Source organism: Myodes glareolus, chromosome 6 (genome assembly GCF_982192425.1).
Source record: "Myodes glareolus chromosome 6, mMyoGla1.1, whole genome shotgun sequence".
In the NCBI taxonomy this organism is placed as follows: Eukaryota; Metazoa; Chordata; class Mammalia; order Rodentia; family Cricetidae; genus Myodes; species Myodes glareolus.
This window is the reverse complement of record NC_142031.1, coordinates 71,025,695-71,097,783: the sequence shown is the minus strand read 5'-3', so window position 1 is coordinate 71,097,783 and position 72,089 is coordinate 71,025,695.

Genomic DNA, 72,089 nt, shown 5'->3' with positions numbered 1-72,089 from the left:
GATTCAACAGAAAGTACAAGAGAAAAAGAGGGCATGGTTTCAGGAAAGTGTCAGAAGCAAGCAAGAGCTGTGCCTGCTGCATGGCAGAGGCTGGTGAAGACAGTGCCTGTCTTGGTTGTTTATTTACAGAGACTGGAGAATACTGACTGTCCGTAGAAGGTAAAGGATCTTGGGTGAAATCTATCAATTCTTTATCCAGGTAGTAAATGTCTGTCTATTTCTACCCTCAAGAACGGAGTGGAAGGGAGAAAAACTGGAGAGGACAGAACTGTTGTGCACTTGGTCTACCAGTCAGCAGAGCAGTTAGCAGACCAGCCCTGCATTCTCTGCAGGGTCCCTGAGCAAATCATTTCCTTTCCTGGTTGGTTTTAAGAACTCTTCTGCTGACTCAGCTCCTGGAATGTAAATATCACAAAAAAAAAAAAAAAAAGAAAGAAAAACAGCTAATTTGAAACTGTGGCTAGAGATCTAAACGAAAAGCTTCCTATATACACCTTCATGCTCATGTTCATTTGATTAAAAATCACCTTATCAGAGTTGAAGTCTTCTGACTAGATTCAAAACCAATGGAAAAATAATAATAATTCTTTCTCCCTTGTATCACGATGCTTATTACAACTCCCTATCTCACATGGCAGCTGTCCTACCTCATACTAGCAGAAAGCATTAATAATGATTTTAATTATATAAACGCATAAATATATCTTGAGTGAAATAGCAATAAATAGCCAAGCACTGCATGGGCTCCCCTGGACTTTCAGTTTAAGCCTTCTATTGTTTATTCAAGGGATGGTTTTGGTAGCTGGGCTTGGTGACAGACAGGATGGCTTTTTCTCTCTGCCAGAGTTTGGATTTAATCCTATACTCTGCATTTTCAGTGCACCTCCCAGCCCATCCCGCCTCCCCGCCACCATCCCCGCCACATAGGCTTTTAATAATACTGCTTCCCGTTGAATGTAAAGACTGGCCTGCAGGGCAGGAAGTCCTTTGTGCAATCAGTACAGTGACAATTTCAAGTAAAAGAGGGGACCAGCAATGTGGGCATTTGAAATTCTCAGGATAGGATATTAGTACTGCAGTGTGAATGTTACTAAATCCTTTCTGATGCACAAAACAGAAGCATGGTCATTACAAGTGATGTTTAAACCTGGATAATAATATTTCAAAGCTCATCCAAGAAGGCTTAAGAGAAGCGGGCATCTACCTTTCAAGAGACCTTGAAATTAATACAGTAGTGGTTTGAAATTCCATCACAATTAAAGGTAGAATGTTGAAATGCATTTTAAAACATGAAAGACTAACGATGAGGAGCTCCTGATGAAAACATAAATGGAATCCATGGCTATTACAATAAATGTGCAGCGCTGAACCATGTGAGAATAAATTATATCCCAGAGTACAAGTGGAATTTTAAGTGATTTTACAGATCTTTCTTTGCAACACACATCGTTTCCTGGTCTGATGTAAGTAAGAGCACACTTTTTAAAAGCAGGCATTTCCAGAGCTCTTTTGAATTAAAGCTGGGTCAAGCTGAGCCTAAGAAGGACCTGTATGGAGACTTGATTATATATGGGATCCCAGGTCCAAGGTGAGATCCCCAGATTGTTCTCTGGACAGAGGAGAGGGTGCCTGAACCGGCCTTGGCCCATAACCATACTGATGAATATTTTGTTTATCACCATAGATCCTTCATCTGGTGATGGATGACGATACAGACGGAGACCCACATTGGAGCACCGGACTGAGCCCCCCAAGGTCCAAATGAGGAGCAGAAGGACGAAGAAAATGAAAAAGGAAATAAGGACTGCAAGGGATGCTATCACCCACTGATACAAGGGGACAGATCTAATGAGAGTTTACCAAGGCCAGTTGGACTGCGACTGAATGAGGAAGTGATCCAACCAGATTCTCTGTTTGTGGCCGGATTCTCTGAATGTGGCTGGCCCAGAGTCTTTCTGAAAAGCCATTGACAATGACACTGGGACTTGTTTCCTCTGCATATACTGGATTTTGGGGATCCAGTCTGTTTGGATACTCACCTTCCTGGACCTGGAGGGAGGGGGGAGGAACTTGAACTTCCCACAGGGCAGGAAACCCTGACTGCCCTTAGGGACGAAGAGGGAGGAGGAGAGGGAGTGGGGGGAGTGGGAGGGTGTTGGGAAGAGGGGCGTAAATGGAAACTTTTATAATTTAATATAATTACTTTAAAAAAAAAAAGAAGGACCTGTATAACAACCAACAGTGTTTTGCTTGATACCCAAAATGTACCTGTTAAAGAAAACACAAGCTCACCCTGTGGACAAATCAGCCAGTCAGGGGTGGGGGAGTATAGGGAGAGTGACTAGGACCCAGCTATTTATATGTTACTGAGTCTTTGCTTTCTGCAGAAGATAATTTCAGCTATGGATAGTAGTGATGTTGATAATTTTATAACTCTCCATTCCTACCTTTGTTTCTGTCTAAATAGCATGGTTTTAATTTTGAAATCGATGCAATTTGCTTTATAGAATTTACTAGCAGGCATAAATATTCTAATGCTTTTTTCTAAAAGTTTTTTTGTCTCTCTTTTCTCTAGACAGAGTCTCACACAAATACTAGAGCTAAAAACTGAGAAGCAATAGCTAGAAGACGCGCGTTAATTAAGAAGGTATTTGATGCAGAAAATGAGTTAGTGTAGTTATTCCATCTGACATTCAGGAGCAGGCTAGAAAAGGTATTGCAACCCCTATTTCAATTAATAGTATTCTTTTATTTGAATCTTACTTCCTGAAAGTCATGAGGTGACTTACAGAAAACTATAAGCAACCAAGTCTTCCTTCTGAAGAAAGACCTAGCCTCAGGCTCATAATACTGCCTATGTTTGTGCTTTTCTAGTTTAAATTAAGGAAAAGTAAATAGTGACATATGTTTAATTTATTAGTATTTCACTCTATGAAAGATGCCCAAGTGAGGCACCAATCAAAACACAAGTTCTGTAAAGACAAAGGAAGCCCACTCACCATTCCGTGGCACAACCCTCCATTGTGTTAAAATAGGATAGATTTAAAGATAATGTCTTTTTTCACTGATCTGAATACCCACAAACTAGGGTTTTCACAGAAAAAAGCAATTGTGACGGCCTTCGTCCCACTGTGATCTGCTTTCCCCTTAATTCAGCTGATAGAATGGAGCCAGGAATTGTGAGCTTGAGTTGTCTATCTGACCGTCCTTATTTGGAGTATTTGTCCAAATTCTGTGGTGTGCGCAGCAGCATGCACTGACTGGAAGAAGTGGCACGTGTACACAGACTCTCAGTCAGCAGAGCCTTGTCCTTCTCCTTGCCTCCTGGCTGATGTCAGCATCGCTCTTTGTTTTCATCTCCTTTATGCTCTGACTCCCCTCTAAACTCACTGTGATTCATGACTATGTTCATGTCATTCCGTCTCCTATGCATCCGTATCTCAATTTCCCCCACTGTGATACTTTCCACTTCCCTTTTATTCCCTCCTCCTTTTTATCAAATGGCTAATAAGCAGAAGTCAAAAAGCAAAGGGAAATCTGCATCAGTGTAAAACACACTCGTGAGCAAAAATGCCACCGACAGCAACTACCCACAGCTTAACTATGGATTTAGGGTTACCTATGTGATCTGCGTGCATTACAAAACAGGGATCCTACTTAAAGGATCAGGTGAGTTTTCAGCTAGTCCTTCGTTCTCCCATGGTCTCATCAGGTAAAAGCCCGTGGAATGGGGAGCACATTCCTCACCATTGGGCAGGGCCGTGTTCCTGGCAGGAAAGCCACATCACCGCAGTTCTGTTCTCCCTGCTCACCCAGGTAACTCTTCTAATTAGAACTCTGAGTAATTGTCTCTAAATAAAAACGCAACTTGAGATGTATGCAGAGTTGGGTATCGGGGGAGGTTCTCTAGAGGTCTCTGTTTCAGTGAAATCTTCAGCTCTCCTTTACTAAATTCTGTCTAGACACAAACTCTTTTCAGCAAAACTCCAGAAGTTTTGAGCCAATACAATTCCCTCCTAGGAAATTTAAACCTAAAAAAAAATTTCAGAGAACACTGCCAGCCACGCTAGTCTCCAGAAAATAGTAGTGATTGCAGTGGGGCTGGGGTCTTCAGTGAGTCAGGAGGGTGCGTTCCATAGAGTGTCAACATTGAACAGCAGGCATGGTAAAGACATACAACTATTACTCAGCAGCTGCTTGAGGTATTGATCGGCAAGGGAATGAAATGAATACATAGTTTCAGAAGTTGAGGAATATTTTAAAGGGAGTTGGAGTTTCCTTTAGTGGAAAATGTTTTCATGACTCTCCCAAAGCAGCTTCTTGCTGAAGAGGACAGAAGTGCCAGTGTGGTAGGAGCTCCACAGAGGGCCATCTCCCTGCTCCGTGTGCTCTGGAGGATCCCTCTCTACTTTCTGAATCCCTCACACTATATGCCAGCTCTGGGTTACTTCAGTGCCTAAGCCTCTTGCAAAGCTTCAGCACCATGTACATATTCCACCATAAGCAGTCGGTTTTATCAGAATGATACTACCCGAAAGAGGAATGTCACCTCATCCACTTCAGATTTCGTGGAAACATGAGCTCTGGACACTTGTCCCTCTCCTAAGAACTCTGACTTGGGCCTGCGCATTTAGCTTTTCTAACCAAAGCATCCCCAAGGTGCTTCCCTTTGAAATACATCAGATCCAGTAGCACTAACAAGCAGTATTGGAGATTTTCAAGCAAAACGTCCACAGCAGAATTTGAAAGACAAGGTCTATCTCTGCACTTGCAAGGTTTCTTGTCAATAAATATTACTTATATTCATTTTTCTTTCTTTAGATATTAATCAATAAATGTAGCTGTTGAATTATGATTTTTAGATACATTGAAATAAATATTATGTCATTTAATAAAGTGAATTTCATATTATGAATATGCTTTGTCAGTTTAATTGACTTTTTGTTTGGGAGGAAAAATAACATTGTTATAATAATCCTTCCCATTTTCATTTATAATATATTGTTCTGAGTTATGTATGGTTCATTGACTTTCATAATGAGGAGTCAATTACATTAAGTATAATTTCTTACTCATATGTTTCGAAGTGAAATTAAACTTATCTCCCATTATAGAGTGTGCTAAATCAATAGATTTTTATTTATATACTGTGTTAGCTTAGCATTCTAAAATATCTGTAGAGAATATTAAACTATGAACCACTTTCTTATACGACAAAACAATTCACAATCTTTTGGTTATTTATTCGTCTAAGTAAAGATTAGACTTGGTAAAACTGAAGAAAAATATGTGGATCATGAAAAATTTGATAATAATAGAAGGTTTCTTAACATGTAGTCACAAAAATTAACTGACAATCAAACCATAGCTAATCTGAGGTGTCTCTGGCGGCTCTCACCTGTGTCACACTGCAGGACTTCACCGCAGCCTGAGCTCAGCACACACGGCACACACTCTGCCCTGCACACATTTCCATGTTGGGCAACGCCAGTCAACACAGCCTGAAACATGTCAGCTCAGGCTCCAGATACAGAGTGTTAAGAACTGCAGTGGGTTGACTGTACATGCAAAGTATTTTCTCTTAAATAAGCATAATGGTTTAATTACTAAAAAAAAAAAGTTCTTACATTACTGTAATTTTTCTGTTTTCCTATTGTTCTTTGTTAGTATGAAGTACTAAATCAGTATTTCTCTGTATTGTATGTTGCTAGAATGTTTGATTTTAAAAAATTGCTTTTGAGTTGCTAACTTCAGTTTTACATGTGCATAATAAAACCATTAAGTGATTTTTGGCTTGAGATTAGCATGGAATTTCTAACCATTTCTCTAATGATCCTAAAAACATTTAGCATCGGTGATTTAAAAAAATCAAATTATTGATTATCACTGAAGGCAGTGAAAATATTCTATTTTCTGCAGCGTCAAAATCTCAGGCTAGATATCTTTATGTAAACATAAGCAAAGACGTTCATTGCATTAGAATGCAAATTTGCTTTCATCTTTAACAAATGGTGAAATTATATGTATACTAAATAATTATTTTAAATTTCTCTATAATTTATTACATTGAGGAAGACCAGATGATATGAAAGGATAGACCTGGTTAGCACACTCTACCAAAAATCTGGAATTTCCAATACAATAGCTGGAAAAAATCGGGCTTCTAGAGCTCATTTGACTCTGGAAAAGTACTTCTCAAGTAAAACAAGGTTGTTCCTGAGGGGAAGTGTATAACTTATAAGAACATTTTTACTAGTCACACTTAAGACACACCTCTCTATATTTGGTAGACGGCGAGGATCATACTGAACATTGCAGAACACAAATAGCAGCTCTCCACAGCAAATTATTTGGCTTCAAATGGGAATTGTAGAGTGTATCGAATACGGGCAAATTGTCAAAAGCTGTGTACCCTTCCCAAAAGTGGACTCTGGAAGCGAGGAGAAACCTGTTACGTCAGACTTGAACACACTTATTCTAAGTGTTCTAGGTCAGACTTGATCCCAGCAACATGGACTAAGGACAGTAAAGTTTTATTCAAAGCATTATGTCTCAAGAACAGCTAGAAGGCAAACCAATTTCAAGGGAGATTGCCATTGTTTAACCTCAGAATCTGAAACGTGTCTATGATGGGAACAGGGTCCAGCTGCTCAGTCAGCACAGAGCTCTCTCAACCTGGGGCGCTAAGCTTGTGTTTCAGTGGGGTTTCAGCCGCTGTAAGCCCCTGGTTTCACGATGCTATCTATATGCTATTAATAACTTGTTCTTGTGCTTTTCCTTGCTACATGCTTAATAAACTCACTTATTTGAAAATAAAAGGGCAGCTATCGGAGTCATTCATTATCCATACAAATTATGTAGTTGCTGAAAATTGCCTTTGTAGAATAGCAAACACAAAATTGCAAAGGAAGTTAATAAAATAAGTTCCATTCCCTCCCTGGGAGTGCCCTGAGTAAGCAAGAAGAAGAATCCAGGGGATTGGCAGAAAATTTGAGCTATGAATTTTAGCACAGGAAGCAAGTTCCTCAGTCTTTTTGGTCTCTTTATTCAAACCAGAGTCCCATTTTATTTAAATTAGGGTCCCTAATTGTATTAAAATTGCCAAGTCTTAGGCACGAATAATGATGTTAACCTTTGGGATAAGATAGACTGTGTTCTACAAAACAAGCAAACAAGCTGCAGTCATCTGTTTGAGAAATTATCAGCAGTCTTTTACCTGAATGCAATTGTTGATGAGCAATGAAGGAACTCCACCTCTTCACTTCGAGATGTGTCCAGAGAGAGCAGAACATCTCTGACAAATCCACAGCACTGCAGAGTCTCAAACAGAGAGAGATCTAGCTGACCACTGGGCTCCTCTCACCTCAGAAGCTACTTCCTCAGTGAGAAGACAGCATGTTCTTTGGAGCAGTGGTTTTCAACTTTCCTAATACTGCACCCCTTTAATACAGTTCCTCATGTTGTGGTGACCCCAACCATAAAACTGTCCTGTTGCTACTTCATAACTGTAGTTTTGCTACTGTTATGAATCATAAAGTAAATATCTGATATGCAAGCTATCTGATATGTGACCCCAAAGGGGTCCTGACCCACAGGTTGAGAGCTACTGCTTTTGCGGGTCAGGTCCAACAGTGTTTCCCGTGTTTTTAATTTCTACCTCCATGGCCTTGTTCTTATCCCAGCCATCTTGTTGCTGCTCTCTTCTACCTGACAAACTGCTCCCCTTCTGTGTGCTCCGAATTTTAGCACAGAAAGCAAGTTGACCTTTTTTACAGCATTGGTTCCACCTTCTTTAAATGGAACTTGCTTGTCATTTTTGAGGGTAGTGTCGACACTAATGGTCTTCAATTATTATTGATTCTTGATTTAATTAATGCATGTTTGGCAGCATGTATGTCTGTGTACCACATGCATGCCTGATTCTGTTAGAGATATAATAGAGTATCAGATTCCCTGGAAGTGGATAGCTTGTAAGCCACCGTGTGGGTGTTCAGAATCAAACCTGGTTCCTCTGGAAGCATAGTCAGTGTCTTAACCACTGGGCAATCTCTCCACACCTCCACGCATCATCTTTTTGTTATATCTACACATCTCAGCATTGGGAGTGAAAATCATCTTTGTCAGTCCCACCATGGCTTCTCACAATCTCTGCCTCCTTCATGGAACATCCTCCATGTCTGTGATGCTGCTATGCTCCCTCCTTTGATATGTGTCTCTCAGCACCATTGTTTACCAGACCCTAGTCAGGCAGTCATATTCATAACCCTCTCCAACTTAACCCTGCCTTCTTTTAAAAGTGTTCTGCAGTCATTCTCTATGATATAAAAGCATACCTTATCATCTCAAGAAATTGTATGGTTTTGACCAATTGTAAACTACAGAACATTAGACTCACAAGGCAGGCCCACTTGATAGCTGTGCGAATGAGGTACTTCTCTATGTAGAGGACACTGATGAAAGAAAGTCAGCAGGACAGTGACTAGCAAAGAATAAAATGAAACAGAGTAGTGTGAGTAGCCCAGGACAGTCAGTCAGCTTTCCCTCAGTGTAGCAAGAACTGAGACAGTCAACTTGGAAAGGGAAAAGGTTTACTCCAGCTCACAGCTTAGGAGGTTTCTAGTCACGATTCTTGGTCTTTTTGCAGTTTGATCAACATAAGGAAGCATAATGGGTTAGGAACATATAGTGAAGAAAAAGTGTGCACCACATGACCCTGAAGGCAAAAGAAAAAAAGAAAGGCCCAACCATTCCACATCCTTTCTAATGGCATGGTCCCAAGGACCTTAATGTCTTACAATGGGCTTTTCCTCTTAAAATCCCTATCCCCTTCTAATTGTTGTTGCATGGGACTATCCTCTGACTCAAACTATTCCAACTTCAGGAGTTCTGCTGGTCCTGCAGAAGTTTTACCTTTACAGCAGGACCTGCTGATTCTACACCTTCCCACACAGAAGCGAGGGTCGAGAGGAATGCAGGTCCTTCACCTGAATATCTAGCCACAACTCCCAACAAACTGTATATAATTCTGCCCTAATCACACATAGCTGAGGGAGGGGAAGCTCTTGTAGAATGGGCTAAAGGATAGATGGGGAAGGATTGGGGGAGTAGTCTCCATTGGTGGGACTGTAGTAAAGCCTTCATATCTACTAGGTAAAGATTTTCCATGTTGTATTTTGTGGGGGAGTACCCTTTCCTCTGTATATAACCACTCATCTATGTTCTATAAAGGAGACCAAGTAATTCACACATCCTCCAAAGTGAACTTTGGCAGAATCCTGGTGCAGGAGAATTGTTTGTATTCTGTCAATCATGTTTTAAATAAATTCTAATTGGCCAGGCAGGAGGTGAAGGTGGGAAAACCAGATAGGAAGTGGAAATGATGCAAGAAGAGCAGGAGAGTTGTGGGGAGGAGGAAGTTGATTCCTCCCACTCCTGCCCAGATCACCGAAGCAGCAGGATGTGAGCTGCCCTACTGAAAAAGGTACTGAGCCACATGGCTAACATAGATCAGAAAAATGGGTTAATCCAGATGTGAGCGTTAGCCAGTAAGAGGCTAGACCTAATGGGCCAATCAGCTTTATAATTTATAGAGATCTCTTGTGTGATTTTTTTCCTCTGAGACTGAACAGCTGGGGGGGGGGGCTGGCAGGACAGAAACCCCCAAACAAACAGGACTCTTCATGTTACAGAATCGTATCTCAGTTTGTCCTTGGAACATTACGAAGAAGGTTGATGTTTACACCATCTGCCCAGGAAGAAATTTTAGCAACACAGAACTTCCCTGAGATTGTATACTTTTACACACCATCCTAGGGAAACATCAATAGAGCCAATCTTTGTTGTAGACATCCTAAGATCTGATCTTGTCAGGTACACTCCTCAGTGTTTCTTGGTGAGACTAGGAAGCTCGACATCATTGCTCATGGTTTGTTGTGGTTGAAATGTCGGCTTTCAGTATCATGTTGATACTTAATCCCTTTTGTAAAAGTGTCACAAGGTGAGGTCTTTGGAGAAATAATTAGTCTATGAGGGTCCTGTCCTTAAGAATAGATTATAAAAGGCTTGAGGCCAATAGTTTTGGTCTTTCCTGACTTCTACTCTTTCTACCATGTAATGACACGGTATAGCATTTAGGAGATTCTGAACACAAGCCCCAAAACCTTGAGAGTTCCAGTGTCCAGAACTGAGACAGATAAAGGCAAATAAATACATGAGGTATTTGATATCTGAAGCACAAACAAGCCAAGACAGTCTATTTATTCTGAGAGATTGGTGATGTTGGATAAAATTTTTATTACATTCAATTAATTTCAGCAGAAGTTGACACCATTTATTGAGACCATTGTGTGCTCATAGTAATTCATTCACAGGAAGTGATATTATACATTTGTGTTTTAATCCCTCATCTCTGTTCTGTCACACTGGTTATGCCTACTCTCTGATCAGAAGGAACATTAACATCAACCACCTCAATGTTAGCTTCTAATCTCTCTTTTTTCTTGGTCTGTCTGGATGATTTCATTCATTTCCATAGTCATCTATCATTTTAGCCTTACTATATTAACACCACGGGACAGTATGCATATGTTAGTACAAGAGGCTCCTGCTTGAACATCCTTCCAACTGTTTCTTGTGTTTTATTACTAAAAAATTTCTGTGTGTGGAATACTTTAAAGAAGACAAATAAAGCCATGCTTAGAAGTTTGGAACATATAATCAAGACTACCCCTTAAACTGCTGTTGCATAATTAATATGAATATAATCGCCTAATTAGGTTATTATATCTGTCACACCCAAGGCTGAGCCAAGCTCAGAATGTCCATGCCGCTTACCTTACGGAGAGAGAACACAGCATGTTTCTACTTCTTACTGAATGTATTGCATCTTCAACCAGTGATTGCTCTGACTAATATTTGTTTTCTTCAAATGCACTATTTGTAGTCTCACGTCTAGGTCCATGAGTGATGAAAGAATTGACCGTTAGCTTCATGTTATTAGCAGGCTTCAAACTGATCTTGTAAAGACACATTAGGATGATTACAGAGCTGCACAGCAGGCAAGAAGGATGTCCACAAACCTTGGAACAAACTTTCAGTTTTTCCAAGTCACAGCAATATCGAAAGAACAAGAGACAAAGCTCAATTGAGGACATGATGATCGAAGATGTTAAAAAATGCTCGTGTTGGTTAAAGCACTTTGGAAACTGATCTTAGGTGTCTAGAGCAGTGTCATGCCTTGTGTCTGTCTATTCCATGGGTGTATAACTCCTCGTGTCTAAGGGGATGAAGACCAGGTAGGAGCTGAACTGATTGGGAGCCACACTGAGAAAGTTTCTGATCCCACACACTATGCTTCATAGTCTTCAGGATCTTCTCATTCTGTGCTTCTGTGATATGTTGTGGCTACAGCATTGCACCTCTAGCTGGAGGTATGTATGTGTGTTGTATTTTTGCTTTACTCAAGAAATGGTGAGAAATTTGGGGGAAAAAGAGTCAATAGAAAGTTTCTAAACTCTATGTCTCCATTGCCTATGATTGTGACTAGTGTATATTTGATTCTCATAATTGTAATTGAAAGAATAATGAATACAGAATAGTCTCCTTTTATAATTATATAGTATTTAGAAATTGCAGGTTCAGTGAAAGAAAAAGCATATGAAATAATGAAAGTTCTGAACAGTTTGTTGGAGGTGATTAAATGCAGGATCACACACATATTACTCCCTTATTTGCATTATTTTATTTGAGTTTTATGTGTAGAAAACTTCTTACAAAATGTCATTATTACAACAATCTAATTAACTAGTTTCTTGATGGTGTGGTGGGAAATTTACTCACAAAAAACAAAAGCATTCCTCTTAAAACAAAAGCCATTTAATTTGCACTGCTTTTCTTCCGAAACGCCTTTCATTGTTCCCCAGACACCCTGAGAACACTCTCGAGTGTGTGTGTGTGTGTGTGTGTGTGTGTGTGTGTGTGTGTTTGTGTGTGTGTTACTGAACTGACTAGTATTTGAACTGGTGGACTGAATAAAGTCAGATCACCCTCTCCAGTGTGGGTGGACATCCTCCAATTTGTTGAGGGCCAGAAGAGAACAAAAAGTTGAACAAAGTTGAATTGCTGTCTGCTTGATCACTGAGCTGGGCACCAGAGCTCTCAATGCTGTTGGACATCAGGCCATGAAATTTGAACGGAAACTTTTACTTTCAGTTCTGTTCATAGGCATTTGCCACAGACTGCCAGTTCTCCGTGGCTTTCAACTTGCGGAGGGCAGACTAGGATTTCTCAGTCTCCATAATCACTAAGCTAATGTTATAAAATCTCTCCTTTTAGTGTGTATATAAATGTGTGCATATGTATGCATATTTGATTGGTTCTTATTCTATGAAGAACCAATATACAAATGATTAATAAAACCTGTGGAATTTGAGCTAGAGGCATAGCTCAGTGGGTAAGAGCACTTGCTCTGTAGACTTGAGTTTGAATTCTCATCATCCACGTAAAAAGATAGGATTGGCTGTACTTTACTGTAAACCTTGAATGGGGTGGCATAGTTTGGTGGGAGACAGAGCTTACTGTTCAGATAACCTAGCTCAAAATGGTCCTGGTTGACCCAGATCAGTGAGAAAGCCTTCCTCAATGCCCTAAGGTGCGGAACAGTTAAGGAAGCTTCTGAAACCTCATTCTTGCCTCTTTACAAGCCCTTATTGCTATCCACAATTCTATATACATATTTGTGCACCAAACCACAAATATCACACACACAGACCAACACACAAATGTGCTAAATAAAAAATAAGCTATTGGAAGCAGATATATTTCATTTTGCAGTATTTGATTTTTTATTACACTATTGGTTTTATATTAAAATATACACTAAAATAAAAAATAACAATATTTCACAGAGAAAGGAAACTCTTGGTGTATCTGAAAGTTAAACCATCTATCTAAAATTTACTGAACAGGTTTTCTTTCATACACCAATAGGAACAAAATACTTAAGTTGAGGAGGACTATAACATGTTGACTCCTAAAGTCAACTTGACTCCTAAGTGGACTTTAAAATAACTACTTTTCAATGGAGTGTTAATATAACATGTCTGTCACATAAGAACCCTCATTTCATGGAGTTCGATTTTAGTACAAGTCACTAGAAGTTTAGAACTACAGTAGTAAAATCTCTACTTTTAATCTACTACATGGATTGCTCGAAAGACTGATCCTAAAGGAGCATTTTATTTTCAAATACTCTTTTTGTTAGCTGACAGTATGTTGTACAAAAAATACCAAAATGTAAATCAGTGTCGAGGCAATGACAAATGCCTTTGTAAATGTCAACAGTTTTCTAAGATGCTAGCTTTCTTTCTTGTTCATATAGATTTCACAGATGGTGTAAGAATCAGCTGTGACCACCGCATCATTAGATAAAGGGACATAAAGTGGCAGCCGACAAACAAATTTGGATGATTTCCAAACAACCAGGAAAGAAAGGAACTCACAAAGGTTTACAAGCAAGCATGTCTTTGGCCAGAGAGTGAAGAATAAAAGCTGAGTAAAGCAGATTGCAGCTCTTCTAGTAGCCCTCAGATAGAATGCTTTGTCTTAAATATGAGAAAGGATGAGGGTTTTTAACAGTCCCACAGCAGGGTCAGGGTCAGGCTCTTTCACACAGTTTGCAGATCTTCTGCCTATTTAGTGCTTTTGAAAACTTTAATAATGAAATCGAAAGTGCTTTCCTTCCACATACCTAATCTTAACCTGTGACCCCGACTTGGTCAACAAACACTCTGTTCTTAAGCAAGTAAACTCATACCCTTAAGAACAAATACGCCTTTGAGCCCTAAGGACCTTTGACAACACTGTGCGGTGACCTGGTGCCTGCGCGACTGACTAAATATTACTCATCAGCGGAGTAGACAAGCCAGGTGAGTCCTGCTCTCTCAAATGATGGCTGTGTTGACATAATCTGCTCTCCATTTTTATATAAACCTTGGCTCAGCTCACCCTTGACCCCTGATGTCCTGACAGTCGGAATATTGTTTGGAGCGTGTGCTGTAGATATTGGTTCATTCTTTATGTCTACAGATGAGACCCGTCAGAAAATAAAACAATCTGTGTAGTGGTGAGTTTAACTGCACGTAACTCTTTTTAGTGGGCTACATAGTCATTTTTATAGTTTCTCATCAGCAATAAAGACATCTCATGGGAGACTTTTCATTGCTGTGCGTAAATCAAAAGAAGATGGTTTTTCTTTAAAAATTTATCCTTTAAGCAATTATTGTATTTCATTTTTAATGCATTTCTTTTTCCTTAAAAACAAACCCTCAGTATAATGTTCTAAGCCTGCATGTGGGCTTCAGAAGCAACACGGGAGCTGAAATTTTGATGAGCCACCAGAAAAGTCATAATTGTATTGCAAAAACATTTCCACAATATGAAAATCACTTCCAGCTAAGACAGTGTCATGTTTTAAGTGCTGGAAACACATCTCTATATTCTATTTCTCTGAATATCAGTTAAAAATAGTTGGCATTCCCATACATCCCCCATTCCCTGCTTGACTGCCATGTTGAGTCTGGGGTAAGGAGCAAGGGTCAGTAAAACATAACAAGCATAACACTACTAAGGTGCCTGAAATATTCTTTTAATTAAAATTTGTGCTAGAAATATGGTTGCTAGATGTGTACTCAGAAACCACTAGCACTATTTCAATGAATTCCTGATGTTCATAAAGAGTCTGGGATAAATCAGCTTCTAGGTTTTTATTGACTGATGGGATATAAAGGAAACATTTGGGGACAAAGGGCATGTTGAAGGAAACAGTGTTTTATTTATTTAAGGTTATTTAAGATTTAATAAAAATCCCCAAATATTTGATTTTAATCTGATTTTCAGTACTAGGCTGACACACACGCTAATGGTTATGCTATTGAACTGTATATGTAAATAGAAATGGATTCTTTTTTAGAAAAATAGCATACTTGATACGCCTCTCCTCTTGACAACAACCTTACACCTTCAGGTTCTTCCTTGCTCTCATTATTATGATAGGCAATAATAGCCAAAATTCTCTCAAATTGAAACAATCATCTCTGTTTCATGCTCTGATCTTTTGGATCCCCACATTCATTCTTATCCAGGAGGTCTTTGTTTGTCAGTACCATCTAGCCCTCTTAATACAAACCCTGGCAAACAGACAGTAGAAAGCCGTCCAGATGGCTCTCTGAGCAGGTAGTTTGGGGTACATAAACACAGAGGTCGTTCATCTACAACACTCTTTTGCATTCAGCAATGCAGTGTTCTGGGAGCACAGGGATTTCATTACCCCTGGAAGATAAGTTTAGGGGCAATCCTATTTTTCCAAGAATATTGGATAACCTCCAAGATTTATTTCTACAGTTGGTTTACGAACAAGATACACTGGTTTTCCATCAACACTTTGTGTCTAGAATGGTGATTTTTCAGGCATTGTTCCTGAAGAATTCTTTTTTTTTTACAAACTACCAGGCAGTGGTGTCTGTGTCCTGACAATTCATGAGCTGGAAATCAGTTCTGACATTTCTTTGTTTGTAGATTAATGTATTTTTTTCGTCATATGAATTTAGATTATTAGCAATGTAGAGAAAACAATTAAATACTTTGTGGGTATGTGGTGTGCAATTACCTTGTAAATTATACTTAGCTCTGAGAAGAAAGATGTTTGTCAGTTTCTCTCATCAGTAGCAAAATCAGTCCTTTCCACAAATCACTATAGAAAAAAAGAACAAAAAATAAACAGAGACGCTAAGAGTTTCATGAATAGAAAAGGTCTTTTATGTTAGGCCTGCAATGGGTAAAGACATTATTTTACCTGGGAAATAAATATATTGACAGTATTTGGTATCTTTTTATTAGTGTTTTAAATATTGTAGCAAGAAATGTATTTAGCTGAGTATCTCTCCTTTTCATTACTGTGCTTTTTTTTTGTTTTCACTGAAGCGGGAAATGAAAACAGTATCAGTAATATTGCGAAAGCTAATTGGGTATTTTTTTAATGTTTATTAACTGTTTTCTTGTTTTAAAAATGGCTAGCTGGCAGTGACCCTTGTATATGTCATGGGTCAACAAAAGGAAACTAAACTGGAGTTCATTAAACTGAAACATTTGTAGGTCAAAGAGCATGGCCATGACAGTGAAAACTAATCTAGAAAGTGACGTAATCCATTACAAATACTATGTCTGATGAAGATCTGCTTCCTCAGAACCAGAGGGAACCTTCATCTGACAATGGATGGAGATAGAGACGGAGACCCACATTGGAGCACTGGACTGAGCCCCCAAGGTCCAAATGAAGAGCAGAAGGAAGGAGAACATGAACAAGGAAGTCAGGACCGCGAAGGGTGCGTTCACCCACTGATACAAGGGGACTGATCGAATGATAGCTCACCAAGGCCAGCTGGACTGGAACTGAACGAGCATGTGATCAAACCGGATTCTCTGAATGTGGCTGACATGGGGGCTGACTGAGAAGCCATTGACAATGGCACTGGGACTTGTTTCATCTGCATGGACTGGCTTTTTGGGATCCTGGCCTGTTTGGATGCTCACCTTCCTGGACCTGGAGGGAAGGGGGAGGAACTTGGATTTCCCACAGGGCAGGAAACCCTGACTGCTCTTGGGAATGGTGAGGGAGGAGGAGAGGGAGTGGGGGGGAGCAGGAGGGTATTAGGAGGAGGGGAGGAAGTGGAAATTCTTTAAATAAATAAATAAGAAAAAAAACGATCTGCTTCCTGCACTATGTGAGCAAACTACGATTTGGATTCAGCAATGAATCCAAAAATCTTATCCAAATGTAATCCAAAAATAGGCAAGAGACATACCCATAACTAGTAAGCCCAGGGAGCTGTATTTAACATTATTATTAGCAAAATCTAATCATGCGCTTCACCATAATTTACATCAGAAGTGTCCCTCAAAGACCTCTGCATTAAAAAACAATCCCTCTAACTGAGAACCTATTCTCCTATTAGAGGCTTAAAATCTTAAAGAGGTGATGTCTACATTGGTATCAGAAAGCTGACTCATTAGATGGACCATTATTAAAGCCAGAATAATATAAATATTGATGAAGATGTGGAGAAATTGGTAGACCCATGCTTTCCTTTCAGGTATGTAACATGGTGTAGATGCTGTAGTCAATAGCATGCCATTCCTCAGAGTGAAAGCTTTGTGATTAGCAGTCACTTTTCTGAGTGTTTAATGAAAGGGAATAAGAACAGAGGCTCAACGCTATTTGTTCTTTTATGTGTATGGCAGTTTTATTCATAGCTGCAAAAAAGATGGAATCAAGCAAATGCTGACCACACATGAACATGGTTGGAAAATGCAGTGTGTGTGTGTGTGTGTGTGTGTGTGTGTGTGTGTGTGTGTGTGTGCACTTGCACGTGTGCACACACATACATATGCACATATGTATGCATACTGAAATATTATTCAAGCTTGAAGAGGAATCATTTTATGACACATGCTGCACCATAAGTAAACAATGAAAACGTTGTTCTGAGTGAAATAATACAGAGCCATGATAGAGATACAGCTCAGTTAGTTAGAGTGCCTGCCTAGCAGCTATGAGCCCTTGGTTCGATCACCAGAGTTTCCCAGAACAGGGCACAGCGGTTAAAGACTATAATCTCAACACTCCAGAAGCAGAAACTGAAAAACCAGACATTCAAAGAAAGCCGTGCTCAGCTATAGCGGGATGAGACTAGCCTGAGCTATATGAGCCCCTGTCTTCAAAACAAAAATGAAAAAAAAAAACACCAAATAACCAAAAGATTACTTCAACACTATTCCTCATATTTTTTTTGTGCACTGAAAAGCATGAGTTCATTCTGTCCCAAGGGGAAAAGTATGTTAAAAACAATTGGTTGATCTGAAAGAAAGAAAGTGAGTATGTGCTGTTTAAATAAACTAATCTACCTCTTTCCTTTCTTCCTTTCTCTCTCCCTCCCCCACATCCTCCCTCCCTCTATCCCCCATCTCCTTTCTTCTTTCCCTTCTTTCTTCTAGGATTATGGTACCTACACACAGCACAACTTCTCAGAATGTCCCCACACAATTCTTATTCGGAACTTTCATCTGTTCAAATTTGTAGTTTCTTATAAGTGCACTGACCTCTTAACTATTGCTTTCACCAGTTTATTTATTTATCAATACAGTAGTGAAGCTGATATATTGTTTTTACCTGATGGATGTTACTTGGTAGAACATTCCCCTCCCACAAAGTCACAGGAAGCTTTTAGAACGGTGGTTTTCAACCCCCTGACAAACTTCTATATCCAAAAATATTTACATTAGGATAGAAAATGATAGCAAAATTACAGTTATGAAGTAGCACCAAAAATAATTTTATGGTTGGGCAGTCACAAGAACATGAAGAACTCTATTATAGGGGCACAGCATTAGGAAGGTTGGGGACCACTGTTTTATGATTCAGATGGCTTCAAGAGGAAAGAGACAGATGGTAAATTTTAAGGAAATATTGGTCAAGAGAATCTTTAACACACTGAACTTCAACAATAAATACCTAAAGCTATCACTATTGAAAAGATTTTTAATATGCAACAAAAATAATTCTGGCTTTCACTCTGTCCTAAATAGCAGGAGAGCCCAGCCTGTGAGGAACTCTATCAGAGGCAATGGAATGAAATGAACTCCCAATAGTCTCATTTGTAAGTTTAATGTCTTGTGCTAGTGTTGCAAAACATGGGCACTGTAGTCATTCTAGTGCTTAGGGAATAAATCTCAGAAAGAGACAATGTCGTTTCGTTTAAGGGTTTACAAACACCTACACATTTATTTATTAAGTGCTAATGGTGTAATTCAGCATTATTACACATACCTAATATGCATAAGGTCTTGGGTTTGAGCCCAATAACTTTATATCAGCTTTAAGATGACAACATGTTTGATGTGAATACATACTACTTTTTAAATTGAAATGAGTTTTTTCAGTAAAATTTAATATTAAAAACACATAGGAAAATTTTACGTAGTATCGCTACATCTGTTTTCCATAGGAATGACACATTGCTCGAAGAACCAGCTAACGGAAGTTTTCCAACATCCACCCATGATATTGCTTCATACTATTTCTCCTGTTACATAAAGCCTTATACAATGTGTCATTGTGGTGTAGAGATAAGCCAAGTTCATTAAAAATAAGCATTTGACACCAAGTCGGTTATTTAATATTATAAAATGTTTTTGTTTAAATTTTATACCAAGATTAAGATTATAATACAGAGGCTTTAACTCACATTCTTAAACTGAAATCCCAGTACAAAAACTCTTCTCGTTTTCTGAATTATGTCTTATTTTGAATCCTGAATAGAGTAGCCTGTAACTTATTTTAGCCCTATAGTACATTAATTTATTTATTAGCTTGGTATGTAAGAACTCAAAAGAGCTCACAACAGTGTTTCCTTAGGGATTTGACACCTCCTCTATACCAGTATGTGAGGAGGTGTCTTCTGCAAAGATGGACTTCACAGAGGTTACACACAGCATATGTGATTTCTAAATCAGAATTTCACATTGTTAAGTAAATACATTAATCACATTATTTACTGCTTAACTCATAGACTGGTATGTGGTGCTAGTCCTGGGGGGAGGCAATTGTGTGTGATTTCTATAACTTTTTGACCAGACATCTAAATAAATAAGCTAGAAAAAAACCTTATTTTTAGAAAATTCTGCTCTAAGCCATCTGATGTAAGATCATGAACCTGGCATGAAATCTTTTGCCATGAAAATCAAGTTACCTACCAATTTCCAGGAAGGGCATGCGTAAGAACTGTTTTGGCTTAGGTTATAAATCTCCTTAATTCCATTTTAAGTAATCATGTCTGTTACAGTTTGGGAACTGATAAATTCTTAGGAAATGCCGACTGCAGCTACCTCATTCGAATCTCATACAGGAAACCACAATGTGGAAGAAACATAATAGCTTTGAAAAATAATAACTGATATAGCAAGAACATTTTACAAAGAAACACCTCGGTAACAAAAAGAAGTTTCCTGAGCAAATTTATACAACATTAAAACAATCTGGCCTATAAATTCAGCCCTTTGTCTGACTTGGTTCCTCAAAACAGGTAGTGAACCCCTACCGACAACTCTTACAAAAATGCAAAAGCCAGTAACATGGAAACAACTGTCACGGGGATATTTTACATATCTTTTACAGTGCACTTTTAATTACAGCTTAGACATTTGTTTTAAAGATCATCTTGTCAGACTGGACATATGTAGCATTACCTGAGAAAAAAACAACTATTCATTTTATTAGCTACATGGCATATTTCCACCTTCAAATAAAAAGAAAACAATCAGGTTGAAATAATGGTACTAATGTCAAAATTCAATTAATTTTATGTTTAGTTTGATTTAAAACAAGTTTCCATTGTGTAAGTATTTGAAAATATGGGTTTTTTTCTGAAAGATATGATATTCTAAGATAATTATCTGGGAAATGCCCTTAAAATCTCCAAAATATTACATCTACTGAAGAAAATGAACCTAAGGTGGAAAACTTAACTGGCTTCTTAGTCTCACACCAGTGAAAGTGAAGAGTCGGGGATGCTGGGCCAGACCAGCACCTTCAGCTACTCTCCCAGCAGAAATAACAGGCAGGAAAACACTGGGGCCTTGTATTCTCACCTGAAGGAACACACTTGACTGATTTTATCATATAGGGACCGGAATGTTTATTACCTACAGAGCTGATTTAAACATTTTGTACTTTGAAGTGGTGGAATGCCTCTTCAGAGGTAAGTGGGAAGTTTCTGGATATGGTTACAGGTCTAACACCTTCCTGAATATGAGAAAGAGCAAGAACTCACAATGAGGTCTTTGAAGGAAATAGTTGCTAAGCCTGACTTGCTCCCTGTCAATCAACGTAGCCTTAGGAAACCTTTCCTACAGGCTTTCCACTTAATAAATCTGGTTTAAAGCGTATATCCCTTTTCAAGGATTGGCATAGGATTCAGTGGGGTAATAATGATCAATATCAATCAGTACCTTCCTTCAAGCCAAGGGGGAACACGAGGGTGGAAAACCATTGTCGAACGTGAACCAAAATTCTTTCAGTGTAGACAGGCCCTTCTAGCAGTGGCAGTGGGTGCACACTGTGAAAGTCCTCAGTGTTGCTGAACTGTGCACTTGAAATGATTCAATGAATTTTATGTGATGTATAATTACTACTCTTGTTAAAAGAAGATAAAAAGTAATTAGACAATAAAAGTTTAAGGATATAAAAATCTACAGGGCCAACTGCTAAAGGCAGATTTCCGTCTATTCTCTACTTGTGATTCTCCGTGCTTACAGTACTTCTAGAACCAACACCTCCCCACAGTTGGACAGTGGCTAGATCCTGTGTGGTGTGTCACACAAGGCCATCTTCAAAACTGGAAGCCTACAGCTGTCAAAGGACAATGGCATAAACAATATGACACATTTTTTTTAAAGTACTTATAGTCTCATCTGTGTTCTATGATGTTCCATGTATATAAATAATTTACTAACACAGAGGGTCATTGGTTTTAGCAAATTGCATGCGTAATTTGTATACCAGTTTAATGGCTGTGCATCTTTGAATGACTGTAGTAAGTTTTAACACATATGCAAGTCCAACGTGGAACTAACCCCCTTCCAGAAATCTTAACAATAATCATTACAGTAACAGTTTAACTCTTGGGAAATCTTAACAATAATCATTATAGTAACTGTTTAACTCTAGGGAAATGCTGCAGAAATCACAATCACCACAGGACATGCATGCCAGACTGTAAAGCTTAAGGAGTGGTGGGGGCATCTGAAACTAAGTTTGTATGAAAAGGTCACAGGGAAACCTGCTACTCTGTAACCTCATTTAAGGATTGAACTGAAACAAGAGTTAGAATACAGACAGACTGCATCCAGATGCCATTAAATTAAACCCCAATGCTAGGAATGGGATGCTCTCTCTCAGTTGTTGCTTGGGGGTGGGGAGAACGAGGCTCTGAGGTTCTCCTCTTACTCAAATTGCAGGATATTGTCATCACTCTTGGTCACTCACCATGGCTACATGATAACCCTATTACTGAAGATATTACATACTTTAGTGGAAGCACAAAGAGAAACCAAGCTGGAATTGAGCTGAAGGCATCCTCCTTGCTGGGTAGCTTTCATAATTCCAGAAACTGCTATGCAGGCTTCAGAGAGAGAGAAGCCATCAGTGATCTTACCTAGCTCTGGACCTTTTGAGCTATGATACTGACCTAGTTAGCTTCAGCTGTCGTCTTGATATAGCCTAGAGTCACCGGCAAAGGGAATCTCAACTGAGGGTGTGTACAGACCAGACTAGCCTGTGGGTACATCTCAGGAGCATGCAAAGGGGTTGAGTCTTGACTGTCAATTGATTTAAGAGGACCCAGCCAATTACGGGTCATGCCAATCCCTGGGCAGGTTGTCCTGGGCTCTATACGAAGGCTAGAGAAGCATGGGTCTAGGTGTGGGCCAGCAAGCAAATCTGTTTAGATTCTTTTCCTGACTTGCCTCAGGGATAGACTCTGATCTAGATGTGTAAGCTAAATAAATTCTTCCTTCCCCTAAGTTGTTTTTGGTCATGTGTTTGTCACAGTCAGAGAATGAAACTAATAAGAGTGCCAGCCTGCTCGGCTGTTGTTCCCACGGACACAATGGTGGTAATAACTCCACCGGGAGTAATCATCTGATTGGTTTCGAGGCCCACTCCATAGCAGGGAATTCTTGCCTGATGTCATTAAACTGTCCAAAAGCCTGCTGCTAGCATGGTTATCCGCCATAGTGGGGAAGCTACTTTTGCCATTTTGCTAAGCGGACATGTTTATTCTCAGATAGTGTTAGTTTCAGCTTTGGTTGGAGAAATTCCTTTTTGCTTTAGATAGTGGTTACTGAAGACTCATCACTGATCAAAGGGTTGAGGATAAATGACTGTTGAGATCTCAGGCAGAAATAGGACATCTGTACTCACCCCCTCCAAGGCTGAAGGAATATCACGGGAAGGAGTCAGAAGGAAGGAAAAAGCCTGAAGAAGAGGAGAAGCATTACAGGAAGCCTTCTTCTAGGGATGGCATGACCTCTGCACTCATGAATTAACAGTAACTGTGCTAATCTGACCCATTGTGGTAGTTTGAATGTAATTGGCCTCCATAATCTCATGGGAAGTGGCATTATTAGAAGGTGTGACTTTGTTAGAGTGGGTATGGCCTTGTTGTAGGAAGTGTGTCACTGTGGGGGTGGGATTTGAGGTTTCCTATGTTGAGGATACTGCACAGTGGCTCAGTTGACTTCCTGTTGACTGCAAGATGCAGGGCTCCCAACTAGTCCTACAGCACTATATCTGCCTGTATGCCACCATGCTCCCCACCGTGATGAAAATGAACTGAACCTCTGAAACTGTAAGCAAGCCATCCCAATTAAATATTTTCCTTTATAAGAGTGATCTTGATCATGGTGTCTCTTCACAGCAATAGAAATCCTAACTAAGACACCTATCCATCTTCACTCATGGATGAAGGTGGGTTTCCTGAGATCCCACCTTTTGCTGAAGATTTATTAACAATTCATAATTGCAGGGAGATGGGGAAACATTTTCTATAATAGTGCACCCACTGGCAAGTTGCCTGTGCTATAAGGGACACTAAATTCATTGAGACAGACACAGACAGACACATACATGCACAGCATGAAAGCAGAAAACAAGCTAGTTTGGAAAGTGAAAGGTGAATTATCAAAAGTGAAGGGAAGCAGGGAAGAGTACTGGGTAGTAGATATGATTAACACTATACATGTATGAAAAGATGTGAAGTCTAGTATTATGTATAACTAATGCATACTAAAGGAAAAGATTGTCTATTGACCAAGGAAAACAGCATGCTAAAACCAGAAGGTGCCTATTTATTTTATTGCAGTTATTTTTTATTTGTATATATGTATGAATTTCTATGTGCCACAATGTGTGAGGAGATGTCAGAGGAGACCTACCATGTAGGCCCTAGCCGTCAAACTCAGTACACCAAACTCAGCAGCAAGCACCTTTATTGATTAATCCTCTTGCCAGCTCTCTTTTTGAAAAGATGCTTTTGTATCAGGAGTATTTATCCCTCAGTGCAAGCAGGTTTCCTCTGACCTATAAGGGTGGGCAACATTCCATTTACAACATGACCACCATTTCCTTCCTAACCCCATTCTTCATTTCAAATCAATTTTCTACTTTGATTTTTTTTATCAGCTTGGGTGAATTTTAATGCATTTATAATTACATTTGTGAGGTAATGGGTTGGGGAAACTCTGATAACATAAAAATTATGCTATCTAAAGAGACAATAAAATTATATGTTGTAATGAGGCCAGATTGTGCTTGTAGCCTTATGAGCCCTGCTGCAATCCTGCACCAAGTCCCTTTGAGCTACGCATGCAAGACTTCTTATGGCTAATTGTAGTCCCCCTCCACACCACATCAAAAGGAAACAGACAGATTGCCTTTGCACTGTGAGTTCTGTAATTCTTCCCATATCATGTAATGAAACCAAATTTTACTTTCATATTTAAAATACTGAGTCTTCATAGTCCAACATTTGCCTATGGTCAGCTTCCCTGCATTCCTTGAAGCCCCTTGGAAGGTTCAGATGCCTGTATTACAAAGCTAACTATGATTCTAAGGGTGTTTTTCTTGTTCCTAAAATGAAAAGAAATCATGAGAAGATATTTATCTATAGGATTAGTATAATTAAAGGAACCTTCTAGAATTGGTTATCTGTGTAGCTTCCTTAATAATGTAAAGAAAATCAGGTTATTTCAAAGTTTGTTGTCTTATGGATATAATACTTTCTTGTTTAAATACAAGAATTATTTAAAATAAACATATTGCCATAAACATGCAGAAAAGCCAATTGAAGGTTGCCTGGTTTTGTTGCTGGGATCTCTAATTATGTCAGGCCTCAGACTTTGTACTGATAACTAATGTCTGTGCTCTACAAACTTTGCCAGACCCCAGTGAGATACCCCAGGAAGCAGAGATAAAACGTCACTCTGTGTGGGAAGATAAGGCCTACCAGACCGAAAGGAGCCAACCTGAAGTCTGCCTGGAGCTGTCCAAGTTCCTGTCTGTGCCCACTCAATAAGAAGCGACCAAGTGGTGTCTCCTGTGTGCCTAACAACAAGCACTACCAGAGGTCCTGACCGTGCCTAGCCAATGAGAGACGAGCATGAAGCCTCATCTGTCAACAGATGAGAACACCTGGGTGCTGGGAGGGTATATAAGATTTTCCTCGCTGTTAAATAAATTAGTCTGCTGTAAACCTTCTACATGACTCCCGGCCTCTGTGTCCGTTAACATTCCGCCTTTTTGCCCTCCCCCCCCAGGGAAGGCGTTAGGGTCCAGAAATAACTCTGTCTCTGTCCTTCAGCCAGGCTTCCTTCAGAGATGCCATGCATTCTGTAGCATGATGTGGGATTTTCCTCTGTGTGCTGTGAATATATATTACCATTGGTTAATAAAGAAGCTGCTTTCAGCCAATGGAAAATCTGAACAGAGATGTAGAGAGTAGGCAGAGTCAAAGTACACTATGTAGCTGCTGAAGGAGACACAACCTGTAAACCATGAGCCTTGTGGTAAACTATAGAATAGTAGAAATGGGTTAATTTAAGATGTAAAAGTTAGTTAGAAATATCCTTAAACTATTGGCCAAACAGTATTATAATTAATGTAGTTTCTGTGTGATTATTTCAGATCTGGGTGGCCAGGAAATGAACAAGCTGGCTCCGCCTACAGTTGCAGAAGCTCAGCCCCGACAAGTCCTTCCCACCCTGGTGTCCTCTCTCCTTTGAGTTTCCTTGAGCAGTTTCATTCTAATGGGCTCCCAAGTCTTTAAAGCTCACTGAAGCTCTTTGTCTTTATTTGGGAAACACTAAAGTGGATTAAAAACACAATCTAAACAAAATCTCCACCCCATATCGCAATTCAGACATTAGTCAGAAACCTACCTGAACATATGAACAGCATTATACTTCCTTCTTGCTCTTCAGAAAATTCAAACTTAGGTTGTAGTCTGCTTTCTCTCTGTTGTCACCTGTCACTCTAACCTCTTAGGTTCTCTTTGTGTTTGGGGCCATTGTTTGCGTCCTTGGCCTGTGCACCCTTTCCAGTCCCTGCCTCAACCTCACTACCGCCCCCTTCCAGTACACACAACTACTACACTCCCTTCGCTCTCGTAAAACCTTATTGGCTATTCAAATCTTGCTCAGATAACTTCCACACATCATCACTGAATCTGGTGTGTGCTTCCTTTTACAAGTCACCTTCTTTTTGTTCAACAGAATTTGATGAATAATTTAATGGAGGGTGGCCAGACATGTTTTCAGAGGCTGCAGTCAGTTAGATACGATGTCAAGTATGAGGCTTTTGCTCTAGTGGGAGACACGCAGCAAATGAAGATCAAGTCAACAGGCAAGCACTATTAAGATACTACAGAGGCTGCATTGTTTAAAAAACACAGTATAAATTACCTCTCCTAGAGCCTCAGTCAGAAATCCACCAGGCAGATATTACAGGTTGTTAGGTTGCTGGGAACTTCCTCTTTGAAAAATTACTTCTTTGATTATTTCATACATGTATATAACACATATATGGTCACACTCAACACCATCCAGTTCTCTCAAGTCCCTTTCCCACTTGGATCTCTTTTGGGGTATTGTTGTTGTTTCGCTTTGTTTTCATTTTTGTTTTGTAGTTCATCGATTTTGATGAGGTCAGCCAGCATGGACATGTTTATGTGGCACTACCCACCAAAGAGTAGATAGGTGACCATGGCCTCTTCCTTTCACCTAGCAGCAGCCTTCAACTGCAATTAGCTATTCAGGGAGCCATAGGCCCCCTGTGCCCCACCTCCAGCTATGAATGAATGTTGGTGGGGCCCAGACCAATGCAGACCCTGTTCAGGTAACTGCAGAAGCTGTGACTTTATGAGTATAATACCTAGAACACAGCAGTTCATGGTCCTCCACTGCATCCTATGGCTCTTACATTCTTGCTTCCTCCTCTTCTGTTTTGTCCCCAGAGCCTTGGAAGGGCTCATATGAGTGTCTCATAGAGGACAGAACATAAACAATAGCGTAGTAACTTGAGGAGCCTTGAGTTTCTGTGTTAACTGTCATTCACTACAAACAGAAGCTTCCTGACTGGGGTTGAAAGGCTTGTTGGCAGTGCCAACCGGCAGTGACCAAGCTCTTGAGTTACATTATCTTGTTACTAATGTATGTAGTGTCCTGGTTTACCAGCAGTGATTGGGACAGAAGGCTCAACTCAGTTACTGGAGAGGTGGGGACAGGTGTACCCTCGCTGCTGCCCCAGTGTTTGGCACTGGCAGCACACTGGCTAGTAAAAAGAGATTTTTTTTTTCACCCTCATGTAGAAGGAGCGGCGGGCTGCATTCCTGCCCACTGCCAGCTAGCTTTACCAGAAATAATTACACGGAAACTGTATTCTTTTAAACACTGCTTGGCCCATTAGTTTCAGACTCTTATTGGCTAACTCTCACATCTTGATTAACCCATTTCTAATAATCTTTGTAGCACCACGAGGTGGTGGCTTACCAGAAAGGATCTTAACCTGCATCCATCTTGGAGAGGAGAGCTATAACGTCTGCCTGCCTCTGCTTTCTTTCTCCCACAATTCTGTTCTGTCTACTCCACCCACCTAAGGGCTGGCCTATCAAAAAGGCCAAGGCAGTTTCTTTATTAACCAATGAAAGTAACACATAGACAGTTAACCCTCCTCCATCACCCTCACACTTTGCTAAACCTTTCCTTTGTACTACCTAAGCCTCTTAGGAACTTTGCATTTGTTTGACCCTCACTACTTACTTCCCAACAGACATACCTTTATTTTCTGAACATTCATTTTTAATAGGTTGAGAATATAAAAATTTAAAGATAATCTTGAAACTATTATAAATCACCTCTGTTACTCCTTATGCACACCGAGAACAGCTTAAAAGGAGAGGTATTATGCACAATGTATGAGTGCCTAAAAGATAAATGAATAAATAAATAAAATAAGGTGCAGACCAGGCACTTTCACAGATCAAAATGTTCATAGCAATGGTGTCTGTTGAAAGTCCTGTGTCTACGCCCTGAGTGGTGTTCCCTGCATCACCGCATCAGAGCAGAAAATGCAATTGTGGTAAGGATAGAAGTTTGCAGTTACCTTATTTTCCTCTGAGTACTTTCAACACAGTAAATAAAAACAGCTTAATGGATTTCTACTTTCTATTTGATATTGAATGTTAAAGTTTCTGAAAAACTATATAGATGCAGTTTTACTTTTACCATGAATATATTTATAGGAAGATAGAGGAGACTAAAACTCATATATTTCTACTTATTCTCTAGTGTTCTATGATTCAGTGATTTTATGATCATGATTTACAAATATTTTATCCCTGTGAAGTTTCTACTTGACTGCAAATATGTTTAGGAATATATTAACATTGTAATACTGCAATATTTTTTCACTTTTATGTTATTTTATTTTTTAAAAAAGATAACAAATGTTTCTTTTCATGTTACATACCAATCCCAGTTCCCACTCTCTCCCCTCCTCCTATCCCCTCCAACTGCCCTTCAACTCCCCCTTCATCCACTCCTCAGAGAGGGTAAGGCACATTCCTTTGAGGAAGGACAAAGGCCCTCCCTACTATATCTAGGCTGAACAGGGTATCCATCCAAAAAGAATAAGTTCCCAAAAAGCCAATACAAGCAGTAGAGATAAACGCTAGTACCACTGACAGTGGCCCCTCAGTCTGCCTCAGCCATACAACTGTCACCCACATTCAGAGGGCCCAGTTTGGTCTCATGCTGGTTCTTTCCCTCTCTGGCCAGAATCGGTGAGCACCCTTTAGCTCAGGTAAACTGTTTCAGTGGGAGTCCCCATTATGGTCTTGACCTCTTTGCTCATATGCTCTCTCCTCCCACTCATCAACTGGACTTTGGGAGCTTAGTCCAGTGCTCCAGTGCAGGTCTCTGCCTCTGTTTCCATCAGTTACTGGCTAAAGGTTCTAGGGTGACATTTACAAAATTCATCAATCTTACTACAGGCAAGGCCAGTTCAGGCACCTTCACCTCTATTGCTTAGGGGCTTAACCAAGGTCATCCTTGTGGGTTCCTGGGAATTTCTCTAGTGCCAGGTTTCTTGCTAGCCCCATAATGGCTTCCTCAATTAAAACACCTCTTTCCTTTGTCTCTGTCTCTGTCTTTCCCCTATCTCAACTATCCCATTCCCTCAAGTTCTTCTCTCCCTCCCTTTCTCCCTTCCTCTTCTCCCCCCCCTTCCCTTTTTCTCTCCTCCCCTTCTGCCCTCCCTTCTTCCCCCTACCCCCATGCTCCCAGTTTTGTCAGGAAATCTTATATTGCAATATTCTTACAAGCTGTATGAGAGACAAACGTTAAGCAATTGATTATTTTTTAGTTCATCCTGAACTTTAAATGGCTTTGATGAGAATATGAATAAGTAAAGGTGTTTTACAGATATAATTATGGTCTCAAATAAATGTATTGTGGGAGATTTTTCTCAGTAGGAATAATTTAGTCAGATTATAGTGATTTGAGTAAAAATGGTCCCTGCTTGCTCATATATTTAAATATTTAGAGAGCGGCATTAAGAGGTTTGGTTTTGTTGGAGGTAGTTATGGTCTTGTTGGAAGAAGAACTTCCAAATGTTCAAGCCAGACCCAGTTTCTCTCTTTCTATGGCCTGCCAATTCAGATGTAGCACTCTCAGCTACCTCTCCAGCACATGTCCACTGTGTGCTGACATGTTTTCTTCCATGATCATAATGGACTAAAGCTCTGAATCTGCAAGCCAGCCCCAATTAAATGTTTTCCTTAATAAGAGTTGCCGTGGGCATGATGTCTTTTCACAGTGACAGCACACTGATTAAGACACAGATACACATTTTAGCAGAGAAATTCCTGAAGAAGAAAGTTACTCAACAGCATAAGCTTGTGGAATGTTCCCTTACACTGTATGAATACGTCTTGCTATGATTGATTTCATAAACAAGCTGTCTGACCATTAGCTGACCAAGATAAAGTTAGGCAAGAAGAGCAAAACTGAGGATGCTGGGAGTAAGAAGGATGGAGTCAGGAGTCTTAAGCAGACGCAGAGACAAGCAAGATGGGCATGCCATACTGAGAAAAGGTGCCAAGCTACATGGCAAAGGCATAATTAAGAAATATGGGTTAATTAAAAATATAAGCGTCAGTTGGTGGTAGGGCGATATGCACCTTTAATCCCAGCACTCAGAAGGCAGAGGCACGTGGATCTCTTTGAGTTCAAGGCCAGCAAGGTCTACAGAGTGAGTTCCAAGACAGGCTTCAAAACTACACAAAGGAACCCTGTCTTGAAAAACCAAAACAAACAAACAAAACAACAAATAAACATATATAAAAGAATTAGCTAGTATCAAACCTAATCTATTGGTTGAGCATTTAAAATTAAAATTAAGTTTCTGTGTGGTTGCTTGGAAGTGGCTTATGGGACAGAAACATCCTCTTACATAAGCTGCCTCTGTAACCAGAATCTGACTTTTTTCCAATTAAATTGTAGTTCTGTGTGGCACACAAGGTTATTTTTCTTTCACTCTCTTCTTACTTTGTTCTTGGAAGAATTTGAAACAAGATCTTGTTGAAGACAAAATAATGGTGGTCTACAGACTGCTTGGGGTTCACTATCATTCACTCAGGTATACAGAATATATTTTATCAGAAGGCCGAGGACATATATCCTTGAATATTGTATAGCTTTAAAAAAATTAGTTTTCCATGTTCTATCATCAACTTCTTGGAATTCTGTTTGTTATAAATTGTCTTTGAGTTTAAGATACGCATATTAACCTTTATATTTGCCTTCCTACACTTAAAGACTCACTTCCTTGTGTAAATGGCCAGTTTCTTTGGATTGCTTACATAGTCCCTGAACCAATCCTAGTGTGACCACTGGGCCACCTAGAGTCACATCCTTAACATGCCCTGTTGCTTTGTGGTTGAAACCTACCGGTGAATGCCAAAAACAAGCACAGTCTAGCCTCTTCCTTGTTGTTGGATGTTACTCACCACTCTTCCGCATGACTAGAAACGGATGTGTTTGGCTAACATAATAAATTTCTTATTTTTCTAAAGTTAATTTTGGAATAAGCTTGAAATATTTATGTCCAGTCATGTCTAGGATAAGACAGGATTTTGGAGATATAAAGTTAAGCTCTGTTTTTATTTTTCCCTTTGTCCTCACCTACACCAAGATTGGAGACCCCAACATTTCTTTGCTTTGGAGGATATGTGTTGTGGAGATATTTTATCCTTATTGAAACAATTTCTCCTACAAGAAATGCTGCCTCTGCCATTCATGCTCTGTAAGAAACACCAAGAACTAGCTGGTTCACTAGGCCAACTTGGGTGCAATTGTTTCTTTGGTTCGCCTTTTGTGCCACATCTGAGTTCAGTAGACATTGCTTATATCTCCCCAGGAAAGTCAGACAAAGTCAGGAAGGTGGAATAGGCTGGGGGGAAAGGGGGAGATTGAGAAATCAAAACCAGCATTTGCATGTCTTATCTGATTTCTTTTCTCCTTCCTTTGAAAGATCAAGTCCTTCTTATGTAATTCCCAAGGAAGTTGCAAAGAGTTAAAAGATTTTGTCTAAAGCGAAAGGAAATGCTCTTGGGTTGCAAGGATGAGAGTGGAGAAGTGGAGGCCTAGTTTTCAGGCTCAGCCTCACAAAGTACCTGTGCTCTGCAGTGAAGATGGGGTCCTACACACATAGTCCCCTTGCTGGGGAGAACTTGGACCAGCTCTACTTCTGCCTCCAAGTCCTTGCTGCTTCCCTTACCACATCTACTCCAAGTCATGCTTTTCCCTCCACCTCTCCCCACTCCACCCTGGAATCCTTTAAGCCTTTCTCTTCGCCACTTGCCTCTTGGGTATAATACCTGCACTGGACAATTCCCTAAGCAGTCAGTGACACTCATTTGGCAGAAAAATCTGTGCTTTCTAGAGTCAGCTGTCTGATCCTTAATTATTCATAATTTTGTTCTAGTCATTTACAAATTTAACATATAGTCAAAATTCTGTGAGTTCAAGACATAACCTTTTATTGTTGTTTTGTTTTATTTTTTTAAGTCAAGTTTCACTGTGTAGCCTAATTGTCTTGGAACTTGCTTCATAGAGCAAGCTAGCCTCAAACTCAGAGATCCACCTGGTGCTGCCTTGGAGTGCCAGGATTTAATGTGTGTGTCACCACACCTGACTTTGAGACATGATCTTAAGTTCTTTATTATAATGGTGTACACAAAGCGCTTAGCTGAAGTGCTATATAACAAAAACAATGCTAAGAGTCACCTGACTTTATTTCGACAACAGTCTTGATGTGCCCAGAATATAGAAGTTTATTATCAAAATGTGATCGCAGTAGGGCTTCTCACATAAAAAGAAAACATATAAAATTACTCTTCTGTAGAGGCACAGGATAGAGAACACAGAGACTCTTGGAGCAGTGAGGACATCTGTGTGATAGTGTAATGGTCACAATCCATTACATGTTAGTCAAAGCCCACAGAAATGCGTTGCTCAGAATGAGCTGTAAAGCAGGAAGGGTGAAGTGGCTCAAAACCCTGAACATAATCTGCTCTAAACGAAAGTTCACTGAAAAAATTATAATACAAATCAAAGAATCAGTTCTCTCTAGGTGCATTCATCCTGTTCCCAGTATTTTGTAGGTCAGCAAATTTTGAAATGCTCAGCCTATCATTTTTGGTACCCTTTTTGCTCCTTCTATTGAAATGGATATCTCATTACAATGTTAAGATATCAGCAGCAGTCGTTCCCCCACAGTTGATCAGACTCTTCTATAGCCAGACTATCATATCTTATTTCTACTTAATAACCTGCCTGTTACCTGCTAATTGCCATGTATTGATTTACTTAAGCATCCACGGTTGCTGTATAAGAAAGATAACACTTGGCTCTAGGGGGCCTGAAAATTCTTTGGCTGTCAGTGACCTTGACTGAAAGGATAATTAATCTGAACCTCTGGGTGGCATTAAAAGACTTAGACCTTCCATTCTCTGCTAATGCTTCATCTTTAGGGATGTGAACACACGTTTGTATTTGCTCAGGAAACGTCTTATGTAAACTGACCTCCTTCCTTTTTATGCTTAGCTACCAGAACTACAGTTTTTCTTTATCTGAGAAGGGGAAAAGAGAAAAATGGTCCTAGTGGCTTGCCAAGTATTTAGCTTCTCTCGGGAGTGGCTTTCCCTTTCCATCTGCTGGCTAACCATGTGGCCACAGCCTGGGCAGTTTGTCTTCCTGTCTTAGTTCTGTCATGTGCACAATAAAATGACAAATGCATATACTACAGGGGGATTTAAATTACCAAAAAAGAATATTTCAAAACCACAGGTCTGGAGCTCCGTGTTTCTTTTCATTTTACTCGTACAAAGAAATGGTGGTTTAAAATATGCGGCAACTATCTTTGAAACTTCCTTATCCTTCCTTCACGTTTGTCTTCTTGAGACAGGCAAGAGAAAGTAAGATGTGGTGACATAAAAGTGAGGAGACAAACACCCAAGGGATTACACATCAGACACCACCCCAGAACGGTGTGGGAGTGGAACGGGTTTGCAGTACACATGTTTGTCAATGTGTTATAGAAATGGGATTTCGATAGAAGGATCCATGATCTGTTTTTCTCTTGATGAGTATCTGTTATGTTCTTTCAGTTTGACTAATCCTTGAAACTTGCCAAATAACATTTTTATGATATGGAATTCCTTCTCAACAATCTACTTGGCTGACTGGTTTTATGACAATTTGATACCAGCTGGAATTATCTGAATAGAGGGAAGTTCTACTGAGAAAATGTCTTCATCAGACTGTCCGGCTGGCAAGTCTGTGAGGTGCTTTCCTCCTTAGAGATTATTGTGAGAAGGCCTGGCTCATTGCAAGCGGTTCCCCTTCTGGACAGGTAAACCTGGATGGTATAAGCAGGCTGAGTTAGCCATAGGAGCAAACCAGTAAATAACACTCCCCTAGGACCTCTACATCAGTTCTTGCCTCCAGGTTCCTGCCCTGGGTTCCCTCAGTCATTTACTGGGACCAGAGAGTTGTAAACAAAACAAGCTTTTCCTCTTTCATTTTCTTTTGGTGGTGGTAATTATCATAGTAATGAAAACCTAAGACAAAACTCAAGACCCCAGCAAAGCAAGCAGAGGGGAATGGGAAGGCGTTACTTGGAGGGAAAGATTTTTACTCCAAATATTCTCAGGCTTCTTTTTCAGTCCAATCCACTGCATCTCTAGTCATTTTCCTTCCTGATCAGCAAACCCCTGGCTGACCTGAGACCTCCAGAGCTTCCAGGTATTGACAGAGATCACTTCCTTCATTCTGACTTGGGAGAGGAAATGTCACATCTTGTCTAATGCTCCCGTCCTACTTCTTCTGTGTATGTTTATTAGCACGTCAGATTTGCACCTGTACACACCAGCTAGTATAAAGATGGTGTGCATAGGTCTCTGTAGTCTCATAAAGTGTGATTGTTAAGTAACCAATGACTTATTTTCATCAAATCATAATGTGGTCTAATTTGGATTGGTGTTGAGTTTCAGCATCCACATCTCCCATTAGGGTTTGTCAATTCACCTGATCTTCTCTTTGAAACACATTTTGTCCAAAAGATTCTTGCTATCAAGAATAATGACATTTGACATTATAGCTTATGACAGCAAGAAACTCTTTGATATAGTCTGTGTCTAATAGTACCTTAAAAATAATTGCAACAATTGACTTGTTGAATTATTGACTAAATCAATGAATAATAGCTTCTCTTTGGGAGACTTTCTTAGAAGAAATTAGTATACAGTAATGAGTGAGGAGAACAGCCTTCTCATCATTACAATTATTTCCTGCTCAATTCAAATGATGATCTGCCAAAGGAGCCATTAACAAGTGAGGTTCACCCGTTGGTTTGGGTTGCCTTCTGCAGGTCAAGAGGCCTTCAGACATTCAGAGTCCACAGAAACTCTGGATTCTGGCATGGATGGAGATTCTAGATCTGGTGTTTTTCTGAGGTCCTAGCAATAAGTCACAAGAGAAGAATGAAATGGTTGATATTTTAATTCCTGACCCAATTTCTTCACTTCCCTTGGGACTGGAATATCATTTGATATAGAAGGACAGATAAGACACAACTTCATGGAATTGTTCTCTGATGCAGAAAACTGAGCAACAGATTTTTATTGAGGTTATGTTTATGATGATAACTTTGCCAGAAATTGCCATGGTTGGGGGGCTGATGGGATTTTTAATAATTATAAACCAGAAAAACCATATATCAGCAGTTCTCAACCTTCCTCAAGCTTGAGCAACTCTCTAATATAACTCTTCATGTTGTGATGATCCCCCACAACTATAAAATTATTTTTGTTGCTATTTCATAACTGTAATTTTGCTACTGGTATGAATCATAATATAAATATCTGTGTTTTCCAATGGTCTTAGATGACACCTATGAAATGGTCTTTCAACCCCAAAGGGTTGAAACCGACAGAATGAGAACCACTGCTCTACGTGAACTGAGAAAAAAAAAAAGAGAGAAACTAAGAATGTGTGTTATTCCATCACTTACACAAGATCTAACCTCCCAGAAAGAAAGACACATCATAAATAATTCATCACTTAACTTAAGATTCCTTCTTTGTGTGTCTGAGATACAAAGAGTGGCTTCTGGAGCTTTTGCTCTGGTTTTAAGTTACCCTCAGCCTTCCCATCCCACTGGCAACCTTGAAAGTAACTGATTTGCAGCTATAGAATTGAGTGTACCGCATTATTTGAAGGAAATGGACTATTTAACCTTGCAAGGATACTTTTCTAACCACACAAAGAAAAAGGTGTATTTAACTCCCATTTCTTTTTACCCAGGGTTGCACACTCTCTGTGACTCCATCAGCATGATGGCCTCCCCGGTCTTCCCTACACTGTTCAGAGGAGGTGAAATCATCTGGACTTCCTGCTGGACAATGAAGGTCATCAGTTTGTCTTTCATCCTGTGTGGCTGCAGGCTAATGCTCACATGTATCCTTTCTTACTAGCCACCATTTATGTCACAAGGGAAAGCTCCACATAGCCGGGTAAAGCTTCCTCTAATAATGGCTTTCGAAGTTGTCTTTGGAAACCACGGTCCAAGCTTGCGGCCATTACTAACACTTGAGTCTGAGTCCCTCACCTTTAGTGGAGCATTTATATTAACTTTAAGTTATATTGATGTGGTTAATTTATATTAATCAAAAAGTACTTCTCCTCCTCCCTCAGGATCTCCAGTATTCCAAGAACTTCAGGCCTGCTCTCTGCTTCTTAAAAAGCAGTTACTATATGAAGGCATTAGTGGATGGGAAACAGAACAAATAGATAATATTAGTGTTGTAGATTCTTAGCTTATTTTTTTTTCATCACAGAGGAAAATTCCCTAAAACTGGAAAGCATGAGTTATTTCTTTTTCAAACCCCAAGAAACAGGATCAGGTAAGAGACTAGGTTTCCCCGTTCCCAAACCCCTGAGTAGGTTTCTGGTATGAATGTACCCTCCCTGGTCTATGTGCACATGCTCCTAAGCAATCTAGCATTGGGTAGTCATGCCGAAGACATTTTCCAGTGACTATTTTCTACAACATCATTCTAAATCCTGTGAATAAACAAATATATTTTTAAAAAACCCATGTGCATAACTTATACTTACTATAAATTATGATGAATGGGATGCTAGTTTATATTCAATCTTAATGAGATTCAAATCAAGACATTTAAAGAGAAGATTTTTTTAAACTCAGCTTGGTTATGACAAAATTAAGACAATCTTTGCAGATGAGCATGGGAAAGTGGCACAATTAAATCACTTTCCATTGAATAAACTCATCTTGCCTTGAACTTCGCACATGCAGTGCCTGGGAGGCAGAGGCATATTGACCTCTGTGACTTTAAGGGGTAGCGGTAGATTGACCTCTGTGACTTCAAGGTGTGGTAGTGCACACCTTTAATCCCAATGCCTGCGAGGCAGGGACAGACAGATCTCTGTGAGTTCAAGGTGTGGTAGCATACACCTTTAATCCCAGCAACTGGGGAAGCAGAGACAAGTGGATCTCTGTGAGTTCAAGGACAACCTGGTCTACAGAGTTATTCCAGGACAAAGATATACAGAGAAACTGTCTCAAATAGTAAAATTAAAAATAAAAAAAGGAGGTTAAAATAAAGCCACATAAAGATAAAAAATACACAGAAAATCTTGATACTGTATGTTATTATGCTCTCTTTAAATTGTTTGAATGCTGAGGAAGGAGCAACAGCTGCTAAAAGACTTTTGTTTATAAATGCTGCTGAACTAACCCAAGATAGATATTTTAAAAATACTTTGACTTCAAAATTTGGATCTAAGGATATGATACTTTGAAAAGGAGGTTCTTCTTTTGTTTTCACAGAGGATTAGAACCTGTGGATTGCTTCTATCCCAACATGATATGACAGACCACGTCCTCCTGAAAGGTTGCTACGAACACCCTCAAAAAATTACTTTGCTCAACTGTCAACTGAGATGAATCTAACACAGTTTATACCATGAAAGACCTGATTAACAGTGCCCCTATACAACAGGAAGAAGTTTGGAGAGAAATAACTACACCCATATCCCCAAATATTGTTTATAAATGTTCTTTTACATTAAAAGGGGGATATGATAGAGATATAAATAATTTACATTGGTATGGATTTTAAGGTCAATTTTACTATATCAATATATATTTCTGATCTTGATTGATGTATTGTGATTGTATAGTTCATTTAAAAATGCAATATATAATTAAAAATATAGGTTGTTAATGGATAATCATCTATAATAGTCAAGCTTGTAGTAATGTTAGTTTGATTATCTAGATGTGCATAGATATATTTCAGATAGACATTCTTCATATCTTTCAAAGACTCCAGAACATGGCATTTAATGTTTTAATAACTTAGGACAATGAGACACGTCTGCTCCTGACAGCACCAATCTACTTCAAGAGAAAGATGGACATCAAAGAGGCTCCTTATGGAGTTGGTTAGCCATTTGGGCAAGAAACTGCTCTTGCCTGGACTGTTGTATAAACTGGACACAGAGAACCCTCAGAGAGAGGACTGCTAAACTTGCCTAAAGATGAGATGATCTTTTGGGGTTCTTGATTCATGAAAGAGTCTGCGAGATATTCTGCAGGACACAGCAGGTAGTGACTAAACTGCCTTTGAAATTTTCTGCTTCATGGAAATTTCTCTGGATACTATGGGCCTGAAGGCCAAAGATGGATGCCCCAACAGTACAGAGGAACTTTGGGTGACTGTCCAGGCAGCAAAATGTCTCTGTCATTTCTAGAGTTTTGGAAGTTGCTTACTTCTTGTTTACTTAGGTAGTATTATATCCTTCTGGAGTCTTTGATGGAGTTGAAGAATGGTTAGTTATAGTTTCTAATTATTATGATAAAGATAAAATAGATATAAATATTGTAACTGTAATTCTTACTATTTTGTTATATGTAATTTTACTATGTTAAAGTGAAAGCCTTTCTTTTTTGTTTAAATAGAAAAAGGGGAAATGATGTAGGTGGGCCTTCTATGTGTTATTCTTATTGGTTAATAAAGAGACTGCCTTGGCCCTTTAATAGGACAAAAAATTAGGTAGGCGGAGTAAACAGAACACAATGCTGGGAAGAAGGGAAGTGAGGTAGATGCCATGGAGCCAGCGACCAGGTCAGACATGCTGAATCTTTCCCAGTAAGCCACCACCTCATGGTGCTACACAGATTATTAAAAATGGGTTAATCAAGATGTGAGAGTTAGCCAGTAACTAACTCTCTAGAGATAATGGGCCAGGCAGTGTTTAAATGAATACAATTTGTCTGTTGTTATTTCTGGGACTAAGCTAGCCGTGCAGGAGTCGGGCTGGACGAAATACAGGCCAGCCCGCAACTCCGTACTACAAGGAAGAAGTTTCTAAGAAAGCCAATCTTAAATAGGCATATAAACAAAATGTACATGATTTCTGGGGATCAATGTGATAAATATGATACATTTTAAGAAATCCTGGGATTTACTATACTTTTGTTTTTCTTTAAAGAAAATTGTAAAATAATACTTACATTGTGTTAATTATGACTTTCTTCTTCCAGTACCCATTCTAGTCAACAATTATTTAATGAACTTTAACAATTACTGACCCATTCTTAACACTCCTAAAATTCACAGAAACAGTGACCTTTATGAATACTAGTGCTTCCAATGACATTCCCAATGAAAGCTATAGAAACATGTACTTTAACTCTGTGGCAAGAGACATATTTCCATATGCCACATTTCAGTAAAAATACAGTTCAATTTTTGGTGAATAATAATTAACCAATCATTGGTAGTCTTAATAACAATATTTGTAATATGTCTAATTTGTTAGTATTTCTCTCTTGCACAAAATCAATGATTACTAATAATTTTATAAAAGGCTTATTGTTCCTTCAAGTCCTATAGGTCTCAGAAGAGCCAAGCACTTTATAGAACATTATTTCACTAACTTGCAACAACCCAAAGCTAAGATAACATCTTAGACTGATAACAAAGCAGTCCCCATCTCGATGTATCTGACTCTCTGATATAACCAACACTATATTTTAAACTTGCCTTGATTTTTATCTTTGTCTGTTCTAGAAAGCTACAAAACTTCATGAATCTTTTCCCACATTGGAACATGGAATTTGGGGTAACCTAAATCTGTGTCTGTGGAACATGGTCACTCATCTATGCTCCAGAATAGACTGTACGATTTAGTCCTTTGAGGTGAGAACTGCTTTTTTTGATCACAAAGTTTTAGGCTACAAGTTACGCAGAAGGTGTACAGCAGGAAAGATGTACCTCTAATAATTATATCAATAGTGCTCTTCAAGCATTGATCACCACCATGGAGAAACTGTATTCCAAATTCTCCCTTTTCAGAAGTAGAAATCTCTCCTGTCCATCACTGTTGCAGGGACATACAGATTTGTTCACAGAATCCAGCAATGCTGTCATACAGAGAGAGAAGTAAAGGAATAAGAGATTCTATTTACTGGAAGGCATCTGTTTTATTGGTGCGTGCGTGTGTGTGTGTGTGTGTGTGTGTGTGTGTGTGTGTGTGTCTGTGTGTGTGTAAGATAGTATCTCATTATGTATCCCAGGCTAGTCTGGAACTCAAATTCCTCCCGTCTCCTTCTCCAGAGTGCAAAGTACTGGAATTACAGGAGTTCTTAAATGATTGCTACAATAGTAAGAAAAATCTTCAAAAGCACAGAGAATAAATTCTTGTCCTTTTTGGCTTCTTGTGATTCAGTTTTCCTTTTCTTGGAATAGAGATCCTTCAGCAAGTGAGTGTTTCACAACTGAGTCACAACAACTAGGAAACAGAAAGCTGGACTTCTTTAGTCTCAGTTAGAGGGCTGAGCTAAGGCCATACCAGGGTTAAGTACAGTGTACTCAGACAGCCACCTCTCAAACTGGGAGATCATCCATGCAAACACTAATATAAAAAGGAATGAAAACACAAAATGGATCAAAGGTGTGAGATCTCCCCATTGTAGCTGCTACCATTTAACCAGACAGCTTTTTCTGCTTTAAATGTCTCTTTACCCTAGATAATCACATCACTGCAATTTAGTTCATACATAATAACCTTCTCTCATAGATGAAAAACTATGGTTTCTTTATTTTCAAATGGCAACATAAATCAAAACAAGTCAAGCAAAGATAAACTTTGTTCAAAATTGTTTGAGACAGGGATGGCTTATTTCCTCTGTGGAATGCATTCTATGGCAGGGCTCTCTGTCCCCCAGAAAGCAGTAACAATGAACCACTGGCTGGCAATCTGGATCTAGGGACCCTGAAGCCCAGCATTAGGCTTCAAGAGTCCCACAGTTTTTTTAAAGCCTTAGTCCAGGGAAAGGCAAAGGCAACAAAATATTAAACAGTGATAGCCAAAATATAGAGGATTGAGTTGTGCCAACATCTGAGTCTGAAACAAATGTTAGAATTAAGTGAACAAACACGAGAAAGATACAGAAAGGCAAGAGAGGGCGTCTCCATGTCTCTGAGTAGAGCAGGTAGCGTGTCCCTGTCCCTCGGCCTGCTTGCTCTTTGCACAACATACTATTGATAAGTAACTAGAAGATAAAGATTTAATCTCCATCATGGTTTCTGAAGATTCAACTCCCAGTTGTTTCTGGCTTTGTAGCCTGTGACAAAGCAGCTCACTTCATGGCAGCAAGAAAACAAAGACAGGGAAGAGGAAAACAGGATCCTAATAACACTCTCTGGCAATGACTAAGCATTTTTCCAGCAAGCTTCCCTTCCTAAAGGGTCCACTACTTCCTGTCCATGCCTGTGGCTTGTGATCTAACCTTTAGCATAGAATCCTTGGAGGACAATTAGAACACAGCTGCACCCTGCAGTGACACACTCCTTCTTCCCTGGACCTAGACTTAAATCTTGAGTTTAATATCAGCCTGACGAATACAATAAAATCCCAAATGAATAAATGAATAAATAGCCAAACAATTTAATTCTGGTATTTTTTATTAAGTCCCAGATTCATGAATAATCAATGGTTTATCTACTTACATTATAAAAAGTATAAATAAAATGTAAAATATTTTATATAATTATCTTCTCAATCAAGATACTTTTGGTTTTACTATGGGCAAATTTCAAAGATAATGGGCACCGTCCTACATTTAACAAAATAATAATATGTTTATTTAGTAAAAACCATAATTTTTAGTAAAAAGAAAAGTTACCCACGAAAGTAATCCCACTGTTAAACGCTGCATTACTCGCATGCATTCAAGTTTATAGGGTTCTGCAAATATTTTAGAAAAACTTTGTTTGTTTTTTAAAATGCTTGTCTATATTTGAGTCTTTGTCTGAGTTTTGTTATGTAGCCCAGACTGGTTTTAAAACATGTAGCACTCTTCCTTTCTCAGTTTCCCAGCTAGGGCAAGTGATCCTTGATGATGCATTTGGGCTGACTGCTTTCTGCTGTGCATAAGCTCACCCTCAAGTCCCAAGCAAAACCAAAGCACACCTCTGAAAGGAATCAGACACGTGGCTGGAAATTAGGTCAAGGCAACATCCTAAACTGAAGAGAATTTTTCAGGTTCGAATGAGCAATCCAGAGACAGCGAAAACCTACAAAGAGAATGGAGTTGAAATCGTTATGCAGCAAGGCTTCATGGACAGACAGAAGACCATCCCACCAGAAAGAGTTCCAGAACAGCAGCAGGCAGACTCCAGTCACTTCCTCACTCAGCTTCCCTTCCCGGCACTGTGGGAATGTCATGATATATTTGTTTTGTTAACAGTCAGGACTTAGCTCTTCTCCTCAACTCCATGTGCCAAAAGATTGAAGACTGTCTGAATATATACATATTATCATTATATATTATAATATACATGCATATATATAATCACTTTGTATTAGGATACTAAATAATGGGATTCATTATGGCATTTTTACATGTATACATTTACCATTATACCTCCCTCCCTCTCTCTCCTGCCTACTTTGATGGGCACATTCCTGCCCTGAAAATATTCCCTTTCTGATTTTTGTCATATCCATGTATGTTTAACTATATGCTAACTCTTGATTCTGCATGTAAAAGGCAACACATTATTTTGTTTTTCCCTCTCTTCATTAATTACCCTCTTCCTTCCTTGTTTGCATTTCCCATTCATTTATACCTTTTTCTTTCCTTTCCTTTTACAGCCTTTGCCACTTCCATATCCAGTGTATACAAGACAATGTGCACTCACACACACATGCACATGTATACCACACATATACATGTACACATGTATACACATTCATTCGCACACATACATGTGTATTCACACAAGCATAAACATGCACAAACAGAAACACACACATACTTCTATATCTTTAAACAACTTCTATATATGAATACAAATATGTAATATTTGTCTTCTGAGCCTGGTTTCTTTTGCTTTTGCACTGTAAGCCCAGTAAGGAGAGAAGTGACTGGCAAGAGTCAGCTTTCACCATGTCATTGTCAGAGTAAAGAATGGATGAAGGCACCTTTCACCCAAGTCTTAGGGAAAGAACACACAGGAGCCAGTGTTAAAGCTTACACAGGCCTCTTTGTATCAGCCTCAAACCTGGAGCAAGGATAAAAGGTGGTAGTAAGTCAGGTGTCGCTTCCCTCTTCCGTGCAATATTTAGATTAGACACAGAGAGTTCCCAGGTCTGTAGTGGAATTGCCTGAATTACAGCTTTTACCTAAATCAAGTGTATACTCACAAGCTTCTGCCTTCAGTTACCAGAAAATCCTTTTATTTGAGGGACTCTGGGATATTATGGACTCATTTATGCTGTCAGAAGGAAACAGTTTTGAAAGTCGCATTTAAGGAGTCTATTTTCCTCTCTGGAATGTATTTCTAACCCCTGGCAATGAAACTGGCTTAAGAAAAAAAAATCATGCTGTGATAACAGTGTTTGTAGGGGGCTTGTCCACACTATTAGAGAACAAAATCTAAAGGCAGCGTTAATAATTAACAAGCAATGGCGAATGGGGAACTGTGTAAATCATTCTCTTTCATCTACCAAATCCATTCTTGTCAGGCCATTAGTTGATAACACTATGTCAATCTACTTTTGATATCTGTATGAACATAATAAAATTCTGTAAACTATTTCTCATGATATACAATTCTGCTAAATCCAAATTATTATAATATTCTAAAATAATTTTAGTATTAAGGATAGAACAATTATGATTACTTGATTTTTGTATTTATTAGATTATGTCATCATGAAAGGCAGCATGGAAAAGAGAAAATTTTATTTTTCACAATGAACTGATCAAAAAATTGTGAGTTAATTGGTACATGGGCTTGATATTAACAAAGGGGTTTATGAAAATATTTTGGTTAGAAACAAAAACATCAACAAACTAAATAAATTTAGGCTTTACAATTCAATTGTTTACAGATAGTTATTAGTGCTCATTACTCTGTGGAGAACCTAAGGGAGGCAGCTCACTACTGTGAGCTCTAAGGGATCTGACACCTTTTGCCGACCTCTCTTGGCACCTGAATTCACATTTACAAACCCACACATACACACGTATATCTACACACACATGCATACATATAATTAAAAGTAAAAATACAGTATTTTAAAAATAGTAATTACTTCTACTTTTACAATATTTACTTTGTGTATTGTAAACCTTACAATACATTGTATCATAATTACCAACCTGCACCGATTTTTATGGTGTTTGTTACTAGCCAATATTCTATGTTAGTATGTGCTAGTACATAATAATATGGCACACAGGCCTAATATTGATTAGAATATTAATGAGTATCATATAATAAAAATTTCCTCGGGACCCTGTCTCTCCTTCCTGTAACAAACAATTTAAAAAAGAAATTCTCAATTTCACATGACTGTACCAAACTAATGTACCAACGTGTTACATGTAGTCAATTAATCAGGGTAAATTTCTCTGGATAATAATGTAAGATTCATACTGTGTACTCATGTACAGACAGAACTTCACACATGTGAAAATGTGATGCCTTTTTGCTACACCATGCTCCTTCCAGGGATCGACACCACTGAGCAGGAGCTCAAGCGTTTCAGCACACACGCACAGAACAAGACTCTATATTAAAATGCACGTGAAATTGTAAAATTACTAGCTTCTTCTGATTAAACAATTGTTAGCTTGTCTCAGCTCTGATGAGGGAAATCCTGCTCACTTTAAGAATAGCACTGCCTGGAAGCATAATACGTTCTTGAGATGCAAATAAATTATCCTTATTAGGTAACTTGTTCTTTTCATTGTTTCTATTTATTATTTCACTTAGTAATGAATACTATGGGCAATTCGCAAGGTAACGAACTGCTTTACAGTCCTAATGAAAAAAATACAGGCACAGTTTTTAAAATAAAAGAAACCTTGGAGTTTCTTCATGATACCCTTTGTAATCTAGCAAAGGTAGCAAGTTTCAAGCTTTGGAGTTTTCCTGAATAACCTCTTCAGAAATTTTGACCACATCCTTTGAAATATACATGCAAGTGTGCCTCTCTTGGAATAGCGTTTGCAAGCACCATTGATGAGTGGGAAAATATTAATTTGAGATGAACGCACAGGAAACTGAAAGACCGAGCCATTGAGTCAAGCTTGGTGTGCCTCAGGATGAAAGAGATGGGAACAAAAAGGGCTTGGATTTAAAATACTCTTGTCACATGCATTTAGGATCAGTGCATACAAACGCACACATTCAAAATGCTCACTAAGATTGCATTCACCAGCCATACTGCCATCACAAAAGACCATAAACTACGTGGTTTAAACTATAGAAGTTATTTTCTCTCAATTCAGGAGTCTGGGAAGTCTAGGATCAATGGCCTTGTGGTCAGTTTTGCTGACTGATTTCTGGGTTGCGCCTTCCTTCTGTGTCCTTGCATGGCCGACATAGAGCATATGGGACTCTCATGCTTTTTCTAAGAAGTGAACTAATCCCATCATGAGCGGCCTCACCTATGACCTCATCTGACCCCAATTACCTCCCACAGGCACAGTCTCCGAATAGCAGTCCTCAAGGGGTAGGATTTCAACATATGAAGTTTGTCAGGCGCATCCATTCAGCCATGAGATTATGTTACATTTCAAATAAATCTATTAAGCAAAATGCATACCATTTGAGGAGATAGAGAGATTCCCTCAAGAGCAATGGCAAGGTGGCAGGCAGGTGCTGAGGTCTGGTGAGAGAAGATAGAGAAGGTGAGAAGAGATGGTCAGTGGGAGAGTCACACATTTACCTCCGCTGTATGATGTAAAGGGCATTTAATATTTTAAAATATCAATACTTATTTTCCACATCCTCATACAGTGTCTCCATGTGTCTTTATCTACACAAGAGATTGCTTGGATTACTTGCAATAACATTTTTAACAAGATGTTAGACTTTGTCTGTTTCAACCTTCAAATCTAGTGAAAACAAGTGTAGAGGCATTTATACACAATTCGAAACTGGAAACCTGTGTTTACATAGCAGCAGGAAACTACTACTTTCTATGGAATGATGCTAATTGTTATTTCCAGAGCCTTTTCTTTTCTTTTCTTTTTTCTTTCTTTCCTTCCTCCCTCCCTCCCTCCCTCCCTCCCTCCCTCCCTCCCTCCCTCCCTCCCTCCCTCCCTTCTTTCTTTCTTTCTTTCTTTCTTTCTTTCTTTCGTTTCAAGAAAGGGTTTCTTTATAGCTTTGGAGCTTGTCCTGGAACTACTTCAGGTAGATCAGGCTGGCCTCGAACTCACAGAGATCCACCTGTCTCTGCCTCCCCAGTGCTGGGACTAAAGGCGTGGACCACCACCGCCCCGGCTAAGCCTTTTCTTTTTAAAGAGAAAGACAAATAGGACAGTAAAGGAAGACCTCAGGAAAAGGAGAACAAGTGGGAATCGGCAGGAGGACAGAGCGCACAGAGAAAAACGTCCCATGATTAAATACGTTTGTGTCTGAAAGCTGAAGAGAAACGCCTTGACTGTCTGGTGTCCTTATTTTAATTCCTCAGAAAATGAAAGTCTGCATATGTCTCTAGGGTATTTGACAAAATTTACTACAAATGAACTTACTGTTTAATGACGTGTCTTAATTAATATTCTGGCTTTACATGTAATTCTTGCAACTAGAAAGAAAGTACGCAACCCTTTTTGTGAAATGTGAGCACTTATTATAATTTCAATTGGTATTTTATGTTTTCAAACCTAGAAAAATTCTACTCAAGTGTGACTTTGCTATATAAGTTAACATAGAGTCTCTTATAGCTTTATCTTTTTAATACTACAGCATTTGGTCTGTAAAATGGTGACTGAGGTACAATAAATTGAACAAAATAAGATGAAAAATCAGATTTTCAATATTCTGTATGTTGTGGAAGTCATAATCAGGCTTACCACAGCAAGGTTGTAACATGACTTGTTTTCATTTGAAAGAATAAAAAATCTGGAAACATTAAACAATTTTTTTTTACAAATTAGTGTGTAATCTTTCAAATTTGGCATTATATTTTTATCAAAAATATACTGAACTAAACAAAGAGGAGCAGCTTTCCAGCTGTGAGTTTGTCTCATGCAGCTGTGGCCCACCTGCCCCAGGCGTCAGTGATTTGAACGAGGGGCATTCTTGGCTCAATAATTCACTTGTTGGAAAGTGTTAGAGCAATTAGCAGAAGCAATCTCAAAAGCGAATACCCAAGAGAATGATGCCAGGAAGCTGTTGAATAAAACATCATCTTAAAATTTTTGCGTATTTCTTCTGTATAATATTAATGCAACTAAAAGAGCATGCTGGATTTTGCCTGCAGTGAGCTATTTTTAGTCTCTCAATTAAGCTCCATTCCAATAGTTATTATCATTAGTTAGCATTTCCATAACAATATGTACTTTTAACATAAGTGCGTTGTGGTGATTTTTAGAAGTTTCTCTGCTCTGTGGTCTTGTAAGGTAACATTAATTTACATAAAATTTGCAAGAAAATAAAAGCAATTACATGGATCCCACAGTCTGTTAAAATAACATGCAGTTGGCTCTGTTATAGCCAACATGGATTGCAGATAGAGCTAAATCAATGAAAGAATGAGTAATATATGCAAGGTCACATCTGGAATGAGCCAGAGACCTAGGCACAAGTCTATACCCTTCAAGGTCTTATACCCTACTCTTCATAACATATTATACTGGCCCAAATTTAATTGTCAATAAGTATATCATCAGAAGATCCAGGCATGACCAGCTTGCATGATACATGCTAGCCATGAGTATAATTGGAGGTGAGATCTATTCCCTAGGAAACGGGAGCTTTGGCCCCAGGGTTGAATAACGTACATTGGGGACTGACTTTTGGTTACCTGGGTCAGGTTGTCCTGCTGCTAAGTCCTCTTCTGGTGGTTTACACTAAATTAAAATTGCAGCGATAATCAATATCTATGCATACCAAGGACTCCTTAAAAGTCAAGTTTCTTCATTAATAAGAGGCTCAAAACTCTGGCAAATGAAGCACTGACAAATCATGAAGTGAATTTCTTTGGAATTTCTGGGCTTGCTGCCTCTGGCTTTTCTGTTGCTTCTCCTAAGCTCTGGTGCTGTGTCTCCACAAACAGAGACTTTTTCTGAAGATCTGTTCAGCCCACTCTCCTCTTTTTATCTCAAATCAATAGTAAATTTCCACACAAATATGGCAAATCTCCCTCTTTCCTTCTGTGTTTTTACTCTAGGAACGGGAAGCTTTGGAGACCTGGACAGACTGTCAATGCAACAGCCACTACTTCACTCAAAGACAGACTAGCAAAAACCTTTTGAAAATGACCAAGTATCTGGTTTTCTACGGAGTGTTCCAGATCAGGGGATGCTAGAACTTGGCCTAGATCAATCATCATCCTGTGCTTTATTCACTAAAAATTAAAACATTTGCAGATGTTCAATCTCAGAGTTTCCTCTCTAGTGGATTAATGTAACCAATCTTAACACAATCTGGAGGAAAATAAGTGAATATATTCAGTCCACAGAGCATTTATGAAATATGAATCCAAAACAATGTGAATCTTGTCTCAGGGATAAGAATCACACACATCCAAAAATCCTCTGTATCCCAAATGTTACCCTATTTCCGGTTTCCCAATACATTGCTTGAGCCAAATGTTCATGTCTTATCTAAAATATGGAGAATAACTTCTAGTTTGGGAGAGAGAGCAAACACACAGAGTACTTAAGACCCTCTGGTGCTAGGGTTCCTGGCCTGTCTTCAGGAACATGTTTTTTTCTGGATCCACCATGGTAGCAGGTGCTGGACAGTCAGTGCACATCTATCCTAAACTCTGAGGTGCTCAAGTTTGACAGAATCTAACTGACTTCTGAGCCCCATGTGCTACCAGGAAAACTGAGGTCTCCATTTAGAATTCATAGTCTCACTATAAAAGCATTTAAGAAGTCTACAAGGAATCTTGAGGTCAATTTTACTAGAGTTTTAAAGAAAGCCCCAGGGCAGCCAAGTTGTAAGTCTCAGTAGCTGCTCAAAGAAAGTGAATAACGAGGAAGAGACAGAGCCATGGACTCTTTCAGTTAGGTGTCCAGGTCAGGCAAGTAGGTGGCCTAGTCACACACAAGCAACCATGTAGCAAGAGGGGAGAGGAGTTTTAGAGAAAGAATACCAAAGCCTAAAGTGTTAGAGGAATCAGGTTTTGAAAGGAGAAAGAAGAAAAGGAAGTTACAGTTTTTAAGAATTATATTTCCTTTTATTGCAAACAGATTCTTTTCTCATATAATACAGCCTTACTTCTCCCAGGTCCTCCCACCTCCCTTCCCATTCAGATCTACTCCCGTTCGGTCTCTCATTAGGAAAGAACAAGCTTCTAAGAGGTAATAAAAAATATAACAAAATAAAACATGAGATAAAACAAAAGTTATCATATCAACGTTGCACAAGACAAACAGAAGGAACGGGCACCAGTGACGGTGCTGTAGAGACTCACTCATCCACGCACGTAGGAAACCCATTAAAAACACCATTGGAAACCGATTAAAAACACTAACCCGGAAGCTATAATATATACACAGAGGACCTGGGGCAGCGCTGTGCACACCCTTGGCATGCTGCTCCAGTTTCTGAGTTCATATATGTTTGGAGTGTGCTGATTTAGAAGGCCAGATTTTCTCAGTGTACTCTATCCCCTCAGTCTCTGATGGAGGAGGGTCATCTGTCTATGTGTTACTTTCATTGGTTAATAAAGAGACTACCTTGCCCTTTTTGATAGGCCATCCCTTAGGAGGGTGGAGTAGACAGATTAGAATGCTGGGAAGAAGGCAATAAGTCAGTCACCATGACTCTCCTCTCTGAGACAGACGCAGGTTAGGATCTTTCCCGGTAAGCCACCACCTCATGGTGCTACACAGATTACTAAATATGGGTTAAAGCAAGATGTGAGAATTAGCCAATAAGAGGCTGAAACTAACGGGCCAGGCAGTGTTTAAAAGAATACAGATTCTGTGTAATTAGTTCGGGTATAAACTAGCCAGGAGCTGGGCGGCAGGAATGTGGCCCACTGCTTCTTCTGTAAGTCTCTTACATTCTGCCTCCTGTTGGGATTAGAGGTTCCTCTGCTTTGAAAGGAGAGATTTGATGAAGATATCCCATTTAGGGTGGAGAGGGAAGTTATATTTTTTATTCAGGAAATCAGGCAGATTTAGGAAACTGTGTTACTGTGGCTCCCTAGCAACTGCACATGGGGCAAAAATCCTGGGGAAAGTACATTATCTCATTAAAAGCATAAATATTCCTCCCATCTCTTTAGCATGACATTAGGTGAATCCACCCTCTGGAGGGTGGCCTTTACAACAAGGAGATTTATTTTCCAGCCTGAATTAATTCTTTAGCAAAGAGAAAAAGGTATATTTCCACCCAGAGGTAATGATGGGGAATCTCAGCCAATCACATTCTGCTTAAGGTGTGCCCCCCCACAGGCCACACAAAACAAATAAAAGATCGAAGTGCCTTGCCATTTCCTCTCTTTGGTTCCCCGCTTGTGTGGTGTTCGTGGGATCTCTGGTCTTGTAAATTTTTTCCCCTTTTATTAAAAGCTAAATCTTTTGTGTTGAATTGGTCTGGTTAATTATCGATCGACCTTGCCCGCCACAAGGTAGACTATTCTTTTGGCTAGAAGGCAATCTCTTTCCTTAAATGGGACTTCAGAACCACTGTTCTGCTGACTACAGACCCAGCAAGAAGTACCAAGAGAAACCCAGTGCATGCAGTTGGCACTCCAAATCCCAGAGAACATTCCTTTGTTTCTGATTGAATTTGTTGGCCTTTGATACAGTATTCTTAGCTTGATCTCCACTTTGGGTTAGGCTAGCTTTCGCCCACAAATGAATCAGTCCCCTCTGAAGGAGTAGTCTTCTTTATTGGTTTGAGAAAGGAATTCCTGTTCCCTCTCCCACCTAGGTGAAACTTAAACTAATATTGAGTACCCTCCCTGGAATCCTGATAAAATGAAAAAAAAAAAGGCCATAACTGCTCCTAGGTATGGTTGAGGAGGGTTGTTGTAGATATGAGGGCAAAAACAGCTAGAAGCATCTGGAAGAGTCCAGCCTGAACTTAACCATGAGAGAAGAAAGTAGGAAGGAAATCAAGACAGGAAGTGAGGGGTGCAGGAGGCCAGGAGCAAGTGAGAAGACCAAGAGTACCTAGAGATCATGTTGTCAAAATGGCTGGGTTATATATGGATCAGAGATGCTGGAGAGTTTAGGGTAGGGGGCTGGGTGAGAAGTACAGGGAGGAGTCACAGATACTGAATGAGACTTGCCCTGGGCTTCTTTGAGACATAACACTGATGGACATATTTTCTAAGGAGTAGAAATGTGTTACTTAATGTTACTATTAATATGTAGTGTATCCATCAAAGAAAATTAGAGGTGATTCCTTACCTGATTTCTCGTTGCTTTCCCATCAATTCATTGGTGATAGCCTTCAGATGGGTAACTATGTGCTGCTTTACAGGGCAGAGTTTAACACAGTTAATGTCCAAAGGTACGAGTTTGGTAACTCCTTCAGGTGCAAGTCCCTCCAAAGATATCCATACCCTAATCTCTGGCATCTGTGCAGAGTTATATTAGGTGGGAAAGGTGGATAAACAAGCCTGTCTCCATTTTGGGTTTGAAGGCCATCTTATACCAAAGACAAGCTAGGTTTGTTCCTGTTTATGATTAAATCTCTGTTTCTCAAAAATTGGTCTATGCCTCACCTGTAATCTTGACTACAAATGACTCTGTACTGTCTGTTCCAGGAAGATACAACCATGGCTTTGTTTAAAAAGTTGTTATGATCACTTTGTTATGGAAACTTTGTTATGGATACCTTATTATAACCACTTTGCAACTATGTCTGTTTCAGGAGGTTGTTATGACCCACTTGCTATGCTTATGTTCTGCTTCTGTAACCCCACCTAGTAGCCTGACCAATACCCAATTTAGAAACCTCCTGCTTCTGAAGAATAAAAGCCTTTATTTTCCCCATGTCCCATGCTGATCTCTTGAACCTTACCTTAGGTAGAGAGAGACAGCCTGTGTACATAAGTAAAAAAAAAAAAGCCCTCTTTAATTAATTTGGCCATGATTTGGGTTGGTGATCTTTCTTCTTTCTTATGTAGGATTACCAAGGTTTTTGTAGATGAGATTAAAGGTATGCATTTTACTATGGGAATACTAATCATGAGTATTCAGGCTCTTAGTTACATTTCCTGCTGTTGTGATAAAATTACCTGACAGAAACAACCTAAGGGAGAAAGAGTTTATTCCAGCTCACAGATGAAGTGCACAGTCCTTCACTGTCGGGTAGTAATAGCATCAGGAGTTTGAGGCAGCTGGTCAGATTCCATCCACAGTCAAGACACAGAACAGTGAACTGCTGCTTGGGTCCTCTTTGCCATAAATATACTCAAGCATTCCAGCTAGGGACTGTTGAATACTCTAGGGTCACAGCTAGGGACTGTTGTATACTCTAGAGTTCTACCTAGGGACTGTTGTACACTCTAGGGTCCTAGTTAGGGACTGTTGTACACTCTAGGGTCCTACGTAGGGACTGTTGTACACTCCAGGGTCCCAGCTAGGGAATGTTGTATACTCTAGGGTCCCAGATAAGGACTGTTGTACGCTCTAGGGTCCCAGCTAGGGAATGTTGTACACTCTAGGGTCCTAGCTAGGGACTGTTGCACACTCTAGGGTTCCACCTAGAGAATGTTGTACACTCTAGGGTCCTACCTAGAGACTACTGTACACTCTAGTGTCCTACCTAGGGAATGTTGTATACTCTAGGGTTTTATCTAGGGAGTGATATACACACTAGGATCCTAGCTTAGGAATGTTGTAAACTCTAGGGTCCTAGCTAGGGAATGTTATAAACTCTAGGGTCCCAGCTGGTGAATGTTGTACCCTCTAGGGTCCTAGCTAGGAACTGTTGTATACTCTAGGGTCCTAACTAGGGAATGTTATACACTCTAGGGTCCCAGTTGGGGAGTGTTATACACTCTAGAACCTCAGCTAGGGAATGTTATATACTCCTCTATGCTTCTAGCTGGGAAATGGTGCCTCCTATAGTGGATAGATCTCCCCACCTCAGTTAGCAAAATCATGATACCCCTGCCATAGGCATGTTCAGAAGTCCTCTCCAAAGTGATTCTAGATTCTGTCAAGTTGTCAACATCAACCATCACATTCAGAAAGGACGAGTTTCACTACATAATGTCTTACTTCTGGCTGAGTCTGATTGAAACTGCAGACAAGGAAGATGAAACAGAAAGAGCATTGGGAGGACAGAGATTGCAAGTGTAAAAAGGTTTTGTGGGCGGGGATCGTAGGGATGTATTAGAAAGTCCTCTAGGAGTTGCAAATGGACTTCCGTTAAGGGCTAGCAAGGAAATACAAATCTCAGACCTGTTGCTTCAAGGAATTGAGCGAAACCAACAGACTGTTCGCTTAGCAGCTAGGGAGGTGCCTCAGTCTCCTGAGACTTGGGTCAGACTGCATATCTTCAGCAACCATAAACCGGTTCAGCTGGGCCATTGAGTTGGTGGTTATTTTGTACAGCAGTCATAAAAACATAATAAACTCTGCACTTCTGGTTTCCTCTGGTGTAGTTCCCTGGGGAGGGTTGTCTTAAATCTGCTCTTATGGAAAACTACCTGGCAGCATGCCTCGGAGACACTGTAATCAAAGGGTCCAATGCTTTTCCCAGTGCAGAGTAATGCACACAAAATGTAGCTTTCTCTTTAACATACTCTCCAGAGACTAATGGAAAACCCTTAATTACACCTAACTTGTTCTGACATTCACTGCTGATGCTGGTTCTAGCCGTTGTCAAAGTTTCCAGCCCTGTATGAAAACCATTTGGGGGAACAGGCATCAAAGGACATCAAAGGACCCCCATCCAGTGTTGGTTTCCTGGGATGTTGTGGTTTGTCTAGGGCTTGAATGTGATCTGCCAGGACTTCCCACGCCAGGGCCTTGGTACCCAGTGTGACAAATGAGTACCTAAGGAGGTTCTCCTGAGACCCTAAATGAGTTCTCTAAGTGCGCTGACCATCGCTGGAGCTGGAGTGCTGGGCCAGCCTTCAGATCTGTAGTTAAGTAAACCTCCTTTCTTTATCAAGTACAGAGCGAAGTACGTAATTCCAGACGCAGAAAACCAACTCTTTTCAGAAGTCCATGTAGGTTTTGCATTTCCAGCAAGTTCCTCCGGGATGTGCATAGCGCTGTCAGGTGACCTTACTTGGATGCTTAGCATTTAATGTAGTCAAATGATTCTTTGTTAATTTCTCCCATCCTGACTGGTTTTTTTTTTTTTTTAAAACCTAGTGTCACACTAAGATTCATCTAGATGCACACTTTTTCGTGGACAAAAGGAAAATGGAGGACGGTGATCCTTTTGGGGGCTACCCTAATGTTAATGAAGGTTGCTGAAGACGCTGAGACCACCCCACTGATGTTTGTCGTCAGGGAAGGGCTGCTGTGAGGAGTGAGGCCATTCTCCCTGTGCCTTTTCTACTGAGGAATTGGCTATCTGTGGCCCCTGTCTGGCACTTCATGGATGCTTCCTCGGAGCACGTGGTATCCCACAATGCCGTCTCCTGTTTTTAGGTGTCTCAATAAAATGAATGCCACACTCATGAAGAACTACCCAGCTGGGTACTCAAGTTTCCATGTGGCTTTCCCCTATATTTATAAAGATTTTCAAATTTTGTTCTCATGTTTAATTCATACGCGCTACTTATTCTAAATATTTTAATTAATAGAATATATTACTGAATTAATTCCCTGAGGTCACAATCAGGAAGACTATGTAGCTGATAGCAGAAACTGAATCACTTAAAAATGCATACTATCCTCTTTCAAGTGTGCAAAGTCTGGAAAGGAAAGGCTCCACTCCCAGGCTCCTCGGAGCTCCCCACCTGACACAATTCCCACAGTAAGGGGGCCCATCATGACCTAAAATTGAAAGACAGACATATGAAAATCAACTGAGAAGGAGTGTTTGCTTTCTTCGTGCAAATTGTGCTGACAGCTCAAGGGGCAATCGATTTCTAACTTACTAGTCCCACTTCCTGATTTCACAAGGCCCCACCGTGTGCATTAGACACTAGCACAAGACAACGGCACTGTGTGACTTTAGGATTTGGGCCCTATAAATCATAACTTAGCCATAGGTCCCAAACTTAGCCTCCCCCCAAATTATTTAAGTCATTTAATAGCCAGAAATAAATCTCTTCGTATCCAAACTATTTGTCCTCTATAACGAGACTCTTCTTGACAAAGGAGACAATTAAAAGTAATAGTCAAAAGATCACTCGAGGGTATTTGTTTACAGTATAGAAAAAATCAAACTGAAAGGTAATTCATACCTTTTACGTAGAACCAAAACATGAATATATAATATATATGATAAGATAAATTCATATATACTTTTAAATTCATACACACACATATATAAAAATCCAGGGGCTAGCCGTGTGGGCAAAAATAAAAGGAAAATTAAGTATCAATGGATTTTCTGAGTTTTGGGTGTGGTTTGAGCTTGCCTTGTAGATAGTGAGCCAATGTGGAGATTGTAGCAACTGTATTAGGTGTGACCCACTAGGCGGGCCATAGCAAGCAGTGGGCTAATCCCTCAGATGGCATTATGTGTGGTTGGTAAATTCATAGTCCTTGGTTTGTTTTTCTGGCTTCTTGGCTCACTGATCTCTCTTTCTGTATCTCTCTCTCTCTCTCTCTCTCTCTCTCTCTCTCTCTCTCTCTCTCACACACACACACACACACACCTGCCACACCTAGAGCAGAACATACTCCCCAACACACAAGCAACAGTAAACTCCATCTTGATAAGTACTGAAGAGGTCTGGTGAGGGTGCTCAGCATTTTGAACCCTTTCACCCTAGCTCCTCAACTGCTCTTGTCTATAGCTTGGTGGTCAGGGCCATGCTATCATGATCACTGATAGCTTTCCTGTAAGCCCAACCCCCAGCTTCCCCACAGAGCTCTCCAGAAGAAGCAGCAAGTTCTATAATGTTTAACTCTCCTGTTCTGAAGTATTTCTACTGGTCATCTTAGTTTTAATATTCTATACTATTCACTTAAAATAATTTTTTTTTAGTTCCCACTGCACCCCTTTCTTTCTAGACGTGTATATGCAGATACCAGACCACTACAGGACAACGACTCAGAAATACTTTAGTAGAAGCTGAATTGAATATGAAATGCTCTCTTTCTTAGAATCTCTTGGATGATTCTAAAACGCAGACTTTAGCCACCCACCATTCTTCCCTGATTTCTGATCGAGCCTCAGCTCGACCCATCTTTCTTCCTGTCTCTCTCAACTTTGTGACATACTCCTTCTTCATAGTGTTGCTTGATTTTCTTTTCTGTCACCCTCAGAAGCAAAGCGTACAAATATTGCTCCATGTTTCTTTAGCAGCCTTCCCTCCATATCCTCAGGAAATTGGTTCCAGAACTCTCATCCTATGGATAGTGAAATCTGTGGTTGCTCAAGCCCCATATGAAAGACTGGGAAGTGTTGCCTACAGCCCAGGATATCTTCCCATAGCTTTGGGTCATTCTTCAATTCTCATATAAATAGGATGTATGCAGCTTTATACCACACTGTTTATAGAATAACGTGAGAGATAGACTAAGAGGCAACCATTGTAGGTCCAATTACACAGCACATAATGAGAGGTTTGGCTGTGCCTACTTTGAACCTATAGATGGTGGATCTGTGAAAGCGGGGAGACCCCTGCTTTCCTTTTCAGTTCCTGTCCCCAAATTCAGCAGGGCTTTGCATATTTTGAGAACCTGTGTCAAAATCCTAGGATCTCTGACTTCTGTTCCTTGGTGATCTATGCTGGAGGGCAATAAAGAGGAGAGGGAACTCTGATACAGAATTCAAAGGGTCACCTTCCCCAGCTATATGAGGACACCTGTTCCGGGTATTGCTACAGATTAAGCGTGTAGTGAGGTAACAGATACTTAAAGAATTAGGAGCAAAGGAGAACCTGCGGGCTGTTACAGCACCAGTGACCTTTAGTTGGTCTTGGTTGACAAAGAGCAGCTTCTTCCATCATGACTCCTCCCCCAACAGTTCAAATCAATTCCTTTACTCTTCCAGAAAACTGTTCCTAAGATTTGTCTGCAGACCCAGCAGTTTCTCAAGGTCTCAATGGCCACTACAGTAAGGCGTCCATGCTGCCTCTGCATTCGAAGGTTTTGTCTGTCCCACCTCTGACTTCAGGCACCTCTCAGCCCATGATCGCTCATGATTTACGCTGATGCCAAAGTCATTTTCTACTTTCTAATCATGTGCCTTGATGACATAATTCTTCTTCTCGTTCCCTACCCAGCCATCTTTGGAAACCCTGCTGATAACGAGTGAACGTGAGCCTCACAGTCATGCTCCTGAGTTTGGTAATGAGAAGGAAAACAAGTTTCAACGTCTTATTCTTGAACTGAAATTACTGACTGGGAATCCCTCATTTGTCTCGTTTAATGAGGTGATGCATGTGCCAGCGCACTTCCACTGTAAAATGCAATGTAAATGCTGGTGGTTATTTACGGCAGTAATAGCAACCGCCAATTCCAGCATGGCATTTCTCTTCTTTGCTGTACCCTTTGGCTCAGAGCACAAAGGACATGTGATTTCATTTTCTAAAACTTGGTGAGAAAGGAGCTTAAGGAATAGCTACTTTTGTTAGGGAAGCTATAGTAGGAAAGACACTTCTAGGTGTAGTGATTTCATAGGACTTTCTAGTTCTGAAAAGCATTTCCCACAGAAAGATATATTTATAAGTGGCTCCCAGAATGGCTATTTAAACTGTGAGAATACTTACTTCCTACTTACAGTAAAGAATCCTCTGCTGTCACCACTTCAGCTGATCCACGCAGTAATAGGAGACACATTTTGACTTATCACATCTGTAAGATAAAGCCGGGGAAAGGGATGATAAGCAGAATATGAATCTAGAGCAGCTTCTCATCTATCTCTGGATGTTTGAATCTGCTTCCAGATACCTAGAGATAGCTATCAGAAAGAGCCGTGAGGAGGGGTGGCAGGAAGAATGGATGCTTTGGGAGTGGAAGTGTGGGGAATCAGAGATGGCTGTGTGTAAGGTGTCTGGGAAGGATGAGACACCCTCCTGAGGAGTGAGTTCTGCTACCTTTGAGACTGCTAAAATGACATGTTTCTAACCATTTTTGTTACTTTGCAAAGATGAGTTTACTGTTGCTGAGATGATTGAGTGCTTTCCTTACTCCCCTGGTCACTTATTCCATCACTCCTTGTTTCATCATGGGGCTTGCTTTTTTTATGCAGTGTATCTAAGAGTCACATCAAATCCTATAGACAATGCAAACCAACACGCAAAAAATCAAACGTTGCTTCAAAACAACCTACCTGGCCCATGTTTCAGCTGCAAGGTGTATCTGGCCCGGGTCACACTCTGTTTTGTTTCCTCGTTGATGATTTTGCTGCGTGTGATGTAGTGGACTGTGTGTGCTGTGGTCTGGGTTCTGCAAGCATGCTCTGTCCTGAAGTCACCCTAGTTCCTCTTCGCAGTCCTTCATGCCTTTTGTGATGATGTGCAGTGTTAAATTGGATTATTGTTGCTCTAAGTACATGGAGCATGAAAATTTTTATCATCTATTCAAGTAGATACACTCAGTTCTTTTTGAAATCAATTAATTTCAGTTGTACAAAGTTACAAATTAAAGAGGCGATGCTATAAAAGCAAACATAATGACATCAGATAAGAAAATTCCAGAAAGTAGAGAAGGTTCAAACATAAACAAATAAGGGATTTAAGTTAAGACAGATTTCTGTGATGATGTAATTAATGAACTGCAATTTTACATTAGTCTTTATCAAAGAAGAAAGATGGGGGAGAAAAGGCAACAATTTGTTAGTCAAAATTATGGTGATATGGTAATAATACTAAAAGTACTTGAATTAAATTATAAGAAGGAAAATTTCGGGAAGACAGCAGATAAAGCAGCATAACAGTCTGGATTGTCAAGTGCTGCAAGAGAATTTACCTGTTAGCCTCCCCACTTCACTAGAACTTTGACTTTCTTTGCAAAAATATGAACATAAAAGAGAAACTGCATCTTGAGATGAATAAATTACCATTTATTTATCAAGTTATGAAAAAATTCAAGGCTTCTTTGTTATGAGAATTTTGTTCCAAACCGTTCTGATAAGGGTTTACATAGGGGAACTAGAGAACCAAGGAAAGTCAAGTCTCCAGATGTGCAGACATCTGTTCAGCAGCCTCTCTTTCTGATACCGGCCTCTTCTCCTTCCCGACCTCAGCTCTGCTGAGCTAAAACCGTTTCCTTCAACCCACACTTCCTTTCTCCTCAACTTCAGGATCAGTTTACTCCAGCGGCGCCAGACTTCCTTATGTCCTACCACGTGGGGAAATCACTTTGTAACTCAGCCTGCTTATTAGCCGAGAGGAAGTCAGTAAAGGTGGTTTTCCCATTCCTGTCCCCTGACATTCCTTCTTTTCTCTTTCTCGAAGAAGTAAAATGTAGTTATCTGGAAGATCTCAACTGAAACTTAAAGGAACTGGTGGTGTGTGGTGTGTTCCTAAGTTAATGTGGTAACCACTATTCATACAACAAACATCAGAGTTACTTCTGCTTTTCTGAACATAGCTTGCTCACAGATGATAATTAGAATATGGAAATAATTGGCCATTTAGAAATGTATTAATTTTGGTGAAAAAATACATATGAGGCAGGTGAACTAAGAATTGGAAAGTGACATATAACTAATCAATGGGATGCAGTGTCTGGCTTTTCAATATTATGTTTCAGATAAAAGCATATTTTAAAATGAATTGGTGATACTTTCTATTTACAGTTGTTTTTCTTGAATAAGATTTCAGAATAAATAAGAAAATTCAGAAAACTGTACTTTGTGGAAACGTAGAAACTGGAAACGGAGTCAAATCTTTAATCAGTGATTATCTTCCGCTACAGAGCTGCCTCGAGCTGAATGTGCTATACTCTAAACCACAAAAGAAATGAGAAATCAGAGCCACTGTATCGCTCAAGTTAAGTATTGCACATCAAAAAGGAATGAAATTCAACCATATAGAAGTCACTTGCAGGTGCTCACAATGAAAGACCTTGGCTGTCAAAAAACGTCCTTATCCTTGACAGAGCTAGCGGTCAGAGGACACAGAGGCCTCCGAGCAGCTTCCCTGCCACAATAAGCATGTTAATTGCTCCTGTGATTCGGATCTGGTTTTCTCTGAGGAGTTCGTCGCATTACTCCTAGGACTAAATAAATCTTAATCATTTTAAAAATTTCAATAGTGAAACCAAGAAAGAAAAGGGTGGAGACGGGAAGACAAAGCCCCCTCATTTTGTAATGCCTGCCTGGGTACTCCTGAGCACACAGAGGAAGCTGCCTGTTCTCTGGGTGAATGATTTGCGTGGATATCACTTTCAGGGTTTTTTTTTTTTCTGGCACGAGAAGATGATAAACCCAAATTGGACACTATGTGAGAATTGATTGCTTAATGCCTTTAAAAAAGATCTTTGAAAATGAACGGTCAATAAAAATCTCCTTTTGTCTCTGAGGGAGCTGGGAGGCAGTCAGGACTTCAGGCCAAAACAATCACAGATGGAGAGGTGTAAGCGGTCCCCCTTTCTCCTTGAAGAAGGCTTACATTTGTCACGTGAGGAAAAGATGAGTTCTCCTGATTGGAATAATTTCCTTGCAGAGGAGCTGGTGGTGTTAGACCGTTGCCCGATGTCCCAGGTGTTTGTGACCCAAGCAAGTTAGCTGTCAGCCTGCTGCTCCCCAGGTCACCAGGACGCAGACATTCCTCAGCCTCAAGCTCAGCACTACTTGCATTTAAACTCTTACAGTTTTCTTCATGGCCTGAGAACCCCTTGGCTTGTGCTCATGACTGCCGTTTTGTTTGTAAGTTGATTTCAAGGAAAACTGGGGCGAAAAAATGATGTCATAGAAAACTGCATCACGGGAAGTCAGATTTTCCTTCTGGATTCAGGGAGATAACCAAGTTGGCTCAAGTGATTTTCACTGGCTAAATGCCTGGGAGTTTGGGGCATCCAAGTCTCTTAGGTAGCTCTTGGGTAGTCCTGTGCTTTCCTTGGTACAGAGAATTTTTTATGCAGAGTATTTCTGTAACAAGATCACCACACAGGCGAGATTGTCAATGACTGCTTCTCTCTGATCCCAATGTGGAGAGCTAACAGCTCACTGCCTAGCTCCCTCCGCATTTTTCTCAATTTTACTGCAGATGTATACAAATTCACCATCCATCATGAATTCTGCAGAACTGTTTGGTGTGGAGGGTGAGATTTATTTTTCCTTCCTATTTTCTCACTTGTTCTAATAACAGTCAGGGAAAGTTTGTATTATCAGATACTTTTTTCAACTGCAGCTTACTTTACTTATCCAAGGTCACATTCTTATGAGCCTGCCCTTCATTCTCAGCTATTATTATCATTATTTCTTCAAAAGAAAAGGATGACAAGCTGTCAAGAACCACTGACATCAAGTAGAGCTGGGTAATTAGCAATGAGTGAAAACCTGGCCTGTTTTTACTAGTACTGGACTATTAGAAATCTAAAGACTTAACAGGGATTGGTTGAAGGAACTTACGGAAATCTGGTAAATCTAGGCTCATGAATTTAAGTTTAAACTATCTGTCTCAAAAATAAAATGCAGTTTTGTGCGCATGACAGCTCTCAGATGTTCTCTGAACCATCCGATCTTAGTCATATTAGGGAGATAAAACACACAACATGTTAGGGACTTTCTAAAAATTGCTTCCATTTACCCAGGTATTTTTTTGTCCAGGCTTACCACTTGCTTTGTAATGTGTGAATTTTTCCCATCTTCCATTTCTCCTTTGAGTACAATCTTACCCCTGGGGAGCTGCCCTTCACCTGGATCTGTGAAGCAGTTGGAGCCTCTGCAATGTCACACTAGTTGCTTTCAGGAGTGGACTGATGTGCAGCATGTTTCTGACTCAGAGAAGTCAAAGCACATTGTGGGATAAGTTTAGGACATTCAATAAAATGCAAGGCGAAAGGAGGCTAGTTCATTCAGAGAAATAATGCCTCCTTTTGATTCTAGGTAGTCTGATAATTGTGCTCAAGAAAATGACTCAGCTACACTTGAAGGGTTAATAACCTAAAACAAGGAGCCTCGAAGAGCTGAGCAACTCCTTACTCAGCATACTCATAAGAACACCTTTTTGACAGGAAAGCCAACACAGCAACGGAGGTCTGTTGACTTCATTTGGCCTTGGAAGTATAAAGAACCCAACTACTGACACACCTTTCCTCGGAAGTTCCTTCTTCTGCAGAGTTCCAGGACCCCTGCACCACTACAGTCTCTGCTCCCCAGAAGAGTCTGGTGTCCTTCAACTGTTTTGATTAAAAATCAGTTCTGCTTCCTTAGAAGTCAGTTTCCTCTTTCCTTTATTTCCACAGCAACTCCATCAGTCCTGAACTAACAGATGTATTTTGATTTCACCACTAATAACAGTAGAAAGAGAAAAAAAATATGGGGTACTGGGCTCAGTAATACATATTCGTTATGACAATACTCAGGAGACAGGCTAGAGAATCCAGAGTTCTAGAACAGTATGGGCTACAAACTAAGTTCAAGTTCAGCCTGAACTGTATAATGGGATCACATTTCCAAAAAGAGGGGGCGGACATGTGAAAACTATCTCTTAAAACTCTGTAAAAGCTCACAAAGTTACTCACAGTGGTCTACCTGAAAGGAGGTTTTTTTGTTTGTTTGTTTGTTTGTTTTTTATCCCCTTCAGATGGCTATCTAAAGTGGAGTACATTTTTTTCCCCAATGTGCTGGAGTGGTAACAGTGATAATCCTGAGATTCGTGGGAGAAAAGTCACCCCCACAATTTTGAGTCAAATGTGAAGCCAGCTTTAATTAAATACTAGCCAGGTAGATGGACTCTGGCCAGATCTACCCCTGGATTCCCAGGGAATGGCCATGAGTTACTATCTTTAGGGACTTATAAAGCCAAAACTCACGATTCACTGGATTTCCCACCAGGTCAAATCAGGGGCAGACGTACATCTTGATATATTTTTTTTTTCGCCTAAGTACCTCCCATCCATGTGTGATCAAGCATGTCTGGTGCAGACGGGTCCAACAAACTTACTTAGGGGAGTAAGAACATGGGGCTTGTTATTTTTCAGGAACTACAGCTCCCAACATTCCAGGAGGTTATTTTGTCACTGGGCAAGCTTAGAAGTTCACTCTAGCTCTTAAAACATGTACGAGATGGCAGCTTAGGGTTTCAGCATTCACATTTTCAAAGGTTTCTCACAAGAGTATTTATGCAAACAACGAGGTTTGTAAGAAGAGATTTGATTCTACTCTTTAACGGAAGTCATGTGTTCAGAAAAAGGTCAACATACCTTAAACATTTAACAAATCATTTTCCCATGGATAAGGATGAACTGAATTATTTCTGGATACTTTATAAGCATTTAACAACTTATTTACTGTATTTTATGAGCACAGCACTTGAGACTCCTATTTCTGAAAATATTAAATAGTTTATAAAACGTGTTTCTAGCTTGTGTTTTCAGTATTTGGTCAGTCTTTCTCAGACTTTAGCAAGTTTAAATAATAATACTAAGGGGCTGCATCAGATTTCAAACTGTGTTTCCCAAGCACCATGGAAAGTGAGGATTCAGTTCCCGTTAATGTCATTAATGTGGGTCCTACAAAAAGTGAAGGGCGAATGCCTGTTAATGTGGATCCCTGTGTTGACTTCTACAATTATTTAGGTAATTGTGGTCAAGTGACTTCACTTCTGCTCAGTTTGTGCACCTGTTAAAATGTCACTAACAGCATTTCCTCTATAAATTAATCATACTTAGCAAAGAGAAATATGTGCAAAACCCTCAAACAGTTTCTGACTTTGAGGGTGCTCAGTTGGTGGGGGCCTGTGGGAGATGGCTATTATTATTTATTCAAAAGGAAATGATGGTCCTGGTCATTTACTTGTCAACAGCCTCTGACAGTAGTGCATTAACGGGATTAGAGCTGCCAGGCACACACAAGATTAGGCATAATAGTGTCTTTCTGTGATAAGGATGCACAGTTGAAGGCATGAGATTGTTAGTCACTAAATGGATTTGTATGTGTTTTGCTTCTAATTCATCCAATTTCACAAGAAAATACAATAACTTACAGAAGGAATTTCTGTCAAATCATAATAATCTCACAACAGTATGGATCAGGAGAGATATTGGATGACAGGCTCCTGGTCTCACATTCTGTTGAGCAAAAGCGATTTGATTTTCTTCTTAGGAGCAGCATGGTGTGCCTCATGAGAGCAGATAAGGTCTTACTTTCTTGAATTCTGTCTGAGCCTTAGAACCAGGATTGTTTCATTTATTTCCACTGAGATGGCAAGAAAGTCAAAATTAACAACTTTTGTAATGGGGCACCTGGTTGGAAAAAGTCCTAGTAATTTGTTTATTATTTCAAGTCAAGGATTTCTACGTCAGTCAGGTGTCCCTTATACTTGTTATTTTACAGGTATTACAGATTAGTGAGGTATTTTTTCTGGAAATCTGTTTTGTAGGCCATCAAGAGGCAATATGTAATACCATCTTATTCACTCTCAAATCCCTACATTGTTTTCTCAATGTTGGACATTTGGCTATAATTTACCATGATGGTTTATCCATTTTTCTATCATCATATTGGGAACATATTCTTATTACTCTCAATTTTAAATCTGACTCTATTGAAAAGTTAAATTTTAAATTGCATTTATTTGCAAAGTCTTTTGATTTTTCTTAGACTTGTCTATGCATTTGTTCATCTCTCATCACCTTATCACATTACTCAACCCACTGCGAAACTAATTCCATAATGAAACTTAATAAAGTTTCAAGTATTTGAAACTTAATAAAGTTTCAAGTATTTAGAATCTCCAGTGTACTTTATATACAATTGACATTTCTTAGTTTATGGTGTCAAAAATGCAATGGGGTTTTCAGTTCCCCCCCATACTAACTTTTCCTTTCATATTCAGAGATAGTTTATTAGAAAAGAGATTTGTTTATATACTTATTGACAAAGATCTCAGGTGGATCCCATGTAAGACAGAAAATAATTTAGGATTAGCAGCCAGACAGAGCTGTTGTGGTTGCATGGAAAGTCAAGGATAGAGAGAAATGCACCATTCCAAATGTCAGGCATGCACAAGTAGCACAGTGTGTTTCCAGCTTTTCTTGGCTACCCTTCTAGCCCTGACTCTCCAGAAACCAAATATAACTGATAAAGGATTCGCTCCAAACAGAATGCTTGACTTGGTTTCCCTAGATCTTTATTGCAGCTTTCTCATGACTTTATATGAACCCTTAAGAAGCAGGAAATCTACTTGCACGATTAATAATTTCAAATCACCCATCAAGATTAGCTCCTTTTTATGTTAGAGTCTGAGAACTCCACTCAAACCCTGGGCACTCACCAGGCAGGGCTGATGTAGGAGGGTCTTCTCTGTATGTGTTACTTTCATTGGTCAAATAAAGAAACTACCTTGGCCTTTTGATAGGACAGCAGCTTAGATAGGCAGAGTAGACCAAACAGAATGCTACAAGAAAGAAAGCAGAGTCAGGCAGATGCCATGACCCTCCTCTCTGAGACGGACGTAGGTTAGACTCATTCCTGTAAGTCACAGTAATGTGGTGATATACAGATTATTAGAAATGGGTTAATTAAGATGTGAAAGTTAGCCAAGAAGACGCTAGATATAATGGGCCAGGCAGTGTTTAAATAAAAACAGTTTCCATGTAATTATTTTGGGTGTAAAACTAGCCGGGCAGCCGGGCGGCTGGGTGGCCGAGCGCCGGGAATGTAGCCCACAGCTCATTTTACTACACAGGGCTATCCAAAGCAGTGCTTCTTGGTGATGATGACATGCCTGCCTTCCTTTTTTTCTTTTTTTTTTTTGATGCTTGTTTGCATAGTAGACACCTAAATGTGAATCCCATAAATTATTTATCAGAACACTTAAACCTGCTCTACTCAATCTTTCCCTGAAGAACCACACATCTGATGATAAATATAAAGAACAGGAGGAACTCTGTGAACTTAAGGCCATGTAGGGCTACAAAGTGAGACCTATCCCAAACAAATAAACAAAAACCAAAAATCAACCAAAAGCAAAGAACAAACATTCCTTTATTATCCACTTGTGTAATGAGCAAACAATACATGAGGAAGGGCACAAACTATCTGTCATAAGCAAGAGAAAATATCCTCTCCTCTCCTAAATACACTCTCCTCCAGTCTCACCAAACAGGGATAAGGAAAGCAGACCCAGTGCCACATGTTCCTTGCATGTGTAGGCAAATTCAGCATCCTGACATATAGCTCCTAAATTGCTTGAAATCTCCAAGGATGCATGTGTCTGTATGCTAAGTGAGCACCCTGGTGGCTGAGGCCCTATACATCTTCAAGGTAAGAGTTTGCCATTGAAAGATCTTGACATTAGAAGGTTAGGACTTTGATGACCATTCTTGGACTTCTGGAGATGGGGACAAGGGCTGAGAGGCCAAATTCAATTGCAAATGACCAATAATTAATCAATCATAACTCTGCAGTGAAGCCTACACAAAACCAGAATAATATGGAGAGTTGAACACAAGGAGCTGGCTCAGACAAGGCCCAGAAGGTCCATTCTACTTACCCTGCCCCATGCCTTTCTTCCACATCTTCCACATCCTTGAATTATTCTGATAATCATAGTGAAGTGGCCCCCAGAGTTGAGAAAACTCATAGCAAATATTTCAAATCTGTGGAAGGAGTCCTGGGAAGTCCAGTCCTTAGCCAGTTGGCTAAAAATACAGGCCATAGCTAAGGGATAGCAATTGACACCTGGTGTGCAAGACAGTCTTGGAAGCTAGCCTTCACCATCTGTGATCTGATGAGACATCCAGCAAGACAAGGTCAGATTGAATTAGAGAACCCCTGTTGGTCCTGACAAAGAATTGGTTGAAATGTGGGGGAGACCCCACACGTTTATTCACAGACACATCATGCTATGTGGAAGAATAATAAAAACATCTTGGCTGCTTCTTCATGTATTTCTAAATAACTAATGTTATATCTTATTTTCAATGTACTTAGTGCCTAGGCCATACACAGGTAATTATGCTCTGTATTTATAAATAAAAGTCTGTTGGAACAAAGCCATGTCCATTCATTAACATGCATGAATCAAATGGGAAATAAATCATTAACCATTTAGCCTTTGAGAGGAAAAGTTTTTAATCCATTTTTTAAAATTGGTCTTTTCATTAATGACATTATACAGCACTGGATCCTGTATGCTATCGATGAAGGATGTCTTTTTGTATATGTGTTGCTTTTATTAGTTGATGAATAAAGCTCTTTTGACCAATGGCTTTGCAGAGTAAAGCCAGGTGTAAAAATCTGAACAGAGATATATAGAGAGTAGGTAGAGTCAGAGAGACACCATGTAGCTGCCAAAGAGGAAGGATGCTAAAATCTTACTGGTAAACCACAGCATCATGAAGATACACAGATTAATAGAAATAGAAATAAAAGCTAGCTAGAAATATGCTTGAGCCATTTGTCAAACAGTATTGTTTATAATTAATAAAGTTCTGTGTGATTATTCAGGTCTGAACTACCAGAAAACCAATGTGCAGTCTCCTTTTACATGTTATAACACTGACCTGCCTGGCTAGATGTACCTATATAGCGGCATGGTGGCTCTGATGTGACAAGATGACAGCTTCTCATTGAATAAGAATCCCACTACATAGACTCCACACGAGAGGTTTTGTGCCTGGTACTGTAAACCTGGTCAAAACATGGTAACCTGGGAGATTATAGGTCCTAGAGTCCATTGTTTCATATAGAGAGCTGTGTGGAGCCGTGCCTTTAAGATGGCGCCGGCTGCCGCCCTCTGAGAGCCCAAAAGTGAGTGTTCTCTGTGATAAACAACTCCTTTTATGGTGATGGCCCGTGACCTGCTATGATCGTGTGTCACTTGCGTATGCTTGAGCCTATGGGCGGTGTCCTTGCGGCACTCCAGGATAGGCGACCATAGCCTATATAAGGGCTGGGAGAGGTCTGCCTTGGGACAGAGAGAAACAGGAGAGAAGTGAGAGAGAAGCAAAGGTCCTGAATAAACTGCGCGCAAGAAGAGCTTCGTGGTCGCCTCGTCATTGCTGGTTCAAGGCGGTTCGCGACAGTGTCAGACTAGGTTCTAAATATTTATGCTTATGCACACATGTTCGTGCTGCTCTCACTTCAGTTAGGAAAACATCCCCACACCACAGTGGAGAGAGATTAATGCAGAAAAGTATGTCTGATCAAAATGCCAAGTATAAGGGTGAGTGCTCAGCAATGGGTAAATCATATATTATTATATATCTCGGCATCTAAGACTCAGGGAACATCTTGGAAGAATGGGTAGAAAAACTGCACCAGCTGCTGGATAAGAAGGAGGACTGTGAAATGCAGAGTTCTGGGCATAAGTCGTACGTTCATCTATTCAGAGCACCTGTAGGCCCTCTCATAAAACCTGAAGTGCTAAGTCCAACAAAATTCTGGTATGAATTGGGAAGGGGCCCCTGAGGTCCCACCTTTGTGGAGAAGTTATTATCAGTTGATGGTTACTATTCTTTGGGAACATGGCTGCTGACCTAGTAGATGGCCTCATCCATTAGCAGGTAGGTGGTACTAATTGTACTCACAGGCTATTAATTACAACAGCAACAAAAAGTAAGATAAGATGGGAGACAACAGCATTGGGGACATTAGACGAACTAGAGGAAGTGGTATTGGATGACTATGATTAAAATACACATATATAGAAATTTCCAGGAATGAATAAAAATATTATCTTAAAATGTCTTTTGTACCTAAATAGTGAGTTATCAATGGATCAAGTGTTATAATATTTTTATATCTTTAGGAAGAGGGAAATAGCACTCTTTATTGTAGAAATGTTTTTGTGATCATTTTAGCTATGGACAGATAGACTAAACTTATTTTACCTCCTGCATAACCTGTGGGCTTGGTGGAGAAGGCTATCTGTCACAAGCTGAGAAGTTAACAGACATCACAACTGGCTGTGGTTCTGTAAACTAGGAAGTCTATGATGAAGACAGAGCAGATTTGGCATGTGGTGAAGCCTATTCCTCACAGATGTGCCTATTAGCTAGGCCCTATTGGGTATAAAGGGGCAAGGCTGCTTTCAGGGCCATCTTTGCAAAGTCCTGACCTTTGTAACTAGCTCCCAAATAATCACATGGAGACTTATTCTTTCTTATGAATGCCCAACCTTCGTTTGACTTGTTCCTAGCCAGCTTTTCTTAACTTAAATTATCCCATCTACCTTTTGGCTCTGGATTTTTATCTTTCTCTATTCTATATAGTTTTCTTTACTTCTTACTCCTTAACTGACTTCAGAGCTGGGTAGCTGACCCATGATGTTCTCTTTTTCTTCTCCCTTTTTTCTCCTCTTCTCTTTTTCTTCTTCTATTTATTCACTCTGAATGCCAGCCCTGCCTACTTCTCTCTTGCCTAGCTATTGGCCATGGAGTGTTTTATTAGAACTAACTGGTGTTTTAGGCAAGCAAAGTAACAGTTTCACAGAGTTAAACAAATGCTACACAAAAGAATGCAAAATAACTTTGCATCATAAAACAAATATTCCACAGGATAAACAAATGTAACACATCCTATACTAACATTCCACAACAATGGAGCATAGTTTGTGACCAGTGCTGGTGTTTCCCCTGGGCTTTGTAAGTATGACTCGTAAAATTGCAGTTGGTTCTTTTATGTGGAATTCATCAGAGAAGATCACCAAGTTCAAGCCAATAGAAAATCTTTATCGTTCAGCCTATAACTAAATTGGGTGTCCAGGAACTGAGTGCAATCTTGAGCCTTTCTTAGAGTTTATCTTTAAGAAGAAAGATCCCATTGTGAGTTGACACACCTTAGTTAGCAAGAACAGTTAGCCAGAAGCAGAACTACAGAAGCCAAAAATCAGGTTAGTACATTTAGGAACTTCCCAAGAACTGTGGACATTGATGGATTAAATCTTTGTTCTTGTTTTCAGAGTTGTTGGCTATACATTGGGTTTTAAGGCCTGAGTGGTACTTCCATCATGGTGTCAGTTATGCTAAGGTCTGGGCCCATTATAGTTCAACACCCAGCTCCCTGCTATTCCCAATATTTATTTTTTATTTTTAAGTTGTATTTAATTTTCCGAGACTATAATATAATTACATCATTTTCCTCTTTCCCTTCCTCCCTACAAACTCTTCTACATGACCCTTCTTGCTCTGCCTAAGAGTTATTAATACATTTAAAAACAGATTTCATAGTTTCATTTTACACTGGACACACACAAATGCGGCTGTTCTCAGTTTTTGCTGTTTGGCTTTGCATCCCCCAATAGCACAAAGGGCGTGTATGGTTGTGTTTGTATTCTGTTGTTTGTTTTTAGAGTAAATAAACAATTTTAGATCTCTTATCATGGAAAAGTTATAGGAAACAATGAAATCACACCAGCATTGTGCACACTTTTCTTTTATGTTTACCTGTTTAATCTTTAATCTTTTTTTATTAAAAAGTATAAAAAAGGAGAGTTAGAGAAAGAACTCTTGCTTAAACTAGAGAGACATATCAATGAGAAAAGAGGGCATAGTCAAACCTTATAAAGAAAAAATTGGAATTTCTATCACACATAAGATAAACAGTGTATAAGCTGTGCAAATTGATTTCTCTGTAATTTCATTTTCCTTAGACTCTTCTGGGTATGGCAGGATCACTTGAGAGGCCTGTGTGATCCATTGCATCTCAGATGTAGTGCCTGTGATCATGAGGGGGCCACGGTACTTTATTTGACACATGATTCTTTTAATTGTGGCCAAACCATCAGGGACATTAAAATACTGACATTTTTATTGCCTATAAAGCCCTTGTATTTCTTGTAAAGCAAGTGCACATACATTCTTAGATAGCAGGCAATGGTATTTATATATTAGAATTATTTTCATCTGTTTTTAATACCAAAAAGCAAGAATACACAATTCAGTTGTCAACTTTGCAAAACTAACATGTGTAATTACAACATGGAATATGTTTATGTGGGGCTGTTGCAGAATTAAAATAACTGCAAACCATTCACAGGTTTTGGGACATCAAAAACTTCCTCCTGCACCATTTGATAAAGGTACTGGCGAGTTGGTCGCTAGCAAGTCTTTGTGTGTGGGTCTGAGATGTGCCGGGAAGGCTCTGGAAGTACAAAGCCCCCAAGGCAAGCAGAGGCAGTGATCACAACTCCAATTATAACCCCGATAATGCAGAAGTGATTAAATGTTGCTCTCTCGTGGGACAAACACATTGACTCTGTTTCATAAAATAGGGAGTGAGATACATTTTCCTCAAACATGACATTAAATATACGGCTAAAGTTGGGTTTGAAGTGGACACTGGCCAATCGAGGAGAGATAATTAGTCGCGTCGCTGGGGTTTAAGCACTTGCCACATGCAGAGGTGGCTATACCGACTAAGCATCTAATTTAGCATTAACACATTTTAGCTGCTGAATAGATGCGACCTTCTTTTTGTTTCCAATGTGCTGGCTGCCACCTAATTAGATTCTATCGCTGCACCTCCCATGGCATCACCACGCCCGGCAGCGACCTTCTGTCCGCCTTAATAGACACTTTCTGTCTCTTCACTCACAGGCTTCCAGGATCTCATGCCCTGCTAGTGTTTACGTCCAGATGC